At 43.3% G+C, this 72089-nt stretch overlaps 2 protein-coding genes across 2 annotated transcripts; both read right to left on the reverse strand.

Moving 5' to 3' along the window:
* Positions 1-9540: 9540 nt before the first annotated feature.
* LOC139377246 (carboxyl-terminal PDZ ligand of neuronal nitric oxide synthase protein-like) lies at positions 9541-40456 on the reverse strand. Its single transcript, XM_071120252.1, has 10 exons — positions 40233-40456; positions 39722-39793; positions 27455-27547; positions 25096-25154; positions 23734-23842; positions 18456-18600; positions 17309-17433; positions 13128-13280; positions 11473-11641; positions 9541-10144 (listed from the first exon to the last, which is right to left on the reverse strand). The coding sequence occupies exons 1-10, from the start codon at positions 40335-40337 to the stop codon at positions 9618-9620; spliced, it is 1557 nt and encodes a 518-aa protein (XP_070976353.1). The 5' UTR covers positions 40338-40456; the 3' UTR covers positions 9541-9617.
* Positions 40457-44661: 4205 nt separating this feature from the next.
* Positions 44662-55941, reverse strand: LOC139375857 (regulator of G-protein signaling 5-like). Its single transcript, XM_071117787.1, has 5 exons — positions 55811-55941; positions 55128-55313; positions 48376-48437; positions 48072-48238; positions 44662-47175 (listed from the first exon to the last, which is right to left on the reverse strand). The coding sequence occupies exons 1-5, from the start codon at positions 55852-55854 to the stop codon at positions 47014-47016; spliced, it is 621 nt and encodes a 206-aa protein (XP_070973888.1). The 5' UTR covers positions 55855-55941; the 3' UTR covers positions 44662-47013.
* Positions 55942-72089: the final 16148 nt, after the last annotated feature.

Genomic DNA, 72089 nt, shown 5'->3' on the forward strand with positions numbered 1-72089 from the left:
AATAGAGATTGCATCATCTGTGGATCTGTTGGGGCGGTATGAAAGTTGGAGTGGGTCTAGTGTTAGTCTAGTGTTTCTGGGATAATGGTGTTGATCTGAGCCATGACCAGCCTTTCAAAGCATTTCATGGCTACAGACGTGAGTGCTACGGGTTGGTAGTTATTTAGGCAGGTTACCTTAGTGTTCTTGGGCACAGGGACTATGGTGGTCTGCTTGAAACATGTTGCTATTACAGACTCGGACAGGGAGAGGATGAAAATGTCAGTGAAGACACTTGCCAGTTGGTCAGCGCATGCTCGGAGTACACATCCTGGTAATCCGTCTGGCCCTGCAGCCTTGTGAATGTTGACCTGTTTAAAGGTCTTACTCACATTGGCTGCAGAGAGCTTATTCACACAGTCATCCGGAACAGCTGATGCTCTCAAGCATTTTTCAGTGTTACTTGCCTCGAAGAGAGCATAGAAGTTATTTAGCTCGTTTGGTAGGCTCGTGTCACTGGACAGCTTTCGTCTGTGCTTCCCTTTGTAGTCTGTAATAGTTTGCAAGCCCTGCCACATCCGACGAGTGTCGGAGCCAGTGTAGTACGATTCGATCTTAGTCCTGTATTACGCTTTGCCTGTTTGATGGTTTGTTGGAGGGCATAGCGGGATTTCTTATAAGCTTCTGGGTTAGAGTCCCGCTCCTTTAAAGCGGCAGCTCTACCCTTTAGCTCAGTGCGGCTGTTGCCTGTAATCCAAGGCTTCTGGTTGGGGTATGTACGTACAGTCATTGCGGGTACGACGTCCTCAATGCACTTATTGGTAAAGCCAGTGACAGATGTGGTTTACTCCTCAATGCCATCGGAAGAATCCCGAAACATATTCCAGTCTGTGCTAGCAAAACAGTCCTGTAGTTTAGCATCTGCTTCATCTGACCACTTTTCAGGAGGATAGAGTTATGGTCCGATTTGCCAAATGGAGGGTGAGGGAGATCTTTGTACGCATCTCTGTGTGTGGAGTAAATGCGATCTACAATGTTTTACCTCTTGTTGCACATTTAACCTGCCATTAAGAGCGCCGTCTCTGGATGAGCGTTTTCCTGTTTGCTTATAGCGGAATACAGCTCATTGAGTGCGGTTTTAGTGCCAGCATCGGTCTGTGGTGGTATGTAGACAGCTACAAAAAATACAGATGAAAACTCTAAGTAGATAGTGTGGTCTACAGCTTATCATGAGATACTCTACCCCAGGCAAGCAAAACCTTGACACTTCCTTAGATATCGTGCACCAGCTGTTGCTTACATAAATGCATAGGCCCCCGCCCCATGTCTTACCAGAGGCTGCTTTTCTATTCTGCCGATAGAGTGTATAACCCGCCAGCTGTATGTTCTTAATCTCATCGTTCAGCCACGACTCGGTGAAACACAAGATATTACAGTTTTTAATGTCCCGTTGGTAGGATATACGTGCTTTCAGTTTGTCCCATTTATTTTCCAGCGATTTAACATTAGCTAGCAGAACGGAAGGCAAGGGCAGATTAGCCACTCGCTGCCTGATCCTTGCAAGGCATCCTGATCTCTTTCCGCAAAACCTAAGTTTCCTTTTCCAGTGAATCACAGAGATCTGGGTCTGGTCGGGTGTCTGTAGTATATCCTTCGCGTCCGACTCATTGATGAAGAACTCCTCTTCCAGTTTGAGGTGAGTAATCCCAGTTCTGATGTCCAGAAGCTCTTTTCAGTCATAAGAGATGGAAGCAGTACAAAACAAGTTATGAACAAGATAAAACGGTAGTCCTACCCTTCAACGCCATCTTCTCCAAATTTGCTTGTGTGTGTGTGCTTGTGCATGTGTTTACATTTTACCTTTAGGGACTTCCACACAGAAACCTCTACAATCTCTGAAAGGTTCCTCTCTCTCGCTCTCTTTCTCTCTCTCTCTCTCTCTCCTTCTCTCTCTCTCTCTTTCTCTCTCTCTCTCTGTCTCTGTTTCTCTCTCTCTCTCTCTCTCTCTCTCTCTCTCTCTGTGTCGTACTTAATCAGGGCGTACGACCAAAATAACTGCAAACAGACAACAACAACGTACCAAACATCATGAGAATCTCCAGTTGTAGCTAACCTGGTTCAGCTTATTTTAATTTTTATTTAAAACGTATTTTAACTAGGCAAGTCAGTCAAGAACGCATTTTTATTTACAATGACGGGCTACGCCGGCCAAACCCTAACAAATGTTGATGTGTTGTTACATTAACTGGTTAAAGACATGTTTAATTTTTAGAAATGTTCAAATGTTACATGTTTTTAATCTGTTAACGTAGGCCAAATGAAGCCAAGAATATAGGATTTGTTGCACAAGCGTCACACCTATTTTCTTAATATTCATGTCACTATTGGCTGAAGCGCTGAAATTTGTGATTTAGAAATGAGCGTTTGAATCACCTTTATGAAGTCAACAATCAGACAGTGAAACATACGCTCAAAATGATTTTGTAACTTATTATCAAGGCACAAGGCGAGACCCAGATGCAGACACAGGAGGCAGATGGTTGGAGTCGTACAATGTTTATTAATCCAAAGGCGGAGGCAAGAGAATGGTCGTGGACAGGCAAAAAGGTCAAAACCAGATCAGAGTCCAGGAGGTACAGAATGGCAGACAGGCTCGTGGTTAAGGCAGGCAGAATGGTCAGGCAGGCGGGTACTAAGTCCAGAAACAGGCAAGGGTCAAAACCGGGAGGACTAGAAAAAGGAGAATGCAAAAAGCAGGAGAACGGGAAAAACGCTGGTTGACTTGGAACATACAAGACGAACTGGCACAGAGAGACAGGAAACACAGAGATAAATACACTGGTACAGAGAGACAGGAAACACAGGGATAAATACACTGGGGAAAATAAGCGACACCTGGATGAGGTGGAGACAATGATGAGGACAGGTGAAACAGATCAGGGCGTGACACTGATGATGAGTAAAAACACTAGATTCCATATTCAGCAAATGTGTTTTAGCATGTCCAACATGTATGTGCTGTACCGCGTTAGCTACCCAGAGTTAGGAAACAGCAATGTCAGTATTCTTGTCACATTGAGCTTAATGAATGCTCCCACAGGTGCTGATCCCATCCGAAGACCAGCGCTGTTGGGCCCTTGCTCTCCCAGTCAGGACAGCACCTTTCAAAATGCTCTCAACACAGTCCACTGTGTCCAGACAGCTAATGGCTATAAATACCGACAGAGAAAGACATTTTGAAAAGGTCAATGTTAGTTGGAGCACAGAAAGTCGTTACCAGAGAAGAGCCGGTGCGGAATATGATGAGGAGACCTGGGTTCAAATAGTATTTGAAATAATTTCAAATACTTCAGCTGTGTTTGATTTGAGCTTGATTGAGTTTGCCTGTTGCAATGAAACTAATAGAACAGTCCCAAAAGTGCACCTGGCACTCCAGGCAGGTTAATGCGATTGCTCAAAGTATTTAAAAGATTTGAAATACTATTTGAACCCCGGTCTGGATAAGCGCTTCACAGGAGGATGAGGCAAACTAATGATACATCCCAAATGGCACACTATTCACTACGTAGTGCACGACTAGTGAATTGGGTGCGATTTTGGATGCATTCTAAAACAGCAGGCTATTTATCATTCCTTCACATGATCTAAAAGAGGAGATATATTGAACATGGCATTTGAGAAAGGGCATTTAATTCAACGAGGAGAGCGCCAGTGACATCACGTCAAAATAGTGCACTTCCACTTGTACACTTTCATATCAGAAAAGACATGATAGAGAGAGGGGGAGAGAGAGAGGGGAGAGAGAGAAGAGAGAGAGAAGAGAGGGAAGAGAGAGAAGAGGAGGGAAAGAGAGAAGAGAGGGGGAGAGAGAGAAGAGGGGAGAGAGTATGAGAGGGGAGAGAGTATGAGAGGGGAGAGAGAGAAGAGAGGGGAGAGAGTAAAATACAAGTAGAGAGGGCACCAGATAAATATAAAGAGTGTGTGTGTGTATGTGTGTTGGGGGGAGAGCGAGAGAGTCAGAGAGCGAAAGAGAGTAAAACATGCACAAAAAAGTACGAGAGTAGGAGAGAGAGAGAGATTTATCGATTTGGAGAGTGCTCAAAGACACGGCCCACCAATACATTGAGTCAGAGGCTTGGCGCCGAGTCAAAAAGTCCTGCTGTTTGACAGCTGGGCCATTACAATATGAAACGGCTGTTGTGGTGCAGTACATTGACACGAGGGAATAGTGACAGCCGTGTTGCAGAGAGTAGCACCTGCTAAATATGATGCTGTTTTTGCAACACACCTCTCCGCTGCAAACAACATTTTGATTCGGGGACGATAGTCAGTAAACATTTTAAGACTAGTGAAATATTGAAATAGTGAATCCTAACATGCCTCGCCTTGGGAGAGAGAGAAAATAGCTATGTTGAGCTACTGTAGAAATAGGCGTAATAACATTTTGACTGCATGATATGCAATTGGCTCAAAACCTCTCCTCCACAGATTAGTGATAGATTATTGGCCTAAAACCTCTCCTCTACAGAGAGTAGTGATAGATTATTGGCCTAAAACCTCTCCTCTACAGAGAAGTGATAGATTATTGGCCTAAAACCTCTCCTCTACAGAGTAGTGATAGATTATTGGCTCAAAACCTCTCCTCTACAGAGTAGTGATAGATTATTGGCTCAAAACCTCTCCTCTACAGAGTAGTGATAGATTATTGGCCTAAAACCTCTCCTCTACAGAGTAGTGATAGATTATTGGCTCAAAACCTCTCCTCTACAGAGTAGTGATAGATTATTGGCCTAAAACCTCTCCTCTACAGAGTAGTGATAGATTATTGGCTCAAAACCTCTCCTCTACAGAGTAGTGATAGATTATTGGCTCAAAACCTCTCCTCTACAGAGTAGTGATAGATTATTGGCCTAAAACCTCTCCTCTACAGAGAGTAGTGATAGATTATTGGCTCAAAACCTTTCCTCTACAGAGTAGTGATAGATTATTTGCTCAAAACCTCTCCTCTACAGAGAGTAGTGATAGATTATTGGCTCAAAACCTCTCCTCTACAGAGTAGTGATAGATTATTGGCTCAAAACCTCTCCTCTACAGAGAGTAGTGATAGATTATTGGCTCAAAACCTCTCCTCTACAGAGTAGTGATAGATTATTGGCTCAAAACCTCTCCTCTACAGAGTAGTGATAGATTATTGGCTCAAAACCTCTCCTCTACAGAGAGTAGTGATAGATTATTGGCTCAAAACCTCTCCTCTACAGAGTAGTGATAGATTATTGGCTCAAAACCTCTCCTCTACAGAGTAGTGATAGATTATTGACCTAAAATCTCTCCTCTACAGAGAGTAGTGATAGATTATTGGCTCAAAACCTTTCCTCTACAGAGTAGTGATAGATTATTTGCTCAAAACCTCTCCTCTACAGAGAGTAGTGATAGATTATTGGCTCAAAACCTCTCCTCTACAGAGTAGTGATAGATTATTGGCTCAAAACCTCTCCTCTACAGAGAGTAGTGATAGATTATTGGCTCAAAACCTCTCCTCTACAGAGTAGTGATAGATTATTGGCTCAAAACCTCTCCTCTATAGAGTAGTGATAGATTATTGGCTCAAAACCTCTCCTCTACAGAGTAGTGATAGATTATTGGCTCAAAACCTCTCCTCTACAGAGTAGTGATAGATTATTGGCCTAAAACCTCTCCTCTACAGAGTAGTGATAGATTATTGGCCTAAAACCTCTCCTCTACAGAGTAGTGATAGATTATTGGCTCAAAACCTCTCCTCTACAGAGTAGTGATAGATTGTTGGCTCAAAACCTCTCCTCTACAGAGTAGTGATAGATTATTGGCCTAAAACCTCTCCTCTACAGAGTAGTGATAGATTATTGGCCTAAAACATCTCCTCTACCGAGTAGTGATAGATTATTGGCTCAAAACCTCTCCTCTACAGAGAGTAGTGATAGATTACTGGCCTAAAACCTCTCCTCTACAGAGTAGTGATAGATTATTGGCTCAAAACCTCTCCTCTACAGAGTAGTGATAGATTATTGGCCTAAAACGTCTCCTCTACAGAGTAGTGATAGATTATTGGCTCAAAACCTCTCCTCTACAGAGTAGGGATATATTATTGGCTCAAAACCTCTCCTCTACAGAGTAGTGATAGATTATTGGCCTAAAACCTCTCCTCTACAGAGTAGTGATAGATTATTGGCCTAAAACCTCTCCTCTACAGAGTAGTGATAGATTATTGGCTCAAAACCTCTCCTCTACAGAGTAGTGATAGATTATTGGCCTAAAACCTCTCCTCTACAGAGTAGTGATAGATTATTGGCTCAAAACCTCTCCTCTACAGAGTAGTGATAGATTATTGGCCTAAAACCTCTCCTCTACAGAGTAGTGATAGATTATTGGCTCAAAACCTCTCCTCTACAGAGTAGTGATAGATTATTGGCCTAAAACCTCTCCTCTACAGAGTAGTGATAGATTATTGGCTCAAAACCTCTCCTATACAGAGCAGTGATAGATTATTGGCCTAAAACCTCTCCTCTACAGAGTAGTGATAGATTATTGGCCTAAAACCTCTCCTCTACAGAGTAGTGATAGATTATTGGCTCAAAACCTCTCCTCTACAGAGAGTAGTGATATATTATTGGCTCAAAACCTCTCCTCTACAGAGTAGTGATAGATTATTGGCTCAAAACCTCTCCTCTACAGAGAGTAGTGATAGATTATTGGCTCAAAACCTCTCCTCTACAGAGTAGTGATAGATTATTGGCTCAAAACCTCTCCTCTACAGAGTAGTGATAGATTATTGGCTCAAAACCTCTCCTCTACAGAGAGTAGTGATAGATTATTGGCTCAAAACCTCTCCTCTACAGAGTAGTGAAAGATTATTGGCTCAAAACCTCTGCTCTACAGAGTAGTGATAGATTAGTGGCTCAAAACCTCTCCTCTACAGAGTAGTGATAGATTATTGGCCTAAAACCTCTCCTCTACAGAGTAGTGATAGATTATTGGCTCAAAACCTCTCCTCTACAGAGTAGTGATAGATTATTGGCTCAAAACCTCTGCTCTACAGAGTAGTGATAGATTATTGGCTCAAAACCTCTCCTCTACAGAGTAGTGATAGATTATTGGCCTAAAACCTCTCCTCTACAGAGTAGTGATAGATTATTGGCTCAAAACCTCTCCTCTACAGAGTAGTGATAGATTATTGGCTCAAAACCTCTCCTCTACAGAGTAGTGATAGATTATTGGCTCAAAACCTCTCCTCTACAGAGTAGTGATAGATTATTGGCCTAAAACCTCTCCTCTACAGAGTAGTGATAGATTATTGGCTCAAAACCTCTCCTCTACAGAGTATTGATATATTATTGGCCTAAAACCTCTCCTCTACAGAGTAGTGATAGATTATTGGCTCAAAACCTCTCCTCTACAGAGAGTAGTGATAGATTATTGGCCTAAAACCTCTCCTCTACAGAGTAGTGATAGATTATTGGCTCAAAACCTCTCCTCTGCAGAGTAGTGATAGATTATTGGCCTAAAACCTCTCCTCTACAGAGTAGTGATAGATTATTGGCTCAAAACCTCTCCTCTACAGAGTAGTGATAGATTATTGGCTCAAAACCTCTCCTCTACAGAGAGTAGTGATAGATTATTGTCTCAAAACCTCTCCTCTACAGAGTAGTGATAGATAATTGGGTCAAAACCTCTCCTCTACAGAGTAGTGATATATTATTGGCTCAAAACCTCTCCTCTACAGAGTAGTGATAGATTATTGGCCTAAAACCTCTCCTCTACAGAGTAGTGATATATTATTGGCTCAAAACCTCTCCTCTACAGAGCAGTGATAGATTATTGGCTCAAAACCTCTCCTCTACAGAGCAGTGATAGATTATTGGCCTAAAACCTCTCCTCTACAGAGTAGTGATAGATTATTCAATCTAAATCCTATCTTGGGATAGATGGGAAACAGTGTAGCTATGGTGAGTTGAGCTATTGACTTTATGGTTAATAAGATTTTGGTTGTGCTGTATGATATTCAGTTGGCACAAAAGTTAATCGTACCATAGTCTAGGGGAAAATGATATATTGTATGTTGCAATGTGGCGGATAAAAACTTGAATATAAACTGTTTTGAATCACTTGTCCATTGCAAATGAGATCTAGTCAAATGTACTGTAACACAGTCTTAGTACAGCAGGCGTTTGCAGTTCACAGTTCAAAACAATATCAAGTCTAGTTTAATCCTTTTTAACCCATTTAAAGTCTTTCAATAAAAAACCCACCAAGACTGATGACTGGCCATGCTGGGTGGGTGTGTTTCACTGTTACACAATGGTCCAATAACACAGACCAGAGTCATATATTTAGATATATGATACAGACCAGAGTCCTATATTTAGACATATGATACAGACCAGAGTCATATATTTAGACATATGATACAGACCAGAGTCATATATTTAGACATATGATACAGACCAGAGTCATATATTTAGACATATGATACAGACCAGAGTCATATATTTAGATATATGATACAGACCAGAGTCATATATTTAGATATATGATACAGACCAGAGTCCTATATTTAGATATATGATACAGACCAGAGTCATATATTTAGACATATGATACAGACCAGAGTCATATATTTAGATATATGATACAGACCAGAGTCCTATATTTAGATATATGATACAGACCAGAGTCCTATATTTAGATATATGATACAGACCAGAGTCATATATTTAGATATATGATACAGACCAGAGTCCTATATTTAGATATATGATACAGACCAGAGTCATATATTTAGATATATGATACAGACCAGAGTCCTATATTTAGATATATGACACAGACCAGAGTCCTATATTTAGATATATGATACAGACCAGAGTCATATATTTAGATATATGATACAGACCAGAGTCCTATATTTAGATATATGATACAGACCAGAGTCATATATTTAGATATATGATACAGACCAGAGTCCTATATTTAGATATATGACACAGACCAGAGTCATATATTTAGATATATGATACAGACCAGAGTCATATATTTAGATATATGATACAGACCAGAGTCATATATTTAGATATATGATACAGACCAGAGTCATATATTTAGATGGCTCTGACACAGACTACAACTACACTGCAATAAGCCCAGGGGAGTAGAAACAGCAGCAGAAAGTCAAGTGCTGAGACAAAACATATGAAAATATATAAACAAATGCAACAAACACATGTAAACAACTGCATCAAATATAAACAAATGTGACCAAATATAAACAAAAACGGCAAAAATAAACAAATAATAAAATATCCAACATATGTAAACAATGCAACAAAAACAACATATTTAGCAAGTATAACAAATATAAACAAATATCAAATACATCTAAACAAATATCAAATAAATATAAACACATATAAACAAATATCTAATAAATATAAACAAATATCAAATAAATATAAACAAATATCAAATAAATATAAACAAATATCTAATAAATATTAACAAATATCAAACAAAAGTACTGTGAGCAGAGTTTGGAGGGAGGAGAACTGTCAACAACACTATAGCACTACTGTATATGCTATGACTGAGTGAAGCAGAGCTGTGGAGGGCTACACAGCCATCTCATCATCCAGACAGTCTGAAGGGCTCTCTGCGTTCAGCACGTTGAAGAGGCGTGCCGTGCCCTCAGGCCCCGCCCCCTCGCCCTGCCCCCAGCTGTCCCTGTCACTGCTCTCGTCCGTGTTGGACTCGTATTCCGAACCGATCCCCGACTCCCGGAACCGGAGGAGCTCCAGGGCTCCAAGGACCTCCTCTCCACCCACAGGGGAGTCCCCGTCTGGGCCGCCTGAGCTCGGACTCTCCCCCTCCTGGTCTTGGTTCTGATGGGGCTCCTCTCCCCTGCGGCGGGGGAAGCGGAAGCACTCCAGCCTCACGGCACTGCCGCCAGGCCCCAGAGAGAGGCTCTCCGGGGCCCTGGTCCCTGGTGGAGAGGACCCTGTTAGGGTGGAGGCCCATGGGCCATTGTTGATCTGGGGCTGACCCTGCTGGGGGCCCATGGAGGTGGGGATGGTGGGGGCGTCACGCAGGGGGGGCTTGGCACGGAAGGTGATCTCCAGCAAACTGTCCTGAGAGCCCACTGTGGAGAAAACAGAGGAGAGAGAGAGTGAGATTGAAAGAGGGATAAATAATGAAAGATACAAATAAAAGAAAGAAAGAGAATTAGTGGGAATGGAGGAAAGAAGATGAGTGGAGGGAATAGAGAGATGAGAGAGGAGGTGATTTGAGGGGATAATTGAGAGCGGAGATTATGATAAACTGGAAAGGGCAAGATGACAGGCAAGATAACAGGCAAGATGACAGGCAGGATGAGAGACAGGTAACAGGCCAGATGACAGGCAGGATGAAAGACAGGTAACAGGCAAGATGACAGGCAGGATGAGAGACAGGTAACAGGCAAGATGACAAGCAAGATAACAGGCAGATAACAGGCAAGATGACAGACAGGATGACAGGCAAGATGACAGGCAAGATGACAGGCAAGATGACAGACAAGATGACAGGCAAGATGACAGGCAAGATGACAGGCAAGATGACAGGCAAGAGTACAGGCAAGATGACAGGCAAGATGACAAGCAAGATGACAGGCAAGATGACAGGCAAGATGACAGCGTTACTGATAAGCTGTTATGTCAATTCTGATGATTATTAAATACATGACAGTACAGAAAAAGGAGAACAAAAGGATGAAAGATGAGAGGGGAGAGATGGAAAAATAAACAGGGATGAGAGGGGAGAGATGAGAAGAGAAAAAGGGATGAGAGGGGAGAGATGGGAAAATAAACAGGGATGAGGGGGGAGACATGAGACAAGAAACAGGGATGAGAGGGGAGAGATGAGAAGATAAACAGGGATGAGAGGGGAGAGATGAGAAGAGAAACAGGGATGAGAGGGGAGCGATGAGAAGAGAAACAGGGATGAGAGGGGAGAGATGAGTAGAGAAACAGGGATGAGAGGGGAGAGATGAGAAGAGAAACGGATGAGAGGGGAGCGATGAGAAGAGAAACAGGGATGAGAGGGGAGAGATGAGACGAGAAAAAGGGATGAGAGGGGAGAGATGGGAAAATAAACAGGGATGAGGGGGGAGAGATGAGACAAGAAACAGGGATGAGAGGGGAGAGATGAGAAGACAAACAGGGATGAGAGGGGAGAGATGAGAAGAGAAACAGGGATGAGAGGGGAGAGATGAGAAGAGAAACAGGGATGAGAGGGGAGAGATGAGAAGAGAAACAGGGATGAGAGGGGAGAGATGAGAAGAAAAACAGGGATGAGAGGGGAGCGATGAGAAGAGAAACAGGGATGAGAGGGGAGAGATGTGAATAGAAAGAGGGATGAAGAGTGAGGGGGAGAAGAAGGAAAGTGAGGGATAAGAGAAGAGAGAATGGATAAAGAAGCAGAGCCAGTCACTGGAGCTGAGTCCTCCAGCAGCCTTGAGCTCCAGCTCCTGGATCTGTTTGACCAGTAGGGAGATGTGCTGCAGCAGGTCAGTGTTCTGCAGCAGGAGTCTCTGGACACGGGCCTGGGCGTCTGTCCTTGCACGCACCTCCACTGACAGCTGGTCCTGGAGCACACACGTCTAGGTAGACACACACCACACACACACACTGGGAGGTGAGAGTGTATACACACACGTTTGCAGGGATGTATGTACTGTATGTAGATACTATATGTATGTACTGTATGTAGATACTGTATGTAGATACTATACGTAGGTAGATACTATATGTAGATACTGTATGTAGGTACTGTATGTAGATACTGTATGTATGTACTGTAGATACTGTATGTAGATACTGTATGTAGATACTGTATGTAGGTACTGTATGTAGATACTGTATGTATGTACTGTATGTATGTACTGTATGTATGTACTGTATGTATGTACTGTATGTAGGTACGGTATGTTCGTGTGCATGCTTACACACCAGGCGCATGTGTAACAGTATAACTTTAGACCGTCCCCTCGCCCATACCCGGGACCCTCTGCACACATCAACAACAGTCACCCATGAAGCGTCGTTACCCATCGCTCCACAAAAGCCGCGGCCCTTGCAGAGCAAAGGGGAACCACTACTTCAAGGTCTCAGAGCAAGTGACGTCACCGATTGAAACGCTATTTAGCGCGCACCGCTAACTAAGCTAGCCGTTTCACAACCGTTACACATGCATGCAAAAATGCGAACGCACACACACACACACACATTTGTGTATTACTATTTTTGTGAGGACACACACACATACACACGGTAAAATAATATAAATGAATATGCACTCATAGGTTATTAAACATACACACACAGAAATACCCCAAAATATCTAACAGAAATTCACAAACACACATCCACTGATCCAGGATCAAAGGGAATGTTTCTTCGCCCCTGTGATTCTGCCTCTGTTCGCTCAGCATTAAAAAGAATCCGTCGTTATAACCCCAAAACCAGCCCAAACCTCATTAGACCAAGCCATGTGATTACAGGAATGACAAGAGAGAATGAGAAACAGACTAGACAGTGTAGAGTGACAACATTGAGCCGGCTTGCTCGTTAGTCATAAGGAATGTCTCGTTAGACCAGCAGAGCTGAGAGCTACCTTTGAGGAAGAGCACTGTCTTATCATTCTTTATAGCCCCAGCAGCAAAAGGCAATACCTCTCCCTTGTTGAACCGTCAATCATTAGAGTGGTAGCTCAGGGTAGCACGAACCAATTAAACAAAATAAACACTAATTGAACTACTTAAAAGTAACGTAAACACATTCGTGAAAAAACTCAACATATAAAATGTTGTATTTATAATACACACGTTACTGTTTATAGTGACGGTTCAGACACATTATGAAATATCCACTTCTGCTCACCACAGAAAATGCTGTACGAGGTTTCTAGCTAGCTAATAATCTGCCAAGGTACTGTGGCTCAAGTTTAATAGTCTCTTTTTGATCTAAAATACCATAACAAACAGTGAAATGTACAGTATTTTGGCTAATCAAACTATGCCAATGTTACTCATAAGCTGCATTCAACAAGACAAACTGTAATTTGGAAAAGTTTGAAAACGTGTCTACCTGTGCTGCAGCAGCCTGGGCCTGCTGCTCCTGCTGCTGGAGCAGCCTCTGGAGCAGCTGCACCTGGTGCTCCACTGAGCGGGGGGAGTTCACAGCCAACAGGTCCGACACGGATGGCCCCGTTGTGGGGGAGGTCAGCTGCAGGGCTGGGTCCTTGGATGGGGAATAAAGAGGACCAGGTCAGTTGTTAGTGATCTATAATGAATGAGGATAAGAGGGTACATGTTACGTTGCATATTGTTAAGCTGCAAGATTCCAGTAACTTTTCCCCAAATCTACTGTTCTTTTCCCAGAAATCTTGGTTGAAGGATTCCCAGATTGTCTGATGATTCCCTCCTGATTCTGGGAATCTTCAAATCGGGATTTCAGAAAAAAAACCTGTACATTTTGGGGAAGTTACTGAAATTTTACAGGCCCATACTGTACATTGTTGTATGTTCACACAGGCAGAAATTAGTTACTAATACTGTTATCTTTATGTGGAGCAAAACTGTCATGATTTCTATTCCATCTGATAGTATTAGCCTTAATTTCCCCATTGGTGAATGGTGCCACTGTGTTACTACGTGTTATAATTGTGTATACCACAATAGTGAAAGCTCATTTTGGAAACCTATTGGACTTCATTTAGCACTTCACTTAATATGCCTACAATCATAAAGAAATAAGGACACAGCACCAAGGACAGCTCCGTACTAGCAGTAATTATCTCTGTGCTATGAATACACCGGGCTGGGATTCAACACAATACGGTTCAATACAATACAATAGGCTACAAAAGAGGTTGATACAATCAGACAGGGAAGATGAAGCTATTAACAAAGAGATAGAGAGAGAAAGAGAGACAGAGATAGGAAGATAGAAAGTTATTTGACAAGCAGAAAGAGAGAGTGAAAGAACACCTTTTAAAAGGGAGACTATAAATAGTGGTCTGGAGGAGAGTGGCTGTTATGTCTGACAGTATTTATGGGGGTCTTTGAGTACCTTCTTGTGTTGTACAGCATGTTAGCTTTTGTGACAGACATCTACCGCATGTTACAGTACAAAGACAATCTGGTTTGATGGAGATGAGGGTCTATCTCAGCCCAGCTCAGCTCATAGAGGATTATCATTCGATTATTAGTTCATTACTTAAGTATATTGATGGTATACAGTAGAGACAGACCAGACCGTTCAACTGTCCTCTACTCTAAGTGCATCGATGACGTTGTCCCACAGTGACCGTACGTACATATCCCAAACAGAAGCCATGGATTACAGGTAACATCCACACCGAGCTAAGGAAAGCGAAGGTAACCTGCCTGTCGATGTTGCACACACTGTATATATACTTTTTCTGTTGTATTATTGACTGTATGTTTGTTTATTCCATGTGTAACTCTGTGTTGTTGTTTGTGTTGCACTGCTTTGCTTTATCTTGGCCAAGTCGCAGTTGTAAATGAGAACTTGTTCTCAACTGGCCTACCTGGTTAAATAAAGGTGTTCTCAACTGGCCGACCTGGTTAAATAAAGGTGAAATAAAATAAAATATACATTTAATTTTGGATTGGAGATGTTTAATGTGAGTCTGGAAGGAGAGTTTACAGTCTAGCCAGACACCTAGGTATTTGTAGTTGTCCACATATTCTAAGTCTAAAAACCGTCCAGAGTAGTGATGCTAGTCAGACGGGCAGGTGGGGGTGTAACCGATGTGAAATGGCTAGCTAGTTAGCGGGGTGTGCGCTAATAGCGTTTCAATCGGTGACGTCACTCGCTCTGAGACCTTGAAGTAGTTGTTCCCCTTGCTCAGCAAGGGCCGCGGCTTTTGTGGAGCCATGGGTGCTATACTGTTACACTGCCAGCAATCGGTTGAAAAGCATGCATTTAGTTTTACTAGCATTTAAGAGCAGTTGGAGGCCACGGAAGGAGTGTTGTATGGCATTGAAGCTCGTTTGGAGGTTTGTTAACACAGTGTCCAAAGAAGAATGGTACAATGGTATGAATGGTACAGAATGGTGTCGTCTGCATAGAGGTTGTTCACTGTTCACTCTGCTACCGCACGACAAGCGATACCGGAGCGCCAAGTCTAGGACCAAAAGGCTCCTCAACAGCTTCTACCCCCAAGCCATCAGACTGCTGAACAATTAATCAAATGGCCACAATGTATTCCCCCCCCCCCCTTTGTGTTTACATTGCTGCTACTTGCTGTTTATTATCTATGCATAGTCACTTTCCAAATGACCTGGACTAACCTGTACCCCCACACATTGACCTGGTACTGGTACTCCCTGTATAAAGCCTCATTATTGTTATGTCATTTTCTTGTATTACTTTTGATTTGATTATATTCTTCTACTTTAGTTAATTGGTAAATGTTTTCTGAACTCTATTTCTTGAACTCCATTGTTAGATAAGACGTTCACTGTAAAACAAGACCTCTAGAAAACACAATACTATCATCATCTTGCTAACAACCATCGGTTCAAACACAGAAGTCCCCCACCATAGACTTTATCATATCAATATGGAATGAGAGAGAGAGAGAGAGAGAGAGAGAGAGAGAGAGAGAGAGAGAGAGAGAGAGAGAGAGAGAGAGAGAGAGAGAGAGAGAGAGAGAGAGAGAGAGAATAGATAGTGAGTGGGTTGCATGACACACTGGCTAGTAGAGCACTGGAGAGCATCATGCTGTGTTTTCATCAATAAAACATCGGAACACATTAATATTACAGCACCACCCTATGAGATATTTCTCGACCTTATGACAACAAACACAAGATAACGACAAACAGGAGATAACATCTCAGATCCACACTAGATCCTTCAGTAGTGTCTGTTAATCTGCAAAAAGCTTCAACGTCATAGGATGCCACCTTTCCAACAAATCAGTTTGTCAAATTTCTGCCCTGCTAGAGCTTCCCCGGCAAGCTGTAAGTGCTGTTATTGTGAAGTGGAAATGTCTAGGAGTAACCAATGGCTCAGCCGTGAAGTGGTGGGCCACCCAACCTCACAGAACGAGACTGGCGAGTGCTGAAGTCCGTAGCACGTAAAAATCGCCTGTCCTCGGTTCCAACACCGAGTTCCAAACTGCCTCTGAAAGCAACGTCAGCACAAGAACTGTTCGTTGGGAGCTTCATGAAATGGGTTTCCAAGGCCGAGCAGCCGCACACAAGCCTAAGATCACCATGTGCAATGCCAAGCGTTGGCTGGAGTGGTGTAAAGCTTGCCGCCATTGGATTCTGGAGCAGTGGAAACACGTTCTTTGGAGTGATGAATCACGCTTCACCATCTGGCAGTTCAACGGACTAATCTGGGTTGAGTGGATGCCAGGTGAACGCTACGTGCCACAATGCATAGAGACAACTGTAAAGATTGGTGGAGGAGGAATAATGGTCTGGGGCTGTTTTCCATAGTCCAGGCTAGACCCCTTCGTTCCAGTGAATGGAAAACTTAATGCTACAGAATACAATGATGTTATAGATTCTGTGCTTCCAACTTTGTGACAACAATTTGGGGAAGGCCCTTTCATGTTTCAGCATGACAACGTGTCAGGCCCTGATCTGTTTCACCTGTCCTTGTGCTTGTCTCCACCCCCTCCAGGTGTCGCTTATTATCCCCGGTGTACAAACTGCCGTTTGTCATGGCTCCTATTTTTCCCAGTCTCTGTTTTTTCGAGTCTTCCTGGTTTATGAACTCTCACCTGTCTCCGACCTGCCTTTTGTCTACCCCTTTTGTTCTAATAAATATCGGAGCTCAATCATTTTCCTCCTTTCTCTGCATTTGGATCTCGCCTTGTGCCCTTATACAATGCCCACGTGCACAAAGCGAGGTCCATAGAGAAATGGTTTGTTGAGATCGGTGTGGAAGAACTTGACTGGCCTGCACAGAGCCCTGACCTCAACCCCATTCAACACCTTTGGGATAAATTGAAAAGCCGGCTGCGAGCCAGGCCTAATCGTCCAATATCAGTACCCGAACACACTAATGCTCTTGTGGCTGAATCGAAGCAAGTCCCTGCAGCAACGATCCAAAATCTAGTGGAAAGCCTTCCCAGAAGAGTTTGCTGCTACAGCAGTAAAGGGGGGACCAACTCCATATTAATGCCCATTATTTTGGAATGAGATGCTTGATGAGCAGGTGTCCACATACATTTTCTGTTGCAAAACGTTTCGTTACAGTGTGATGTAATGAATAAGACTCAGTACCTTCCCATCTTTACTAAGAGGGTCCTGTCTTTTGGTCTTGTCCAGGTCAGATGACAAACAGTCAATGCTCTCCTCTGTGGTGGCTTCAAGGTCAGTCGAATCAGACAATGCCAACCTCGTCTTGGCTGAATGAGAGAGATGGATGGAGAGGGATGGATGGAGAGAGATATGGATGGAGAGACAGAAAGATGGATGGAGAGAGAAAACAAATCATAAACATACTAACATAGGGACCAACTACCACCAGCAAAAACGTATAACATAACCCATTTTTTTATACAAACTAACTGTATTTTAGAGATTTTCTCAGACCCAAAGACGCTTGAAACATCGAATCAGAATTTGGCTCCTCTCCACTTTCTCTAGAGTCACAACACACTCTAACTGATTGAGTCTCAGAAGAGAATGTCCCCACTGTGCAAATATAGAACAGTATGTACTAGGTAATAAGGCACTACTAGGTAATAAGATGGTTCTAGGTAATAAGATGGTTCTAGATAATAAGACAGTACTAGGTAATAAGATGGATTTGGTAATAGGATGGTTCTAGGTAATAAGATGGTTCTAGGTAATAAGATAGATCTAGGTGATAGGATGGATCTAGGTAATAGGACGGTACTAGGTAATAAGAGGGTTCTAGGTAATAGGACGCTACTAGGTAATAAGATGGTTCTAGGTAATAAGATGGCTCTAGGTAATAATATGGTTCTAGGTAATACGATGGTTCTAGGTAATAAGATGGCTCTAGGTAATAAGATGGTTCTAGGTAATAAGATGGCTCTAGGTAATAAGATGGTTCTAGGTAATAAGATGGTTCTAGGTAATAAGATGGCTCTAGGTAATAATATGGTTCTAGGTAATAAGATGGCTCTAGGTAATAAGATGGTTCTAGGTAATAAGATGGTTCTAGGTAATAAGATGGCTCTAGGTAATAATATGGTTCTAGGTAATAAGATGGCTCTAGGTAATAAGATGGCTCTAGGTAATAAGATGGTTCTAGGTAATAAGATGGTTCTAGGTAATAAGATGGCTCTAGGTAATAATATGGTTCTAGGTAATAAGATGGTTCTAGGTAGTAAAATGGTTCTAGGTAATAAAATGGTATAATGTAATAAGGCAGTATGGTGCATGGGCAAGTGAGTCACACCTGGCACAGCGTCTTCCCCATCTGCATCGGTAGCATTGGTGTCCAGTCCATCCTCAGAGCTCTGCTCCCCTGTCTGCTGCAGGGTCAGCTGGTGGCACACGTCAAAGGCCTGGCCCACTGTCCGCACAATGCGCATGGCCTGGGACTAGAGGGGTGGGGGGTGAAAGAAAAGGGGAGAGGGAGGTGAGTGGAGGGAGGGAGGGGGAGAGATGGGGAGGGGGAGAGATGGGGAGGGAGGGAGGGAGGGAGGGAGGGAGGGAGGGAGGGAGGGAGGGAGGGAGGGAGGGGGAGAGATGGGCAGGGGGAGAGATGGGGAGGGAGGGAGGGAGGGAGGGAGATGGGGAGGGAGGGAGGGAGGGGGAGAGATGGGGAGGGAGAGATGGGGAGGGACGGAGAGAGACAGAGGAAGAAGGGGAGAGACAGAGGAGGGAGGGGGAGAGATGGGAGGGAGAGAGACAGAGGAAGAAGGGGGAGAGACAGAGGAGGGAGGGGGAGAGATGGGAGGGAGAGAGAGAGATGGGGGAGAGAGAGGACAACAAAAGAAGGAGGGGAGAGAGTTTTAGACGGCACAGTAATTCAGTAGGTGCATGCTGTCGTTGTAATGGATTGGTTCATTCCAGAGCCGTAGGATCTCAAGCTTTTCCTTTAGACCCTCCCTACAAGGCACAACGAACTCAAAAATCCATTGATTATGTAACCAAAGTAATTCATTATTTCCAACGTTATACATTCTTGCCCTTAGAGCAATTATGCCGCAACGCCCGAAAGAGGGTTGTCTTGTGCACTCAGTGGCACATTGACCAGGTGCTTTAAAATGCCCCACATTCATACTGTGGAGGAATGCTGCCACAAGGCTGTCAATCACCACTGTATGTCGGTAAGCACAGGGCCAGTGTTGTGTGTGTAAGACCGTGTGCTCCTACGGTGCAACAATAATGACCACCGTTATATGTTTATGATATTCTATGTTACCTGTGTATAGTAAGTACCATACTGTACCATATGATGATCATTTGAGCTATTTCCAGTAGATGCCTCAATCCAAAAGGATCACCACTAAAAGGATCACCACTAATTTTAATTTTGCATGGCCCAACGGGAAGTGAACTCACGACCTTTGAGATACTAGCACTGCTCTCAAAAAATAACCATCTGGATCACAAGGCCAATTTAGGAATTTCGGGATTCTATAAACCCAACAGTGATCAATGGGAGCCAGGGTTACCAAACCCAGTATCAGCAGTTTACCCTCCTCTCCTCTGGACAAGGTTTGATCTGGAAGTCCGAGATAAGAGGTTCAGGGCTGGAGGCATCTGAGAAGCGCGACTACACCATATAGGGGATTACATTCTGTGTCTTTACTTTCTGGTACAGATGGCAGGTGGTACACGTTGCAAATGTCAGAATTAAAAGCCTCTTTCTCTCTGACTGCATCCCTATGTAGTGCCCTACTTATGACCAGGGCCAATAAGGAATAGGGTGTCATTTGTGATGAATTAGTATGCTGCTTCACTCAGTCACTGTCAACGGTACATGCCTGGTATCCATGGTGAAGTCAACCTCACTGGAAGGGTTGTTATCCAGGCTTTTGTAATGAAGAACATTTCCGCTGTTTGATATGCAGTTATGGGGTAGTCGCGTGCCATTCTTTTCTACGAACATTTTTCTATCATGCAGAGTTGAAAGTCATCACATGTGTGTACTGTGTGCAACTGTGATCTTGTAGATGAGACAATGTGTGTGTGTGTTTGTGTATAGACAAAACTCTCTATTGATCCAAGAGTCCCAAGGCTCCAAGGCTCCTTTAATGCATCATTGCACAGTGCCCTATACCCAGCCCCCTTCCCAAAGCAGCTGCTGCCACATATCTGATACCCTGTAGAGATAAACGGATTATACACCACAAACTAAATACCACTGATTATATACCACTGATTATATACCACGGATTATATACCACAGATTATATACCACGGATTATATGGGGTGGCAGGGTAGCCTAGTGGTTAGAGTGTTGGACTAGTAACCGGAAGGTTGCAAGTTCAAACCCCTGAGCTGACGAGGTACAAATCTGTCGTTCTGCCACTGAACAGGCAGATTTGTACCTTGTCAGCTCGGGGGTTTGAACTTGCAACCTTCCGGTTCCTAGGCCGTCATTGAAAATAAGAATTTGTTCTTAACTGACTTGCCTAGTTAAATAAAGGTAAAAATATATATATATATACCACATAGTATATACCACAGATTATATACCACGGATTATATACCACATAGTATATACCACAGATTATATACCACAGATTAAATACCACAGATTATATACCACATATTATATACCATGGATTAAATACCACAGATTATATACCATGGATTAAATACCACAGATTATATACCATGGATTAAATACCACAGATTATATACCACAGATTATATACCACATATTATATACCACAGATTATATACCACATATTATATACCACATATTATATACCACTGATTATATACCACTGATTATATACCACTGATTATATGCCACTGATCTGGATCCTGTGGATAATTTACATCTCATACCCAGCCCACTCCCACAGCGATACACACTGTCTTAACCATAGAATTACATAAAAGATATATAGAAAGTATTCACACTCCTTGACCTTTTCCACGTTTTTTTTGTTACAGCCTGAATTTAAAATCGATGAAATTTAGATTTTTTTTGTCACTGGCTTTAACACAAAGTGGAATTATGTTTTTAGAACTGTTTACAAATGAATGAACAATTTAAAGTCTTGAGCCAATAAGTATTCAACCCCTTTGTTATGCCAAGCCTAAATACATTCAGGAGTACAAATGTGCTTAACAAGTCACATAATAAATTGCATGGATTCACTCTTGTGTGCAATAATAATGTTTAACATGATTTTTGAATGACTACATCATCTCTGTACACCACACATACAATTATCTATAAGGTCCCCTCAGTCGAGCAGTGAATCTCAAACACAGATTCAACCACAAAGACCAGGTAGGGTTCCCAATGCCTTGCAAAGAAGGGCACCTATTGGTAGATGGGTAAAAATAAAAAAGCAGACATTGAATATCCCTTTGAGCATGGTGAAGATATTAATTACACTATGGATGGTGTATCAATACACCCAGTCACCCAGATACAGGCGTCCTACCTAACTCAGTTGCCGGAGATGAAGGAAACCACTCAGGGATTTCACCATGTGGCCAATGGTGACTTTAAAACAGTTACAGAGTTTAATGACTGTGATATGAGAAAACTGAGAATGGATCAACAACATTGTAGTTACTCCACAATACTAACTTAATTGACAGAGTGAAAAGAAGGAAGTCTGTACAGAATACAAATATTCCAAGATATGCATCCTATTTGCAATTAGCCATTAAAGTAAATCTTCAAAAAAATGTGGCAAAGAAATTAACTTTTTGTCCTGAACACAAAGCATTATGTTTGGGGCAAATCTAACACAACACACAAAGTACGACTCTTCATATTTTCAAGCATGGTGGTGGCTGCATCATGTTATGGGTATTCTTGTTATCGGCAAGTACTAGGGAGATTTTTATGATAAAAATAAACAGAATAGAGTTTAGCAAAGGAAAAATTCTAGAGGAAAACTTGGTTAAGTCTGCTTTTCAACAGACACTGGGAGACATATTCACCTTTCAGCAGGACAATAACCTAAAATACAAGACCAAATATACACTGGAGTTGTTTACCAAGACGACATTGAATGTTCCTGAGTGGCCTACTTATTACAGTTTTGACTAAAATCGGCTTGAAAATCTGTGGCAAGACTTGAAAATAATGTGCAAATATTGTACAATCTAAACTCAGCAAAAAAAGAAATGTCCTCTCACTGTCAACTGTGTTAATTTTCAGCAAACTTAACATGTGTAAATATTTGTATGAACATAACAAGATTCAACAACTGAGACATAAACTGAACAAGTTCCACAGACATGTGACTAACAGAAATTGAATAATGTGTCCCTGAACAAAGGAGGGTCAAAATCAAAAGTAACAGTCAGTATCTGGTGTGGCCACCAGCTGCATTAAGTACTGCAGTGCGTCTCCTCCTCATGGACTGCACCAGATGTGCCAGTTCTTGCTGTGAGATGTTACCCCGCTCTTCCACCAAGGCACCTGCAAGTTCCCGGACATTTCTGGGGGGAATGGCCCTAGTCCTCACCCTCCGATCCAACGTGCTCAGTGGGATTGTGATCCGGGCTCTTCGCTGGCCATGGCAGAACACTGACACTCCTGTCTTGCAGGAAATCATACACAGAACGAGCAGTATGGCTGGTGGCATTGTCATGCTGGAGGGTCACGTCAGGATGAGCCTGCAGAAAGGGTACCACATGAGGGAGGAGGATGTCTTCCCTGTAACGCACATCGTTGAGATTGCCTGCAATGACAAGCTCAGTCCGATGAAGCTGTGACACACCGCCCCAGACCGTGACGGACCCTCCACTTCCAAATCGATCCCGCTCCAGAGTACAGGCCTCGGTGTAACGCTCATTCCGTCGACGATAAACGTGAATCCAACCATCATCCCTGGTGAGACAAAACCGTGACTCGTCATTGAAGAGCACTTTTTGCCTGTCCTGTCTGTTCCAGCGACGGTGGGTTTGTGCCCATTTATTGCCCTGGCCACATCTGCAGTCCTCATGCCTCCTCCTTCTTTTGGGGATTTCCAGAGTCAGTAAAATGGCTTCTTTAGTGTCCTAAGTTTTCATAACTGTGACCTTTAATTGCCTACCGTCTGTAAGCTGTTAGTGTCTTAATGACCGTTCCACAGGTGCATGTTCATTAATTGTTTATGGTTCTTTGAAAAAGCATGAGAAACTGTGTTTAAACCCTTTACAATGAAGATCTGTGAAGTTATTTGGATTTTTATGAATTATCTTTGAAAGACAGGGACATTTCTTTTCTTGCTGGGTTTAGGTGTACAAAGCTCTTAGAAAGACTCACAGCCGCCAAAGGTGATTCTAACGCGTATTGACTCAAGGGCTTGAACACTTATATAATCAAGATACTGTATATTAGTGTTTTATTTTTCATAAATGTTCTACAAAAGTTATAATTTTTCTTATCATTTTTCTTCCACGTTGACATTACAGAGTATTTTATGTAGATCGTTGACACTAAATGCCAATTAAATACGTGTTAATCCCACTTTGTAACACAACAAAATGTCAAGGCAATACTTTCTGAAGGAGCTGTAGAATTATAGGATCTCTAAGGTCTTACCTTCCTCTTGGATTTGAAGACATTACAACGGAACATGTTGCTCTGTCCATCTCTCGCAATGTAACTGAAGATCTTCAATTCCTGGGCGTCATGTGACACATAGAAAATCCTAAATGAGACGGGAAAAATGTAATGATAGATGAGAATTTGATTGATTTCACTTTTAAAGGCCCAATGCAGCCATTTCATATCAATATCAAATCCTTTCGCTGTAATAATTTAAGTAACTTACTGTAATAGTTTTCCATTCAAATTCAAAAACAAACAAAAAAAAGCAAAAACTATTTCTCAATTTAAAAAAATTCTAGGACTGTCTGGGAGTGGTCTGAGTGGGGAAGGGGAAAACTGGCTGTTACTCTCTTGGTTATTGGTCTACTAACCAATTTACTGCCTGGTGATGTCACCTGGCAAGCCAAAATCTTCCGCCCATGCAAGCGGTTGATTAGAACATCCTATGTAGATTGTATTTTCAGGGGCCTCCCGTGTGGCGCAGCAGTCTAAGGCACTGCATCGCAGTGCTAAAGGCATCACTACACATCTGGGTTCAATCATGTGACCGGGAGACTAATGAGGTGGCGCACAATTGGCCCAGCGTTGTCTGGGTTAGGGGAGGGTTTGGCTGGCTGGGATGTCCTTGTCCCGTCGCACTCTAGCGACTTCTTGTGTCGACCGGGTGCATGCACGCTGACATCGGTCGCAGGCTATACAATGTTTTCATTGACACATTGGTGTGGCTGGCTTCGGGGTTAATCAAGCAGTGCGACTTGTTAGGGTCATGTTTCCGAGGACGCATGACTCTCGACCTTCGCCTCTCCCGAGTCCGTACGGGAGTTGGAGCAATGGGACAAGACTGTAACTACCAATTGGATATCATGAAAATGGGGTAAAATGTACCCCCCCCAAATATAGTTTTTTCTACTAGGAAATAACACTGATCACATGTTCATACTGTTACAGTGTTAGTTTCATCAACAAAACTGAATGTTGACCTTACTGGGCCTTTAACTACTCAACCAAAAGTCATCCATGTATAAAAATACCCCCAAAACATTTTCAAGGCTCCGTGCTGTGAAAAACATGATTTTCCTGTGTGTTATATATATTTCCTCTCCACACTGTGAGGTTGGAATAATACTATTAAATAGTGAAAATTATGATAGAGACTTCCTGTAAATTAGATTATAGACCAATAGGAAAGAGACTTCCCAACCTCTCTTTTTGGACCATTTTAATTGAAAACAATCTCAGGCAGGTACTTTATTATTTTCCAGAAAGGATTTGATATTGAGATTTTTTTTTAAATGGCCGCATTGGACTTTTAAAAAGAGTGTTATGTTTGAGGACACTTTGACATTCCCTTACCTATAGATGGGGTCTTGTGTTATCATGACTGTGTTGTCATCCCATGAACACTCTTTCCTCTGGAAGACAACCAGAGAACAACACAATGCTGCAATTCACTGCTATGACTTAGGAACAGATTCACTTCAGATATGAAGTGTTTCACCTAAAATAAATATGGACTTAAACTTTTTTCCATCTGCAGACATTCAATATGGAGGACCTTGCAGCTTCCATGAAGGACAGAGAGCTATGATGGTATTCCATCTTTTGGCAAGTCAACACATTCTGCCTCCATATGCAAAGAATGTTGATCAGAACACTGTATTTTTATATTTTAGGATACATTTTTAAATTACTTTTTTTATTTTGCCTCTGTAAGGACCAGTTACACACTTCACACTGTTGAAAACATATAACATAACGTTTCCTTCACGCGGAAACTGTAGATGTACAGCGCATTCGGAAAGTATTCAGACTCCTTCACTACTTCCACATTTTGTTACGTTACAGCCTTATTCCAAAATTAATTAAATTGTTTTTTTCCCTTCATCAATCTGCACACAATACCCTATAATGACAATGCAAAAACAGGTTTTTAGAAATGTTTGCAAATTTATATAAAAAAAATACCCAGAGATATACCATTTAGATACAGGAAGTATTCAGACCCTTTACTCAGTACCTTGTTGAAGCACCTTTGACAGCGATTACAGCCTCGAGTCTTCTTGGGTATAAGATTGGTGCAACTGTATTTGGGGAGTTTCTCCCATTCTTCTCTGCAGATCCTCTCAAGTTCTGTCAGGTTGGATGGGGAGTGTTGCTGCACAGCGATTTTCAGGTCTCTCCAGAGATGTTCAATCAGGTTCAAGTCTGGGCCATTCAAGGACATGGAAAGACATATATTTTTTTAAATAAATATTTAATATATATGTATATTTTTAAACTAGGTAAGTCAGTTAAGAGCTAATTCCTGTTTACAATGATGGCCTAGGAACAGTGGCCTTGCTCAGGGGCAGAACAACAGATTTTTACCTTGTCAGCTCGGGGATTCGATCTAGCAACAATTTTGGTTACCGCCCCAATGCTCTAACCACTAGGCTACCTGCCGCCCCACACTTGTCTCGAAGCGACTCCTGTGTTGTCTTGGCTGTTTCCTTAGTGTCGTTGTCATGCTGGAAGGTGAACTTTCGCCCCAGGCTGAGGTCCTGAGCACTCTGGAACAGGTTTTTATCAAGGATCTCTCTGTTCCTCCAGACGTGACACTTGGCATTCAGGCCAAAGAGTTCAATCTTGGTTTCATCAAACCAGAGAATCTTGTTTCTCATGGTCTGAGAGTCATTTAGGTGCATTTTGGCATGCTCCAAGCGGGCTGTCATGTGCCTTTTACTGAGGAGTGGCTTCCATCTGGCCTCTCTACCATAAAGGCCTGACTGGTGGAGTGCTGCAGAGATGGTTGTCCTTCTGGAAGGTTCTCCCATCTCCACAGAGGAACTCTGGAGCTCTGTCAGTGACCATCGGTTTCTTGGAAACCTCCCAATCTCCCCTGATTGCTCAGTTTGGCCGGGCGGCCACTTCTAGGAAGAGTTTTGGTGGTTCCAAACATCTTCCATTTAAGAATGATGGATGCCACTGTGTTCTTGGGGACCTTCAATGCTGCAGAATGTTTTTGGTACCCTGCCCCAGATCTGTGCCTCGACAATCCTCTCTCAGAGCTCTACGGACAATTCCTTCGACCTCATGGCTTGGTTTTTGCTCTGACATGCACTGTCAACTGTGGAACCTTATATAGAGAGGTGTGTGCCTTTCCATATCATGTCCAATCAATTGAATTGACCAAAAGTGGACTCCAATCGAGTTGTAGAAACATCTCAAGGATGATCAATGGAAACAGGAGGGACCTCAGCTCAATTTTGAGTCTCATAGCAAAGTGTCTAATACTTATGTAAATAAGGTATTTCTGCAAACAATTCTAAAAACCTGTTTTCGCTTTTCATTGCATATATTTTATATGATTATAAATATGGCATCAAAGTGTTGAAAAACTGATTTTTTGCTTTGGGTATTGTATGTAGATTGCTGAATACATTTTTATTATTTAATCCATTTTAAAATATGGCTGTAACGTAACAAAATGTGAAAGAATCAAGGGGTCTGAATTCTTTCCGAATGTACTGTATGTGTCATTGACTTCAGTGTAATATAATAATTGATGTTAGTGTGCATTATGAACACGACACAAGACAGCCAAACTCATACAATGTCAAATTGAAGGGGACTAAGAAAAAGTATCCAATACAATGATAGAATAAATCCTAATAAAGAACAACATTTTGACATTCTGTTTTCATCGGGGTGTCATCTGTCGAAGGGGCCTTACCTTTTTATTTTTTCTCAAAACCACCCTTACACCATCGGCAGACACAATGATGTTGACCTTCTTATTCTTCATGTTCTTCAATTTGAATTCATACTGTAGGGGAGGGGGGGGGGGGGGGGTGTCAATTAGATAGATTTGTTCATGAAATTGGAATGTCAAATAACCCATAGAATTATACGCTATACAGTATGGACTACTATGGACTTTGGTGTCCATTCCTATTCAAGAAGTAAACTGAAATTTAAATTCCTTAACCTTGTCCAGAGATACCTGATGTAATGGAATGAAAACATGTACCAATAACAGGTAGTGAGTACTAACAAGCAGTGAGTTCTATCAGGGAGTGAGTACTAACAAGGAGTCAGTACTAACAGGTAGTAAGTACTAACAAGAAGTGAGTGCAAACAGGTAGTGAGTACTAACAGGCAGTGAGTACTAACAGGTAGTGAGTACTAACAGGTCGTGAGTACTAACAGGTAGGTAGTAGTAACATGTAGTGAGTACTAACTGAGAGTGAGTACTAACAGGTTGTGAGTGGTAACAGGTAGTGAGTATTAACAGGTAGTGAGTACTAATAGGTCGTGAGTACTAACAGGTCGTGAGTACTAACAGGTAGTGAGTACTAACAGGTCGTGAGTACTAACAGGTAGTGAGTACTAACAGGTAGTGAGTACTACCAAGTAGTGAGTACTAATAAGTAGTGAGTACTAACAGGTAGTGAGTACTAACAGGTAGTGAGTACTAACAAGTAGTGAGTACTAACAGGTAGTGAGTACTAACAAGTAGTGAGTACTAACAGGTAGTGAGTACTAACAAGGAGTGAGTACTAACAGGTCGTGAGTACTAACAGGTAGTGAGTACTAACTGGGAGTGAGTACTAAGGGACAGATCGAAATTGACAACTCACGGTGTCATAAAAAAACACCCCCCTCCCCAAAGTTACAAATATTTCCACATGACACTCCCCTTGTACTATAAAATAAATGAACACCTTCCCTCCTCATAGAATTAACTCAAAATATGGTTTACGACCACAAATAAAACTAACTGTAGCGACCCTATGTTTATAAACGTGGATATCGATTTTGCCATTTTGTGGCACAGTCAATACCACACACGGCTACGGGCCAGAAGGTTGAGGGTTCGTCGACCACCACAGACGAGCTCACTCTACCTGCCTGTTTCAATACACAACCATCAGAGACAGCTGCCGACAATGATCAGCTCTGGGGAAATCAGTTTTTCAACACTTTGATGCCATATTTATAATCATATAAAATATATGCAATTAATTTTCCACCAACAGGTTTCTGTGCCAGTGTACTACACCACCAATAAACAAAGCATACTGACATCGGGCACTTCAAATCAAATTGTATCGGTCACACACACATGGTTAGCAGATGTTATTGTGAGTGTTGTGAAATGCTTGTGCTTCTAGATAACAGGTAATATCTAACAAATTCCACAACAAAACCTAATACACACAATCTAGTGAAGGAATGGGATGAGAATATAGAAGTATAAAATATATGGATGAGCAGCGACCGAGCGGCTAAGATGCCATAGATAGTAAGAATAGATAGTGAAGGATACAGTATAAACATATGAGATGAGTAATGTGAGATAAGTAAACATTATTAAAGTGACTAGTGTTCCATTTATTAAAGTGGCCAATGATATCAAGACTGTAGATAGGCAGCCGCCTCTCTGTGCTATTCGTGGATGTTTGCGTTTTCAACACTACAATAAATAGACTGTCAACCTTGACCTTGTAGGTTTACCCAGTATCGAAGGCTTGGCTTGGCAATCTCCAAATGTCACTAAACTTTCTTGTGTTTTGTAACAGGTGTTAATAAATACATTTGAAAAAAGAAAGAGACCTTTGGCCGAACCCCAGAGAGGTAGAGAGACTGTATGTGGCATGCTACGACACCAACACATATTTCTTTATGTCAGATAGCTACTGTGTCTGGAATACAGATATAGACGTATAGAAGGTACGGTAATTCTTACATTTTCTATCCAAATATTTTGTACAAAAATAAGCACTATATTGTTAGAAAACAAACACAATACCCTCCCTGTGTCCACCAAAACAAACACACTACCCTCCCTGTGTCCACCAAAACAAAACAAACACACTACCCTCCCTGTGTCCACCAAAACAAACACACTACCCTCCCCAAAGAAAAAAAGAAAGTTTGACAACCCTTCCCTATTTTGGACCACCCCTCCCCCAGTAAATTTCGATCTGTCCCAAACAGGTAGTAAGTACTAACAGGGAGTGAGTACTAAAGTATTTAGCATTGATATCCCTACAAGACAGCACCTGCTGCTGAGAGTCAACACAAAGGCTGAAGAAAAGTGGCAAAGTCAGATTGTAGAGTTGGTAAAGTCTCCAACAAAAAAGTTCCCTGTTCCCCCTCAGAGTGCATTAGACATGAAGGAATATTCAGTAGTGTGCACCACTTGTATCCTTCCCCTTCATTAGTTAGACTTGTTAGAAGTGTTCCCTCTGACTGTACTGTAGTCTAAGGAACCAGACATCAGGACCAGACATCTAAAAGAAACATGTTTTTCCCCAAATGAGGAAATATTTCAGAAGTCCAATTGATCAAATGAGGACTTTTATCAAATGAGCACTTTTCCACCTCTGATCTTCAACCAGAAGCCTAATCAGGATCCTCTCATGTCAGAGGTTTGAAGCGATGTCGTGCTGCCTTTCTCTCCCTGTAAAATAGAATGATATTCAGACTGTTTTTTTATACTAATTGGGTGATTTTTTAAACTCCTTTTCAGTATCGGACTATGGACTATTTCACGGACTGTACTACTGTTTTCACTGTATTGCTGATTGACTGTATTGTCTTTCTGGCTATATTATTGTATTTTAATATATCCTGTGCCTACCAGCAATAAATGCCCACTGGGATGAAAAAAAGTTTATTAAATTTGTAACCCACAAAGTTCCACGGTTCCTTGAGATGTGTAGCCTAGCCACACCCATGGTCACTTGCTGGAGTGTATTCATTAGTCGCACACCGTTGCAAAACGTTTCACACTATAAAAACGTTTTTGCAACGGAAAACGTTTTGGACAAATTCAGGTAGGTCTCTTTGGTTCCTACCCTCTTATAAAACAATGGTTCCAAAAGGGTTCTTCGGCTGTCTCCATAGGAGAACCCTTTCTGGTTCCAGTTAGAACCCTTTTTAGGTTGTAGATAGCACCGTTTTTCCCTAAGAGTGTAGTGAATACACCCGTGGTTTGAGTAGAATGTTGGGGTCAGAAATATTTAGTTCATTTTGGGGGGGACTGAAGTTAGTTGAACATTACAACTAACTAAAACAGAGACTTGATTTATAATGTTCAGAGACTATAAGTTGTTTTGATTCTGATTGTTTGGATTCTGAATCAGCTGATTCAGTGAATACATATGATTATTTTCATGACATTCCTGTCTTATTTTCCATTGACGGTATGTGTTTAGTGCTAACTGACTAATATAGTTTGACCTGAGTAGTGCAGTAGACATGAAGACTTAGGTTAGCCTTTAGCTCAACAGGTTAACAGAGACAAAAGAAAGCTGACTAAACAACAGCTTCTATTAACCATCAGACTGTTGAACAGCCATCACTAACCGTCTACCAGGTGATGCACACTCACTCACTCACACAAAACACACAAACAAGCTATCACAAACACACATACAAGAACGCACGCACGCACGCACGCACACACACACACACACACACACACACACACACACACACACACACACACACACACACACACACACACACACACACACACACACACACACACACACACAGCCAAAGCTGCACTCATATTATGGAGAAATTAAAACCACTGGACTCTTCCCGTTTCACACTGTGTATTTAAATACTGTATTCTGTACATTCTGTTATTTCTACTACTGTCCATTGTATTTTAGTTACACTGTTTCATACACACAACATATTTATTCATATACTGGACTCTTGACATAGCTCACTGACATATCTACTGCTGTACATATCATTCTTAGTATATCTACTGCTGTACATATCATTCTTAGTATATCTACTGCTGTACATATCATTCTTAGTATATCTACTGCTGTACATATCATTCTTAGTATATCTACTGCTGTACATATCATTCTTAGTATATCTACTGCTGTACATATCATTCTTAGTATATCTACTGCTGTACATATCATTCTTAGTATATCTACTGCTGTACATATCATTCTTGGTATATCTACTGCTGTACATATCATTCTTAGTATATCTACTGCTGTACATATCATTCTTAGTATATCTAGTGTTGTACATATCATTCTTAGTATATCTACTGCTGTACATGTCATTCTTAGTATATCTACTGCTGTACATATCATTCTTAGTATATCTACTGCTGTACATATCATTCTTAGTATATCTACTGCTGTACATGTCATTCTTAGTATATCTACTGCTGTTCATATCATTCTTAGTTTATCTACTGCTGTACATATCATTCTTAGTATATCTACTGCTGTTCATATCATTCTTAGTATATCTACTGCTGTACATATCATTCTTAGTATATCTACTGCTGTACATATCATTCTTAGTATATCTACTGCTGTACATATCATTCTTAGTATATCTACTGCTGTACATATCATTCTTGGTATATCTACTGCTGTACATATCATTCTTAGTATATCTACTGCTGTACATATCATTCTTAGTATATCTACTGCTGTACATATCATTCTTAGTATATCTACTGTTGTACATATCATTCTTAGTATATCTACTGCTGTACATATCATTCTTAGTATATCTTGCGTATATTCATCTGGTGTATATACATATAGATTGCATCAGGATTACTGTCACAGTGCCATCTTATTCTTATTTATTGTTCACCTAATACCTTTTAATAACTTAGAAATTGCACTATTGGTTAGAGCCTGTAAGTAAGCATTTCACTGTTGTATTCGGCGCACGTGAGAAATTCATTTTGATTTGATATTTGGGTTGTTTATTTAGGGTCGTTACGATTTCTTTCTCTTCTTTGTGTTCTCCCTTGACATTTCACGGCATTATTAGGATCCATAAACATAAGCATTTCGCTGCACCGGCTATAACACCGGCTATAACACCGGCTATAACACCGGCTATAACACCGGCTTATAACACCGGCTATAACACCGGCTATAACACCGGCTATAACACCGGCTTATAACACCGGCTATAACACCGGCTATAACACCGGCTTATAACACCGGCTATAACACCGGCTATAACACCGGCTATAACACCGGCTATAACACCAGCTTATAACACCGGCTATAACACCGGCTATAACACCGGCTATAACACCGGCTATAACACCGCTAAACTGTGTACGCCACCGATAAGCTTTGATTTGATCTGATAACACCGTTTTGTTGTACACAGGAGATCCGGGTTAGGAACCTGGTCAGAGAGAGATGCGTAACCATGCCAGCACAGTACAGCCTGGCTCAGCTCAGATCGGTTCAGTGGTGTGAAGAGGGTATTATACCAGAGTCTGAGGTGAGGGACGGGATGGACAACCAGATACACACCCACCATCCACCCCCACACAGCCCTATAGAAACTGGGGCTTCACACCACCATCCACCCCCACACCCCCCTACAGAAACGGGGGCTACACACCCACAGCCCTATAGAAACGGGGGCTACACACCCACAGCCCTATAGAAACTGGGGCTACACACCCACAGCCCTATAGAAACTGGGGCTACACACCACCATCCACCCCACACAGCCCTATAGAAACTGGGGCTACACACCCACAGCCCTATAGAAACTGGGGCTACACACCACCATCCACCCCCACACAGCCCTATAGAAACTGGGGCTTCACACCACCATCCACCCCCACACCAACCTATAGAAACGGGGGCTACACACCCACAGCCCTATAGAAACGGGGGCTACACACCCACAGCCCTATAGAAACTGGGGCTACACACCCACAGCCCTATAGAAACTGGGGCTTCACACCACCATCCACCCCACACAGCCCTATAGAAACTGGGGCTACACACCACCATCCACCCCACACAGCCCTATAGAAACTGGGGCTACACACCCACCTTCCACCCCACATAGCTCTATAGAAACTGGAGCTACACACCCACCATCCACCCCCACACAGCCCTATAGAAACTGGGACTTCACACCACCATCCAACCCCACACAGCCCTATAGAAACTGGGGCTTCACGCCACCATCCACCCCCACACAGCCCTAAAGAAACTGGGGCTACACACACACACACAGCCCTATAGAAACGGGGGCTACACACACACAGCCCTATAGAAACGGGGGCTACACACACACAGCCCTATAGAAACGGGGGCTACACACCCACAGCCCTATAGAAACGGGGGCTACACACCCACAGCCCTATAGAAACGGGGGCTACACACCCACAGCCCTATAGAAACGGGGGCTACACACTCACAGCCCTATAGAAACGGGGGCTACACACCCACAGCCCTATAGAAACGGGGGCTACACACCCACAGCCCTATAGAAACGGGGGCTACACACCCACAGCCCTATAGAAACGGGGGCTACACACCCACAGCCCTATAGAAACGGGGGCTACACACCACCATCAGCCCTATAGAAACTGGGGCTACACACCCACAGCCCTATAGAAACTGGGGCTACACACCACCATCCACCCCCACACAGCCCTATAGAAACTGGGGCTTCACACCACCATCCACCCCCACACAGCCCTATAGAAACTGGGGCTTCACACCACCATCCAACCCCACACAGCCCTATAGAAACTGGGGCTTCACGCCACCATCCACCCCCACACAGCCCTAAAGAAACTGAGGCTACACACACACACACAGCCCTATAGAAACGGGGGCTACACACACACAGCCCTATAGAAACGGGGGCTACACACCCACAGCCCTATAGAAACGGGGGCTACACACCCACAGCCCTATAGAAACGGGGGCTACACACACACAGCCCTATAGAAAAGGGGGCTACACACCCACAGCCCTATAGAAACGGGGGCTACACACCCACAGCCCTATAGAAACGGGGGCTACACACACACAGCCCTATAGGGGGGCTACACACACACAGCGGGGGCTACACACCCACAGCCCTATAGAAACGGGGGCTACACACCCACAGCCCTATAGAAACGGGGGCTACACACACACAGCCCTATAGAAAAGGGGGCTACACACCCACAGCCCTATAGAAACGGGGGCTACACACCCACAGCCCTATAGAAACGGGGGCTACACACACACAGCCCTATAGAAACGGGGGCTACACACTCACAGCCCTATAGAAACGGGGGCTACACACCCACAGCCCTATAGAAACGGGGGCTACACACCCACAGCCCTATAGAAACGGGGGCTACACACACAGCCCTATAGAAACGGGGGCTACACACCCACAGCCCTATAGAAACGGGGGCTACACACCCACAGCCCTATAGAAACGGGGGCTACACACCTGACAGTGGGAAATGAGGGAGAACATAAAAAGGACGGTTCTCATTATTTTCATGTGCATCAACAAAGCTCTGCCTCTCGTAGCCTAGAAAGAGAGAATAAAGCAAACTGGCTATTCCCCTCTCTCTTCATGCTATTGTATGGGATTTGGAAGGCAGCAATGCCTGAAGAATGGATGTGGTGTTTTTTTGTCTGAGCTGATGCAGTCTTTACAAGCCCGGTTTCAGATATGTATACGCTGTCTTGACAAAAATGAACGTAGGAGTCGGCAGCACAAAGAGATCTGGGACCAGGCTAACTTTTCCGCCATAAAGTAGAGTAGGCCATGTACTCCACTGTACACCAACAAGGGAACTTGGCCCAAGAAGGACGACTTTGATAAACAGTAAACGCTCGTTGAGCCCAATTCCATTATGATCCCAGAGGACACTGACTTTCCTCTGATCCAATAAGGACGACTTCAATAAACACTTGTTGGGCCCAATTCCATTATGGTCCCAGAGGACACTGATTTTCCTCTGATCCAATAAGGACGACTTCAATAAACACTTGTTGGGCCCAATTCCATTATGGTCCCAGAGGACACTGATTTTCCTCTGATCCAATAAGGACGACTTCAATAAACACTTGTTGGGCCCAATTCCATTACTGACTTAGAATAAAAAAATTACGGACAGTGTCACCAGCAAAACACCCCCACACCATCACACCTCCAAACTCCATGCTACACGATGGGAACCACACATGAAGAGATCATTCGTTCACCTACCCAGTGTCTCACAAAGACAAGGCAGTTGGAACCAAAAACCAAAAATCTTCACTCAATCTGCAATCTGAGGTGCAGTTAACTCTGATGAACTTATCCTCTGCAGCAGAGGTAACTCTGGGTCTTCCTTTCCTGTGGCGGTCCTCATGAGAGACAGTTTCATCATAGTGCTTGATGGATTTTGCGATGCCACTTGAAGAAACTTTCAAAGTTCTTGAAATTGTTCCGGATTGACTGACCTTCATGTCTTAAAGTAATAATGGACTGTCGTTTGTCTTTGCTTATTTGAGCTGTTCTTGCCATAATATGGACTTGGTCTTTTACCAAATAGGGCTATCTTCTGTATACCAACCCTACCCTACCCTACCTACCTACCACAAATTAACTTTTAACAAAGCACACCTGTTAATTGAAATGCATTCCAGGTGACTACTTCACAAAGTTGGTTGAGAGAATGCTAGGATTATGCAAAGCTGTCATCAAGGCAAAGACTGGCTACCTTGATTTGTTTAACACTTTTTTGTTTGCTACATGATTCCATATGTGTTATTTCATAGTTTTGATGTCTTCAATATTATTGTACAATGTAGAAAATAGTGAGAAAAAAAAAAGAAGAAACAAATCCTGGAATGAGTAGGTGTGTCCAGACTTTTGACTGGTACCGTACCTCAACTGGTATGCTATCCAGCCCTGGAGTTTTCCCAGACTTGAATGCTTTAATTGCATCTAGAAGTTACTCCTCTGTAATTTGGCCTTCACATGTGTCTTTCTGTATAGCTGTTAATTTTACAAAAAATTTTTACACTAAAAAAATCCTTACAATTAGCTTCGGTTAGTGGAAATGGAGGAGACTGAAATGAAAACAGATGTTTAAAGTACTTTACTTCCTCTTTCAAAATATGGTTAGGTGAATCATGGATGAGGATTCCATGTCGGAAATTAAAAACTACATTTGGTGCATTTTTCACTATATTCCATCTAGTTTGCTTTATATTAATAATATATTACACTATACTACACTTTCTTGAATTAGTTTGTCCATTTATTTTAGTTTTTCCTCTAATTTATTCTGTGCCTCTTTTACAGTTTTTATTGGTATCTACTGTATCTCTACTGTTAGTTCCTCTATTTCCTTTTTTAGTATGAACTCTGTTACAGTTTTTATTGGTATCTACTGTATCTCTACTGTTAGTTCCTCTATTTCCTTTTTTAGTATGAACTCTGTTACAGTTTTTATTGGTATCTACTGTATCTCTACTGTTAGTTCCTCTATTTCCTTTTTTAATATGAACTCTGTTACAGTTTTTATTGGTATCTACTGTATCTCTACTGTTAGTTCCTCTATTTCCTTTTTTAGTATGAACTCTGTTACAGTTTTTATTGGTATCTACTGTATCTCTACTGTTAGTTCCTCTATTTCCTTTTTTAATATGAACTCTGTTACAGTTTTTATTGGTATCTACTGTATCTCTACTGTTAGTTTCTCTATTTCCTTTTTTAGTATGAACTCTGTTACAGTTTTTATTGGTATCTACTATATCTCTACTGTTAGTTTCTCTATTTCCTTTTTTAGTATGAACTCTTTTGACCGACATTGTTTTGGTTTTAATAAAGATGAGTACTTCCGTTACATGGGTACTGAGTTGCATGGCCTCTAAAGGCACATTTAAAAGTGTCCTATACAATAAGGGGATCTGCTGTACCTATGTAATGTAGGAAAAAGTCAGTAAATATTATTCTGTCATGGTTAAAATAATTTGTCATCCAGTAGGCTTTGATTAAATGTCCAATATCCTCGTGGAAATTCTGCAAGAGTAATGTTTATACCAATTATTTGATGGTCCGACCACATTCGGTCCCCTATCTACACTTTTTAAAACTTTTGGTGCCAGTGAGAACGACATTAGAAAGCAGTCAAGACGACTAGCTTGATTGAGCCTCCGCCGTGTATATCTCACTAGGTCAGGAAATTTAAACCTCCAGATATCCACTAGTTCCAATATACCCATCATATTCGTAATTTCCTTAAGTGCATGAGGGTGATAGTTTGTAGTGTGATTTCTTTTAACGTCCATTGAGGTACTTACAACCATATTATAATCGCCCACTAAAATGTAGGTGTCACGTCCTGACCATAGAAAGCCTTTATTTTTCTATGGTGGAGAAGGTCAGGGCATGACTGGGGGGGGAGGGGGGGGGGTGTTCTAAATTATTATTTCTGTGTAGTCTAGATTGTGTATTTCTATGTTGGCCTGGTATGGTTCCCAATCAGAGGCAGCTGTCTATCGTTGTCTCTGATTGGGGATCATATTTAGGCAGCCTTTTCCCACCTGTTGTTTGTGGGATCTTGTTTTTGTATTGTTGCTTTTGAGCCCTACAAGGCTGTACGTTCGTTTGTTTCTCTTCATTGTTTTGTTGCTGGTTCACATTTAAAATAAATATGATGAACCCAAATCACGCTGCGCCTTGGTCTACCCATTATGACGATCGTTACAGTAGGATCTTAATTTGAGCCAGTTTGCTACAGCAGGAAAATAATCCTGCAGCAACAGGAAATGTGAATTATTATGTGGATTATAATTCATGGATATTTTGTAGGGGTTGATACATTTTTCGTAAAGGCAAGTCAAGTCTGAAATGTAAAATTCTAAATTACAAACTTTAGAAGTGTCATGCCCTGACATTAGAGAGCCTTTTAATGTCTCTATTTGGTTTGGTCAGGGTGTGATTTGGGGTGGGCATTCTATGTTTTGTTATCTATGATTTTGTATTTCTATGTTTTGGCCGGGTATGGTTCTCAATCAGGGACAGCTGTCTATCGGTGTCTCTGATTGGGAGCCATACTTAGATAGCCCTTTTTCCCTCCTTTCTTGGTGGGAAGTTGACTTTGTTTATGGCACATAGCCTTTAGCTTCATGGTTTGTTTTGTAGTGTTTATTGTTTTGTTCGGCGTCTTTATTCTAAATAAAGGAATATGTACGCTCACAACGCTGCACCTTGGTCCTCCTCCTTCAACAGCCGTGACAAGAAGCCTTTTTTACCTCAAATACACGACAAGTTTGCATGTCCTGCTGTTCAGGAAAATTCAAAGCAACAAAAAAGTGATCGAATTTAAATCCCACATCTGTATGTTCACAAAAAATATTCCCCATCACTTTCCTCCTTATAAGAGTTGTCTCTCTCTGGACGTCATTGAGGAAGTGGCCAGCCTCTGTGTGAAACAGAGACACTGACCTCTGTGTCACATAGACCCGGCGGCATGGCTTGGTTAAATGTAGCATTTGGCTCTCCCAGCTGACTCTGCAGCAGTTAAATCCTCTCCGTAACACTGTAATACTCTGGCCCACTGCAGTATCCATTAATACCAGACACCATCGCCATCTCTTTCTCATCTCTCCAGCGGAGAGGACGTCTCTTAAAGAGATGGTTAAGGATATTGGTTTTAAGATTAAGAAAGATATTTCCTTATAGAGAGATGGTTAGGATTGGTTTGATAGGATTAGAAGAGATGGTTGGTTTAGACTGAGATTATAGTCTTATAACCTTAGAATACAATGATTGATTTGCAATATTTTATATGTAGATGTAGGTCAGTTCAATATGCAGATACCATACCAATGTGAGAGAGTAGAATTTGAATCTCTTAAAAATATATTGGACATGCATGCCACACACACACACACACACACACACACACACACACACACACACACACACACACACACACACACACACACACACACACACACACACACACACACACACACACACACACACACACACACACACACACACACACACACACACACTGTCCAAGTTTATTTGTATTTTTGTGTCTTTAAGACATTGAAATATTCCTAATATGGAGAAAGTATCATTACTGCAAAGGAGAGAAAAACATGTAATATTATGCCCCACAGGTAACTAGATAATTGGTAAAGTGATCATTGAAGCATCTTACCCGTATCCTTCTCATTGCAGCCACTATCTCCATTCGGCTGTTCGGACGACCCACTTCCAGACTGCCAATGTACTATAATATTTACACAGTTATGACATTTGTCATTAGTAACTCAAGCAGTCTTGAACTCTTACTCTGTTCTCATATGCTTCTTGTCAAATGGACTTCACTGTACATTCTGAATACATTGTAAGGGTAGGCTACTGGAGGTCTATATGGATTTGATGAATTGGCACGGGATAATACATTCATGAATACATTTCAACAAGCACACTGTAGCATATAATACAGTGCAATCAGAATTCAATCAACACTGCTGAGTGTAATATTAGGGCACAATTCAAATGAAATAAAAAAAAATGTCAATCTAGCTATCATCATTTACATTGTCATAACATTTTGGAAAAATATAATTTTGGATATCAATTCATTATATAGTCAGCGCGCATCCGTCCACTATAGACCCTTATGGATGAGCCGCTACTGTAGTTCATAGCCTATGTAACATTACCTTTGCCTCGAAGCAGACCCCATGCTGAAATGCCGCCTCGTTGTGCATTGGGATCCTCAAATCCTGTGCATCATCCACTAAATTATACCTGGTTATCCCTGGCATCGCCCTTCTGATACATACACGACTTGTCCAACACTAGTTTTATGCCAACGCTATTAGAAGACTGTAAATACGCGCATCTCGCCCAACACTCAAGAGGGTCTTTGATTGGTTAGTCGCCTAGAACCCAGCGGTCATTCCGGTTGAACCACTGTGCGCTACAGATTGATTGGCTAATGAATTTTGTTAACGCCATATGCGTCTAGCGGTCCAATTTGATACCGTCCGAGCTAGAATATCTGCCAGTCTAGTGGCGTTTCAGATGACGCACAATTCTCAAGGCAAGGTTGTCAATTATTTTTATGCCATTGCCATGAATAAAAACTGATGTTTACGCGCGTGCCAAATGACGAATGACAGCATCCAAATCTGCTTGAAGACCAGCTGTTGTTTTTTTTAAATCAGAGGATTCCACTATTTTCATTGGAACAGAGCATAGCATCATCATCATGGACTTGCAGGAGTAGCGTATAACTCTCTCCAATTCACATAAACCGTGTAACAAGGGTTGTATGACATCTAGTGGCATAATCTGGAAACAGCGCAGGTGCTGTTTTCAAATGTGCCTACTGTATTCTCCATTGATGTCCAGATTAACTAAGTAAGCCTATGCATATGTTAGCCTAATGTTTGGGAACAACTAATCACAGAATCAATTTGATGATTGAGAGTTTATTCACAAGAACCAGGCAATTGCCCCCAGAATGGATTTGCTACACAATACCAACAGGGCAAAGACCATACTGCGTGTAGTGGATGTGGAGGACAGATGTATGATTGGTGTAGTGCTGTCCGTAGTGCTGGTCAAACATGGTGGATAAATAATGCAGGCCATTTTCTGTTGAAAAAGGGTCACAGTTCTGGCTCTCCCATTGGCACCAATGCATTAGCAGCTGGGTCTGGTCTGCTTAGTTCATTGACTGTATATGAACCAGAAAAAAGGAGCGAGTGAGATGTCTTGTTTCCACTTCCATCTCTGGCGCTGGTTAAATATGTGCTGTAAAAAAAGGCCCTGCGCCTTTAAGGCAATGGCTGACAAGCCTTATGTTGGTCCATCCCCCCCCCCCCCCCCCGACACCCTGCCTTTGCTCATCATGTGAGTTTCCAAAAAAGAGAGGGAAAAAGGGTAGATGGCCTAGTCAAGTTGTTGACAACGTCCATTAACCACGTCCATTTAACCATGAGTAGATATGAGGGGGGGGGGTGCACCACCCATATGGAATTCCCGTTCTCTGGCAGCGTTTGATTTCAGCACTTTGGGGGGGGGGGGGGGGGTGCACAACCCATATGGAATTCCCGTTCTCTGGCAGCGTTTGGAACTGCCGGTCTGTGGTCACGAACACCAAGTTCATTTCAGCCCATGCTGTCCTTCAGTCCCATGACTTTTTGGCCCTGGCGGAGACATGGATCACCCCAGAGAACACAGCTGCTCTTTCTTCATCTGACTACATTTTCTCTCACAGTCCGAGAGCATCTGGTCGTCGCGATGGTGGCTCAGGTCTACTCATTTCTCTTAAGTGGAGATTTTCTCTTTTCTCCTTCTCTCACCTGTCCATCTCCTCATTTGAATTCCATGCTGTCACTGTCACTTGTCCACTCAAGCTTGTCATCTATCAGTCACCAGGTGTCCTTGGAGAGTTCCTTAATGAGCTTCACACCTTGATAAGCTCATTTCCTGATGGCTCACCGCTCTTTGTACTTGGCGACTTCAACCTCCCGAAGTCTGCCTTCGATTCATTTCTTTCCAACTCTTTCTTTCCCCTCGCCTCTTTTGACCTCACCCTTTCCCAGTCCCCTCCAACTCACCAGGCAGGCAATACGCTTGACCTCACCCTTTCCCAGTCCCCTCCAACTCACCAGGCAGGCAATACGCTTGACCTCACCCTTTCCCAGTCCCCTCCAACTCACCAGGCAGGCAATACGCTTGACCTCACCCTTTCCCAGTCCCCTCCCACTCACCAGGCAGGCAATAACGCTTGACCTAATCTTTACTAGAGGCTGCTCACCTACTAATCTCACTGCAACCCCCCCTCCAGGTCTCTGATCACTACTTTGTTTCCTTTTCTGTCTCCCTTTCCTCCAACCCTAAACACTCAGCCCCTACCCAGATGGTCAAGCGCAATCGCAATCTTCGCTCTCTCTCTTCCACTACTCGCTCCCCTCGACCCGTCCGACGTCAAAAACTATAGACCAGTATCCCCTCTCTTATTTTCAAAACATTTGAGCATGCAGTCTCTGATCAACTTTCTTGTTATCTCTCTCAGAACGATCTTCTTGACCCTAACCAGTTCAAGACAAGTCACTCAACGGAGACTGTTCTTCTCTGTGTCACGGAGGCTCACCGCTCTGCCAAAACTAACTCTCTCCCCTCTGTTCTCATCCTCCTACATCTATCTGCTGCCTTCAGACACCGTGAACCATCAGATCCTCCTCTCCACCCTCTCAGGTCTGGGCGTCTCAGGCTCAGCACACTTTTGGATTGCATCCAACCTGGCAGGCCGCTCCTACCAGGTGACCTGGAGAGGATCTGTGTCTGCACCACGTACTGTCACTACTGGAGTCTTACTTACTTAGTCTTTATTTAACTGTGTCCCCTAGGGCTTGGTTCTAGGCCCTCTCCTCTTCTCTCTATTCACCAAGTCAGATCCTCACATGGTCTCTCCTCTCATTGCGGATGACGCTCTCCTTGTCCCAGTATCGCCCAGAATGCACCGCGCGGCCCATTGACGACGCAGGGCAACGTACACAATGGGCATTTAATACGATTAATACAAATGGAGTTCCTATTTCCTATCTCCTCAAAAGTATCTCTGATATCTCAGTAACCACAAGGACAAATGTCCATCACAAGAGACAAGTCTGGGGGAAAAATATTTTTTATTAGAAATACTTAAGATGAAAAAAAATTCAATCCATCCCTTCATTTGAGTGGCATTTTCATGGCGCAAACCTTCTTGTTACAGTAGGCCCTCTAGTTATGACATCATTTTTTGATGTTATTCTCTTTTATGAGTCATACCTCATATCTTTTGGAAAAAGCTTGATACCAGCCTGTTCTCTCAGTGTCCAGAGGATGGCACTAGATCTCTGTATTAGACATGCTGACAAATCTCAACAACATTATAACAAATGTCAGATTCATCTCAATAGGGGGAAATTCCATGGTAACAGATTCAAGAGTTTTCACTTTAAAATGTATAACAAACAAAAACCATTGATGTTCAAAGTTTAACAAACCATAGACCTTAATGCACAATGACTACTCGTAATAATTTCCACAGAAAATTGCACAAAAACACATTTACAGGAACTGTACAGATCCAAACTTTGCATCTGCACCATTTTTTCAGTAGGGGAGAGTGGGTCAAGTTGAGTCAAAAGGATAAGTTGTTTCTAGGAAACCATACATACAATTATTAATCATTTGACCAAATATTTAGGGAGAGGTCATCATTTCATTCAGTCTGAGAAGGAGTTGGGTCCAAAAATTTAAGTGTTTACAAAAGTACAACGTTTGTTAGGTGTTAAGACTGTATTAAATTATTAAAAGACAACAAATTGCTATTGTGTTTGAGAAATACAGATAGACATGATTTAAAAAAAGTAGTGGTAATATTTAATTCAGTACAGAAATATGTAGGGGGCTTTACTTACCCTTAACTTAGTCAACGTGAGCTGCAGGGGTACGAGGTAATTGAGGTAGCTATGTACAGAGCATTCGGTAAAGTATTCAGACCCATTCCCCTTTTTCCACATTTTGTTAGATTACAACATTTCTAAAAACCTTGTTTTTGCTTTGTCATTATGGGGTATTGTGTGTAGATTGAGGGCCAAAATTATTGAATACATTTTAGAAGAAGGCTGTAACGTAACAAAATGTGGTAAAAGTAAAGGTGTCACTGTAATAGTAGGATTAAAGTCACTAGGTAAAAGTCAGTGAAAGAGTGTGTGAAGAGTCCAGTGTGTGTGAAGAGTCCAGTGTGTGTGAAGAGTCCAGTGTGTGTGTGAAGATTCCAGTGTGTGTGTGAAGAGTCCAGTGTGTGTGTGAAGAGCCCTGTGTGTGCATAAAGTCAGTACAAGAGAGTCCGGGTAGCTGTTTGATTAGCTGTTTAGCAGATGTCTTGGAGGTAGAAGCTGTTCAGGGACCTATTGGTGCCAGACTTGGTGCTCTCATACCACTTGCCGTGCGGTAGCAGAGAGAACAGTCTATGGCTTAGGTGGCTGGAGTAATTGAAAATGTTTGGGGCCTTCCTCTGACATTAGCAAGTGTCATCAAATTTGATAAAAGGTTTGAAAAACAATTCTAATAAATGTAACAGTTGGCCAATGGAGAAGTTAACCCAAACATTTGGAATGTTTTTAATCCTTAAACTATTGACTGGATTATAGCACATGAAACATTTTACTGGCACTGACATTTAATGGAGTTCAGGGATTTTGGTGGAGATTCCAGCATTCAAATTATTGTATATTTTTTTAAATCTTAGAATGCACTCAAAAATGTATCAGATATTTTGTAAATATTTTGTTTTAAAATAAAGACAATTATGTGCCTACTTTGCATAAATACATACTTATTTGCATAAACACAGGGGTGGAACAGGGTTGCAACCACCAAAAACTTCCTCTGTCTAGGCCTACCTGCACTCATCTTCACTGTCTAGACTGACTCATTAATTACTGTGTCACGTTCTTTTGCATAATTCAATAACAGGATAGTCTACGATTAAAAATCAACAGGTTTGGCTCTAGATTACACCTCTATATATACTTGACATTGTTTTTTGAGATCAGACATAATATCACTATAATCTGAGTGTTCATTTTTGGAAGTTGCTTTCGTTTCAGCACATCTAATTTGTAAACATTTCAACTGTATTAAATGATTACTTATAGATGGCTGAAAAAGACAAACCCTCAGGTGGTTGCTACTGACACCGCCTGGTATAGAGGTCCTGGATGGCAGGGAGCTCGGCCCCAGTGATGTACTGGGCCGTACTCACTAGCCTCTGTAGCACCTTTCAGTCGGGTGCCTTGCAGTTGCCATACCCAGCGGTGATGCAGCCAGTCAAGATGCTCTCGATGGTGCAGCTGTAGAACTTTTGGAGGAACTTTAAAATTGGATTTGATCCGGGGTGAATTGTGCCAAGGTACCACTTTTTTTTTTGACAAGTTATGTTTTCAAAACTTTAATGTTTACATAAATTCTGATTATTTCCAGAGATCCGAAACATATATTCAGATATCTTTGCAGATATCAGATATCTTTGTTCGTCAGGATACCATATTTCCCTTGACAGAGTGATACTGAATGTAAACCATTGCTCAATTTACCACACTCTCCCCTGTATGTTTTTCTTTTACTGTGTAAATTGTTCAAAGTAGTCATTGTGCATAGAGTTGTATGATTTGTTAAACTTTGAAATCAAAGGTTTTTAGTTTGGCATACAATTGAAAGTGAAAATCGGAGTCTCCGTGACCGTGGAATTGCCCACAGTGCACCCATAATGCACCATTTCAAATTGACCAGAAAATTGTCTTGATGGGTCCTTCTACCGAATGGTCTGATGACAATAGTTCCACTTTTTAATTTCACTTAAGAGTTTGACACAATAAGTAGTGACAAAATGTCCACATCTTGATGGAAATTAGGTTTGACTATTTTGAGTCGGGATGACGTCTGAAATAAATCATTGAACCAAGGCACAGAGAGTAGCCAGAAACATCAATACACCTCACTGAACAGAGTGCAGCGTCAGCCCCCCCCCCCCCCACACACACACAAAAAAAAACCTTATGTGACATGAACAAGTGGTCAAGAGTATAACATTTGTAAAACACCTTCAGAACCCTAATCTGACACAAAGGTTGTTCCTTTGCGATGCTTCAGTCTGGGTACTGACTATACTCATTTATTATTTATCATTACAGGCAAGAGCAGCTGAACAAGGTGCAATTTTCTCAGTCCTCTTTCTTTAGCTGACCTAAATTCAACCAAAGTATAACAGTTTTGCTTCAGCTTGAAAGCCCCATTCGAGACGCCAGGCCTATTTTCAAAGCCATGACGATAAGCGTTACGAACATGAGGTTTAAGAGCAACCACACTGATGTCCAACAGTGAAATAAATTATACAGATTGGTAAAAGTTACGTAGCTTGACATGTTTTTTTTTATTATTGCAGATTGAATGAATTGAATGAATGAATGAAAACACTTTCTATTTTCAGAGATGTGTCATGCATGTCAGGTAAAGCTCTGATGTCCTCACTATATCATCTGTTGGTGTTGTGCATAGCTAGTTATGTGAATAGCGGTTAACTTGTGTTGTCACTGCATTGTCTCCCCAGCCTTCCTCAAACCACACACACACTCTTCGTCATATTTCTGAAGTATTCATTTATACATTGCAGTGCTAAAATTAAGACTTAAAAAAAACGTGTAATATTTATTTCCTTTAGATACTGTATCAGTTGAATAATGGTTCAGGTAAATAGGTGCTGGTGTGTGATTTTATATATCAGATTCCAAAAAATGACTAACAGACCAATCAATAAATCAGTAATTTACCCAACGAACCCTCCAATCAGTCCGATGACATGATTGATAAATCAAGTCAATCAATCAATCAACCAACCAATCAGTCTGATGGCACGACTCTAGCCAATCAGTGTTTGAATTTCTACTTTATAATCTCCTGGTATTGGTTGGATTTGAGGAACCTCCTGTATGAATCTTTCTCCATGAGGGCAAAGACCTGTCTCTGGGCTAGGTCAAAGGTCATAGGAGTCAGTCGGCCCAAGTTCCTTACTGTTACGTCCTTGGTGATGTGGTCAATGTTCACCTGTTGGAGGCAGAGAGTCAGCCGAGCATTAGAATCAAATGACTTGAGGGATAGTGCCTTTATAATGAGAAGGTGCATGTTTCAATGCATCCTGTTGTTACAGAGCTTGGGTGTATGTGACGTGTATTTGGTATGTTAGATCAATAAGGATGAGACAAAATATAGGTAAGTTGACCACAGAGTACAGTAAAGATAATGTACCTTTTCTAGATGTAGTATATAGCATGAATTGTTTAAGAAATTGCACTGTAATGAATATTCCATGAAAATGTATACTAAAGTAATGCATCGTGTCAATCATCATATCGTAACTTTCCTACAGTAAGACTACCTAATCTTACCATTGGACTATCATTGACTGATTACTATGGTAATACCGCTCAAAAACAAACACAGTATTTGTGTAATGTTTGTACAGTCTAGGACCACTGTACTTCGTATAACCTCACGCAGTGGGCCAGGTGTGTAATACTATAGGTAATGTGTGTAAATACTAATTCCCTGGTCTGGCACATCAATAGACGCTTTGAAGCTTTTCGTCTCTGTTCTTTACTCAGCAAACACACGTCCTATTCATTACACGACCCAGTAAAAGCCAATTCCTACCCAAACAAGACTGGCACGTGTTCAGTGACCAATATTAACAGAGTTTCAAAACTAAAGTCCTCATCTAATTTGGTGAATTGCGCTCGAGGATTGACATCATGCCCATTGTCATTTCATACCTATGTCAATGTATCAGATGCAGGGTTGTGTTCATTAGGGCACACAACAGAACACTTAAAATGAGCGCTTCTTATTGGACAAGTCCAGATAGTCCCTCTCTACTTCAGTCTTTATTCTTCAGTTTGGTGCCTATCGAACACAACCCTGGAAAAATGAGAATTAGAACAAACCTCCCACTGGGCCCCGGTCTGTATAAACTCCTTATAAATCCTCTTAGCCTTGGCTGCCATGTTGCTTGTTTCTCTGGTCCTCTTGTAGTCCTCACAGGCTACCCAGAACTCAATGTTCTCCTCACTGAACTCTGACCTCAGGAAGCCCCTGAAAGTAGCCAGGCCATCTGTTAGGAAGAGGAATAGAGTAAGTTATCTGATTTGAAGTTTACCAAAGTAGAGTCAATGATTGACTGCAACATAGTCTCATTAGAATATGTCAAAACACTGATATTTAACCATTTGTATAAGTGCTGAAACTTACAGTTGTTGGTCAGTACATTGTCCAGGGCCTTCCCCCACTGTGATGCTTCCGCTCTTGATGGTCTTGAAAGAGACATATTTGATTATAATGTGTTGTATAAAGTATGTCCACAAAATAGAGATGTGTTTTTGTGTTTGCATGTCTTATTTTACCAGGTAAGTTGACTGAGAACACATTCTCATTTACAGCAACCATCTGGGGAATAGTTACAGTGGGATGAATGAGCCAATTGGACGCTGGGGATGACTAAGTGGCCATAGATTGTATGAGTGCCAGAATGGGACTTTAGCCAGGACCCCAGGTCAACACATTTACTCTTACGGTAAGTGCCATGGGATCTTTAGTGACCACAGAAAGTCAGGACATCTGTTTAACGTCCCATCCAAAAAAACAGCACCCTACACAGGGCAATGTCCCCAATCACTGCCCTGGGGCATTGGGATATTTTATTTAGACCAGAGGAAAGAGTGCCTCCTACTGGCTCTCCAACATCACTTCCAGCAGCATCTGGTCTCCCATCCAGGGACCAACCGGAAACCAAACAGGACCAACCCTGATTAACTTCAGAGTCAAGTCAGCAGTGGGCCGCAGGGTGGTATGCTGCTGGTGTGTGTGGGTGTGTGTGCGTGTGCGTGTATGTTGAACTGTATGGCTGCGTTTACATAGGCAGCCCAATTATGATATTTCTTCCACAAATTGTTTTTTTGACCAATAGCATCAGATCTTTTCCAGAGCAGCTGAATTTCTAAAGAATTTGGCTCCTTTTGTGTTGCACCCTTTAAATGCACCCTTTAAATGACTCCTGTCCATCCTCATTTCTGGCACCTTAAATTAAGGCTTGGTTGAAAGCAAAATGTATTTTTTTATTAGCTTATTTTTCTGTCATATACGTTGTTAAAGAGACAGTCTACAGTTTCCAAAGTAATGTATCACAATGGAAAATGTGCTTTTTCACAATGTAGAAACATAACACTGCAGAACATGAATTTGTAAATATAATGACAGGTATTTCATTCAACATTTGAGCTTTTACAATAATAATTGTCTCTCTAGGGTTGGGTCGTGTGGGTAAATTACTTCACATAATTGTTGAAACTGCCTTGTCCGTTTACGATATTACAATATCAAAGAAATTACTGCAAACAACAAACACTGTATTTTTCCACTCGGACATCATTGCACACGTCATAGAACAGCAGAATATGTAAGGCAGATTTGTTTTACCATGCTTACCGCACTCCTCTCTTCAATTTCTCCTCCGTTACATCAACAAAACAAAAACAATAACAAAGGCGCTGGGGCGAACAGGCTTCATGGGAAACATGTTTCCCAAAATGCGGATTAGATCTTAATGCCGTGAATTGCAATAACAATTACAGAAGACTTCTATAACAAACATAATATTCTGTTCCAGTTACAATCTCCACTGATGTGCGCTCAAAGTGCATCTCTTTAGTCCGACTCAGAATTTACCAACCTTTGCAAACGTAACAGTATTACTATCACCATGAAGATGTACAATTGCCATTTGGCAAATCGAACCATAATTATATCCTCCTTAGCAGATGCAACGTACAGGACTGTTTTGCTAGCACAGACTGGAATTTGTTCCGGGACTCTTCCGATGGCATTGAGGAGGACACCACATCACATATTGCACACAATAAGTGCATCGATGACGTCGTCCCCACAGTGACTGTACGGACATACCCAAACCAGAAGCCATGGATTACAGGCAGCATCCGCACTGAGCTAAAGGCTACCACTTTCAAGGAGCGGTACTCTAATCCAGAAGCTTATAAGAAATCCCGCTATGCCCTCTGACGAATCATCAAATAGGCAAAGCGTCAATACAGGACTAAGATCGAATTGTAATACACCTGCTCTGACGCTCGTCAGATGTGGCAGGGTTTGCAAACCATTACAGACTACAAAGGGAAGCACACCCGAGAGCTGCCCAGTGACACGAGCCTACCAAACGAGCTAAACTACTTCTATGCTTGCTTCGAGGCAAATAACACTGATACATGCATGAGAACACCAACTGTTCCGGAAGACTGTGTGATCACGCTATCCGCAGCCGATGTAAGACCTTTAAACAGGTTAACATTCACAAGGCCGCAGGGCCAGACAGATTACCAGGACATGTACCTGCGCATGCGCTGAACAACTGGCAAGTGTCCTCACTGACATTTTCATCCTCTCCCTGTCTGAGTCTGTAATACCAACCTGTTTTAAGCAGACCACCATAGTCCCTGTGCCCAAGAACACTAAAGTAACCTGCCTAAATGACTACCGACCGTAGCACTCACGTCTGTAGCCATGAAGTGCTTTGAAAGGCTCAGATCAACACCTTATCCTAGAAACCCTAGAACCACTCCAATTTGCAAGCCGCCCCAACAGATCCACAGATGATGCAATCTATATTGCACTCCACAATGCCCTTTCCCACTTGGACAAAAGGAACACCTATGTGAGAATGCTATTCATTGACTACAACTCAGCGTTCAACACCATAGTGCCCTCAAAGCTCACCAATAAGCTAAGGACCCTGGGACTAAACAGCTCCCTTTGAAAATGGATCCTGGACTTCCTGATGGGCCACCCCCAGGTGGTAAAGGTAGGTAACAACACATCCGCCACGCTGAGCCTCAACATGGGGGCCCCTCAGGGGTGCATGCTCAGTCCCTTCCTGTACTCCCTGTTCACTCATGACTGCACAGCCAGGCACGACCCCGACACCATCATTAAGTTTGCCGATGACACAACAGTGGTAGGCCTGATCAACGACGAGACAGCCTATAGGGAGGAGGTCAGAGACCTGGCCGTGTTTTGCCAGGACAACAACCTCTCCCTCAATATGATCAAGACAAAGGAGATGATTGTGGAATACAGGAAAAAGAGGCCCCCATTCTCATCGACGGGCCTGTAGTGGAGCAGGTTGAGAGCTTCAAGTTCCTTGGTGTCCACATCACCAACAAACTAACATGGTCCAAGCACACCAAGACAGTTGTGAAAAGGGCACAACAAAAACTACTCCTCTTCAGGAGACTGAAAAGATTTGGCATGGGTCCTCAGTCCTCAGATCCTCAAAAGGTTCTACAGTTGCACCATTGAGAGCATCAAGATCAATAGAAATGTCAAACACACAAACTGAGTGTGGGGATGGTGGAAGAACATCACTGGTTGCATCTCTACCTGGTATGGCAACTGCTCGGCCTCCGATCGCAAGACACTGCAAAGGGTAGTGCGTACGGCCCAGTTCTTCACTGGGCCAAGCTTCCTGACATCCAGGATCCAGCCATAAGACTCCTGAACATCTAATCAAATGGCTACCCAGCATTTCACTGTAACCGCTACTACTCTCTGTTGTTATCATCTGTGCATAGTCACTGTAACTCTACCTACATGTACATATTACCTAAAACCGGCTCCCCCGGGTTCCCTGTGTATAGTCTTGTAAAATAACAATAGCAGCTGCTCTTTAATTACTTGCTACTTTTATTACTTATTCTTACTCATATATGTTTTAAACTGCATTGTTGGTTAGGGGCTCATAAGTAAGCATTTCACTGTAAGGTTGTATTCGGCACATGTGACTAATCAAATTTGATTTGAAGTAATAACAATTTTTCTTCTTGAACTTCACGGTGAACTTGTTCTTCTTTAAACTTGATTATCAGAAAAATACAAGACTTCCCCCTGCATTTTAACAGACAATGCTTGTTCCACAAGCTACATGACACCTGTTCTGGTTTCCTGGTGATCTTGATCATCCTCTCATTCTATATCTTCAGCTTGACCTTCATCCTACTTATGGTCCCTTTCTGGGTCTTGTTCAGGTTCCTCTTCAGTTCCATGACTTCCATCTTGACTCTGGTGCCTCGGCTTTGCCTCCAGCTTCTGCTTCTTCAAGATGCTCTCTTACTTCAGGTTGGAAGACATTTGCCTCACTCTCATCTTGGAATCAACAGGCGGTACTGCGCCTCACTTAAACATTCTGAGTATCCATGGGATGAGTCTTCGGCTGTTTATGTCCCACTGTTTATGTCCCACTTCTTCTTCCTCCCTCTTTAAGATTAGTTGTCTTTTGTGTATTTTCTCCATGAGATTGTCATGATGTCATACGCTTCTCGCATTGATGTGTCTTCTATTTCTCTGCATATCACGCGAGACTGTGTATTTCCTTCTTCGTCTCTTAGGTACACCAGATTGATTGTCCAGTTCACATCCTAAGAGAAGGAACAAGTGAGAAAGACTGGTTGAAATGTAGAACAATGTTGAGGTAATCCTTCCAGTTCAGTTTCTGCGTTTCTTCCAGTGTCCTTTAAGAGTGTTCTATTGAAGCTATGCGCTGAGATTTGACTGTGGATTATATGAGGTTGTTCTTCAGTGAAGGTATCCCACTGTTGCATTCTTCTGAATAGTTCATTTCTCAAACTCCCTCATGATGATATCGGATGGGTGGCCGAAGTGTAGAAGGAAGTCATCGAAGACCTTGCGTGCTGCAGTCTTGTTCGGACTTGTTTTGTGTAGCGTAAGCCTGTGAAGTGCTATTCAACACCATTGTGGATTCTTTCCATATGAAGGTAGTTGATTGACTTTCTCTCTCCTTCATGCAAATTTCCACAGACCAGAGAAGATGCTAGCTAGCTAGCTTGTTAGCATCTCTTTCTCCCAGGATTGTCATCTTTTCTTCCAGCTGCAAAATTCTCTCCTAGATTCTCTGTTCCCGTTCTGACTTGTTTCAAACCGGGCGGAAAAATACATTTTGTGTTGCACCTTTGAAATGACTCAGGAAAACTTTAATAAGGCTTGGTTCAATACAAAATATACTTTTTAGTACTTTTTGATCATAGCATTATTAATTGCTCTCTTCTCAAGTTGTAACTCTACATGACTGATGTTCCCAAAGAGACTGTGTACAATTTACAAAGTAATGTATATCAAAATAAAGTGTGCTTTTTCTGAATGACTATCAATATCAATCAACATTTGAACTTTTAGAATAACAAGTGAACTCTCTAGGCAAAACATATTTGTTTCTAGGGTGTTCAACACCCTTGCCCATCAAAATATATACAGCAGTATGTGGACACCCCCTCAAATTAGTGGATTTGGCTATTTCAGCCACACCCATTGCTGACAGGTGTATAAAATCGAGGAGACCGCCATGCAATCTCCATAGACAAACATTGGCCGTAGAATGGCCATACTGTAGAGTTGAGTGACTTTCAACGTGGCACCGTCATAGGATGCCACCTTTCCAACAAGCCGGAAACATGAAAAACAGCCCCAGACCATTATTCCTCCTCCACCAAATGTTACAGTTGGCACTACGCTCCAGAGTCCATGGGCGGCAAGCTGTTCATTGGGAGCGAACAAGAACTATTGGCTCCTGACGAACAGTTCTTGTGCTGACGTTGGTTCCAAAGGCAGTTTGGAACCCGATAGTGAGTGCTGCAACTGAGGACAGACGATTGTTACGCGCTGTGCTCTTTAGCACTCTGTGGTGCCTTTTTGTGTGCTTGTGTGGCTTACCACTTTGCAACTGAGCCATTGTTGCATCTAGACGTTTCCACTTCACAATAACAGCACTTACAGTTGACGGGGGCAGCTGTAGCAGGGCAGAAATTTGACAAATTGACTTGTTGGAAAGTTGGCACCCTATAAAAGTGCCACGTTGAAAAGTCTACTGCCAATGTCTGTCTATGGAGATTGCATGGCTGTGTTCTCAATTTTATACACCTGTCAGCAACGAATGTGGCTGAAATAGCCGAATTCAATCATTTGAAGGGGTGTCCACATACTTTTGTGTATATATATACTGTATACACATCATGTTGGCAAAAACATTTTAAGCTTCAATATCAGAATAACAATCTGGAAAGTGAAGATGTCAAAGAACATCAAAAAGTAAACATTTCTGGAAACACCTTGCTGTTTTGGGTCGCATTTGCTATCAAAGAGTGGCGCGGTTGCTAACTAATTGTAAGTCAGTGAATTGCTTTGCTCCACAGCCAAAATACTTTTCCCAGGCGTCTCATCCTGAATTGAATTTCGCTGCTCTATCGATCGCTCCATACATCATTGTGGAGAAGAGAAGTTAGCGGGCATGACGTTTGGCCAGAGGGATGTGGATGGGTAGACAGGCAAAAGATGCTTAGCTAGCCACCTAAAGTTATTTACAATTAGTTACCAGAGTTTTCTACACTCCTTCGCTAGCTATCGTAAAGCTGTCGTCCTGTATGAGGAGGTGTCTCCAGTTGTGTTTACATTTGATCATTGTGATCAGGGGTCAAAGTTAGCTGGTACGGAGTCCCAGAAAAATAAATAGTGGGGGTACGTCACACCGGTAAAACATGAGCCTATCAGAATAATTATTGCAAAAAAAGATGGCAAAAAAATGAATCACACTATTTATCATTTCTGTTTTTCAGAGGCATGAAAAAATAGCAAATAGACTTAGAAATGTTGCTCCAAAATGCGGTGTGGTTAAATTTTGAACAGTGACATTTTGCATAAGGCAGAGATGACTGGCTGAAATGCACAGTGTGGGTGCACAGTGCACTGTTTGGAATTATTTTAGAGTGGACAAAAGTGTGCAGTTAAATGCTGACCACAGCGATCAGGTAAAATAACAACCTAATGTTTATATGTATGCAGTACAATTAGTCCACAGTATGTAAGAAATATAGGCAAGACAGATTTGGGACACGGCCAATGACTTATTCTGAACGCTTTTCCATTACCTGTCATACTTCGGAGGCGTCTCCAGACATCTCTCAGGTTTCTGTGGAAGAGGGATGGCATTCTCAGGTTTCTTCTGAAAGGGGATTACGTTCTCAGGTTTCTTCTGAAAGGGGATGACGTTCTCAGTGTGTTCATGGTCTGGCCTCTGGAGCAGGGTACCAAACTTCACCTTGATATGTTTAGCCCTAGAAGAAGACGGAGAATGTGACAATCTGGCATACCATCCACTCAAAGATTCATTTATCGTCTGACGTTTTGAATCAGAATCACTCAGATCAGTCTCAGTAAGTAGATTCTCAACATTTATTTTAATTCTAAAAAGTGAATAGGGAACATTTGAAAAGAACACACATACTGCACATTTACAGAAAAAACATTAGGAGTCAGGAGAACAAGTGTTAAACCACAAGTGTAAAAGAACAGTTAAACAACTAAACAGGGTTTTAAGTGTTAAACTGTTGGCATGATTATTAAAGACCCTGATAGAGCACCATGTAAAGGAAACGCACTGCAGAGAGGCAAAGACCTTCATAGAAGTAACAAATCATCAATCAAACAGAGCCCTAAGATTAAACTGTTGTATCGGAAAGAGATGGAGTATGTATTTACATAGCCTACAAGGTGAACATTCATTCAGAATATATACTATTTGGACAGAATGCTCATATAGAACTGTACTCACCTCTCAAGACACGTTTGCTGTAAGACTGCAAACCCTTTACACATTCTCTAAGCCTAAACACTATTAGTTTGTCTGTAGAATCACTCTGTGAAAAGGTCTGTCCTCGAGTTCTGCTGTCGCCTACAAGAATGTAATGCTATATAGAGACAGCTTATTGGCCAAGGGCCTAAAGAAGAGGAGACGGGCCAGCCAATCACACAGTGTGTTGGAAGTCCATCTGAAGGTTCACAGAGTTAGAGAGAAGAGACATCTGTGTGGCTCATGTTGACATCACATTAGTTATATCCCAAAGGACATTAACCCATGTAGGGGGTCATTCACCCTCTGGGATCTGGCCACGCAATATGTCACAAAATCCTTTAAAAACATAACTTGCTCTGATTTAGTGTTGTACGCTATATTCAAACACGTTAACTATGACATGTTCACAAAGATATTTCATTTTCATGTCCACCCTTATCATAAAACCAAAAACTGCCTGATATATTTTAACGGAATTTAACCCCTCCTTCAATGCTACAGCCAACCCTTCCATCAATGTTACAGCCAACCCTTCCCTCACTGCTACAGCCAACCCTTCCATCAATGTTACAGCCAACCCTTCCCTCACTGCTACAGCCAACCCTTCCATCACTGCTACAGCCAACCCTTCCTTCAATGCTACAGCCAACCCTTCCATCAATGTTACAGCCAACCCTTCCCTCACTGCTACAGCCAACCCTTCCTCAATGTTACAGCCAACCCTTCCCTCACTGCTACAGCCAACCCTTACCTCACTGCTACAGCCAACCCTTACCTCACTGCTACAGCCAACCCTTCCCTCACTGCTACAGCCAACCCTTCCATCAATGTTACAGCCAACCCTTCCCTCACTGCTACAGCCAACCCTTACCTCACTGCTACAGCCAACCCTTCCCTCACTGCTACAGCCAACCCTTCCCTCACTGCTACAGCCAACTCTTCCCTCAATGCTACAGCCAGCCCTTCCCTCAATGCTACAGCCAGCCCTTCCCTCAATGCTACAGCCAACCCTTCCCTCAATGCTATAGCCAACCCTTCCCTCAATGCTACAGCCAGCCCTTCCCTCAATGCTACAGCCAACCCTTCCCTCAATGCTACAGCCAACCCTTCCTTCACTGCTACAGCCAACCCTTAATGTCACGTGAGTACAGTGAAAGAACAGTGAAATGCCTTTATTGCATGCTCTAACCCCAACAACGCAGTAATCAATATCAATGTAGCACTAAAAACAAGGTAGAACAAAAATAAGAATAGGAAATAAAAGAACACAAGAAAGTAAGAAGTTATATACAGAGTCAGTTCCAATTCCATATGTACAATGAGGTAGATACGAATAGGGGTAAGGTGACTAGGCATCAGGATATAATGATAAACAGAGTAGCAGCAGCGTATATGATGATTGTATGTGGGTGTGTAGAATAAGTATACATGTGTGTGTGTGTTGGAGTGACAGTGTGTGTGAGTGTGTAGAGTCCTGCGAGTGTGCATAAATGTAATCCATCAAATAAAATAAACCATGAACACTCAATGACAAATATACTATTTCTAGAGTTTGAATACACATTTATAATGTGATAAGAACTCATTGCAAACCTCTGGGGCTGTAATTTAACAATTTGAGTAAATTATCTTTCATATGATTATTTGAAGTATATTATGAGTATTATTATGTACAAGTTTTTCAAGGATATTCCAACACATTACCAGGACCTGACTACCTTCTGGAACCTATGCTCATTCCAGGAACCAGGAAGTCAATTTAAGGGGGGGGGGAGGGGGGGGGGAAGAGCAATCACCCTCCAAATGTAAATGTCATACTGTGAGTAATGTGAAACATAATTACAATCAGACGCCAGAGCAGAGGCAACCAGCGGTACATATTCAGTAATGAGGCAAACATTAAACATAGATTTTCCCTTTTGATAGGGATTGTTTATAGCAAAACACAGACTTTTCTTACAATCGGCTTGGTTCCCCTAGTAACCTGGTTACCATGATGGGTCTGTGTTTTGAACAGCTCTTCCCACATCAAATACATCATTTTTTTTCTGAAAGGGAAGGGTGAAATCATGAAGCACCACTTGTAAGCCAGCTATGTCTTAAACATGTCCAGTGTGTCTGATTTGTACCGATCAAAGCCCTTACTGTAATGGGCTTGTTACTGTTTTGTTCCATGTACCTGCTTCAGATTTACTGGCAACTCCTCAAAGTCCACAATGCTGTAACACTTTAGTATAAAGGACCGTTATAAAACCTTTATAAGGCTTTTATAGATTGTGTGTTCACCTTTTATTAATCATTACTCCCACATTTATAAACCGTTTACTAATCATTAGAAAAAAGTATTTTTGAAGTCCCTAATCTCAAGTGATCGCTATCTATATTCACTTTATAAATGTTATGAGTGACCAGTGTAATTTCTCACAAAAAGATGGGCATGCCATTGGTAGACATTCCATCTGTACTTGGTAAAAGAATACGTGCATAACACAGGATGTTTAAGGATCTGTCTGTCTGTCTGTCTGTGGATTTGAAACCATTTCATCAAATAAAATCTAAGTCAATGTTCCAACACAGATTTGGGTTTTTCTTAAAATAAATCCAAATCAAATCCAATCCAATTGGTCCGCTGTGTCTCAGTGAATTGGTCTAACGTTGGATGTTTTTCACGAGTAAGCCTTTATTTTGAAATCTCAGAAATCACAGTCTTGGCAGCTGATCTCTCTGTGGTTTATTTATTTCTCACAGGTCCCCAAACGGATGTTTTCTCCCACGACGCCAGATTTACTGGCAACTCCTCAAAGTCCACAATGCGGTAACCCTTTAGTATAAAGGACAAGAAAACAACATGATAAGAAGAAGAATGTGAGATAGAATGGAGATGGTCCATTTTAATGCTAAGTAATGTTTATCAGGGAATCAGATCTATACGATTCTGTACAGGGAAATCGTGTTTTCTTGACCAGGAAAAACTCTTAACCCCGTAGCCCGAGGACTCTCTATAAACCTCCAACATGGGCCCAGAGTTTTACTTGGTCCGGTCACGTGGTCAGGGAATCACTCCTGGCCCTACCCATGAAGCTCCAAGAAACGGTTTAGTAAACAATTCCAAATTCGACCATGAATCCTTCACATTATGAGGCTGTTCACATCTTAGTGCCGAGAATGGTGCTCATGTGGAAAACCAATCCCAGAATAAAACTGGGATGAAAAACGTGATTAGTCACTTATTTAGAAACGGAGCATAAACGGTTTGCGTAGTTGCAGTAAACTAGTATTGAAAAGTGCATTTTCTTTCCATCCATCTCACCACAATGAGGCAGAGAGTTAGAGTAGGCTACTCAAAAGGAATGACTATTATTACTGTATTACTGTTACCCTGGAAAGACATAGCTGATGTCTCTCCAGAGTAGTGGTAATGAGTTTAACACTGTAAGAGGGAGGTTCTTCCAGTAGCTGATATTCAGTTAATATTCCCTTGGGGATGGCATAGTGAGTGATAAATCCTCTTGGTCACAATAAGAGGGAAACTAAGGGCAGTGTTTGATAAATGGTGGTCTGAGACCCACAAGTGAGTCACGGCTACTTCCTTCTTCTGGTCTGTGTCTGACTAAGGACAATTAGGTTAGACATGTGGTTTAGATTATCTGCTGAACGGGTCGAAGGTCATTAGAATGGCCCTCAGTCTAGGTGGATCTTCGTGGAAATACATTGGGGGAACTTTCTAGTAGGGGATTTTTTTTGTATTTATTAGGATCCTCAATTAGCTGCTGCCGGGCAGCCGCAACTCTTCCTGGTGTCCAAACAGGAAACAACAGAAATAAAATACATCAAAATAAATGGACATTACAATTTAGCCACTCAGTAAGCGCTCCCATCCAGAGCAACCCACAACGAGAGCATTCATCAGCAAGCGCTCCCATCCAGAGCAACCCACAACGAGAGCATTCATCAGCAAGCGCTCCCATCCAGAGCAACCCACAACGAGAGCATTCATCAGCAAGCGCTCCCATCCAGAGCAACCCACAACGAGAGCATTCATCAGCAAGCGCTCCCATCCAGAGCAACCCACAACGAGAGCATTCATCAGCAAGCGCTCCCATCCAGAGCAACCCACAACGAGAGCATTCATCAGCAAGCGCTCCCATCCAGAGCAACCCACAACGAGAGCATTCATCAGCAAGCGCTCCCATCCAGAGCAACCCACAACGAGAGAGCATTCATCAGCAAGCGCTCCCATCCAGAGCAACCCACAACGAGAGCATTCATCAGCAAGCGCTCCCATCCAGAGCAACCCACAACGAGAGCATTCATCAGCAAGCGCTCCCATCCAGAGCAACCCACAACGAGAGCATTCATCAGCAAGCGCTCCCATCCAGAGCAACCCACAACGAGAGCATTCATCAGCAAGCGCTCCCATCCAGAGCAACCCACAACGAGAGCATTCATCAGCAAGCGCTCCCATCCAGAGCAACCCACAACGAGAGCATTCATCAGCAAGCGCTCCCATCCAGAGCAACCCACAATGAGAGCATTCATCAGCAAGCGCTCCCATCCAGAGCAACCCACAACGAGAGCATTCATCAGCAAGCGCTCCCATCCAGAGCAACCCACAACGAGAGCATTCATCAGCAAGCGCTCCCAGAGCAACCCACAACGAGAGCATTCATCAGCAAGCGCTCCAGAGCAACCCACAACGAGAGCATTCATCAGCAAGCGCTCCCATCCAGAGCAACCCACAACGAGAGCATTCATCAGCAAGCGCTCCCATCCAGAGCAACCCACAATGAGAGCATTCATCAGCAAGCGCTCCCATCCAGAGCAACCCACAACGAGAGCATTCATCAGCAAGCGCTCCCATCCAGAGCAACCCACAACGAGAGCATTCATCAGCAAGCGCTCCCATCCAGAGCAACCCACAACGAGAGCATTCATCAGCAAGCGCTCCCATCCAGAGCAACCCACAACGAGAGCATTCATCTGGAGATAGCCATGCTAGACAACCACATATTAAAGTTGTATCCTAACCATGTATCCCATACATAATACTAGGGCTGGTCGATATGGCAAAATGTCATATCACGGGATTTAAAACTAATTGGATGGTATGACAGTATTGAATGTTTTTTAATAATAAAAGTGCTACATGTGCTTTAGGAGTAGTGCGTGACCCTACGGTGGCAACACATACATTCTAAGTGATTTCAATGGGGCAACCCTCCAATTTCTGCACTTCCTGCACTTGTTTGAGATCATTTCCACACTTCCATGGATGCACCATATAAGCCAAACAATCTAGGCCTTATTTTTAACTAAATGTTGCAATTGTGATTTGACTTGCAATTTAGAGCAAAACACTTGGGTGAACTGTCCGAATCATGGAAATAGAATGACTATTCTAATTCTATTGTTAGAATATAATAGTGGGCACTTTGAATACAGTGTTGTTTGACATGACAACGAATGATAATGCCAGGGAGGAGTTATTGTGACAGGGTAGGAACCAGTGTTGATCAGTGTTTCCTAGGGGACCCTATAATCTTTGCGTACAGTCAATGTTTTAGCTACTTCATGTAGATAACATATTCATGCGTCGTGTATTCCTCTTTGATTTAGAAGATACTGTTGCACAAACAACATGCTGATTTAGGTCTACAACATCACTGGTATTATCAGGCTGTATAAGCTAATTACGTTTGCTCTGACTCAGTTACAGAGCAAACTAACTAGCAATTAGCATTAGCGGTAACACGATTTAGGCCCAATTAGCATTAGCGGTAACACGATTTAGGCCCAACTTGCTAAGCAAAGACAATCTAGGTGTTTGCAGATGTAAGAAACACAAACTACTAATAGTGAAATTCTAGAACGCTTGTGGATCTATATTAACAAGCAAAGAGAGCATCGTTGTCCTCAACTGTGTTCCATGTGCTGTATGACCATGCAGAATGAACGCAAGAGTCTCGGGGTCGAGGAACAACAAATGCACTCCTTGAGTAACAACGGGCGCTGCAAGGTTTGTGTAGAAAGTCGCATGGAGACAGAGATAAGCGAGAGCGGAAAGAGAGGACACAAGTAGCAAAGTAAACTATAAAAATGGACGTTGTACACGATGTATCACATTCAAGAAACCAAACATTCAAACACCGTTATAGAAAAACTCTATCCAGTCCGTGCATCAATACCGGTATATTGTAAAATACAGGTATACTGCTCAGCCCTACACAATACCAAACATAAAATACATAAAATGTCCGCCTCTTCACAGTCCCGGTCGTGCCATAAGGTGCTCTTTTATCTGGTTTTATTGCTGTCTTGATTTACCAGGGGTGGCAAAGAGTTCCATTTAGTCATGGTTCCATTTAATGCTGTGAGTTTCCCAGCCTCTGTTGTGGACCTGGGGACTGTGAAGAGACCAGTGGTTACATGTCTTGTGTGATGCCGATGAGTGTCTGAACTGCTTGAACAGTCGTTACCTTTGACACATCAACATCTCACACAAAGACCTATAGTGACGCAATCAATCTCCCCTCCCACTTTGAGCCAGGAGAGACTGACATGCATGTTACTGACATTTGCCCTCTGTGTACATTTAAGTGCAAAACGTGCTGCTCTGTTTTGGACCAACTGCAGTGTGTCTATGTCCTTCTTTGCCACACCTGACCACACAACGGGACAGTAGTCCAGGTGGACAAAACTAGGGCCTGTAGGACCTGTCTGGTTGACTGGGATATCAAGAAAGTAAAACAACGCCTTCTCACGGACAGACCTTTTCCCAGTTTAGTAACCATAGAGCTTATATGTTTTGACCATGGTAGCTTTCTATCTAGGGTGGCACCCAGCAGTTGAGTCTCTTCAACTTGCTCAGTTAAACACATCAATAATAGATCCAGCTGAGGTGAGGTTTTTAGAATGTCAAGGCCAAGACACAGTAGCTGTAATCAGTCAACCAAGATGAACACTAAACATACTGTTTGACCCTCATACTAGCTAAATATGGGTTTTCCCTGTAAAATCAAGTGAGAGGAACCATTTAATCAATCAATCATTTTTTTTCATTGGAATACTACAAACTGTAAACATACTAGTGTTGCACGTTACACCCGTTTTTTCGATACTAGAACAAGAAAAACGGTTCTGCACTAGAATGTGTGTGTCTCACGTTGTCCACTAATTCAGAGAGGACCAAGTCTGTCTATCAGCGCAGCCGATGTCCTGATAGCGCGAGTGCACCATGCCTGTCTGCTCCATGCCTGTCTGCTTCACATCTGTCTGCTTCATATCTGTCTGCTTCACGCCTGTCTGCTCCATGCCTGTCTGCTCCACGCCTGTCTGCTCCACTTCCTCATTGCTAGCTCAAGCCTGCCACGAGGAACCAGCAAACAATAAAAAATAAAAAAAATACCTGGGAGTCTGGGCTGCACAGAAGTTAACACACACTTGAATAATGTAACATGGCTGTAGAAATGTTGCATCTGCTAATTAGTGTTCCCAAAACAAAGTCCAGTACAGGTTATAACACTAGCCTAAAATGTAAGAAGATACTGGTAGCTTCCAGCTTGTAGGCTAATGTCCTTGCTATTTTACACCATGAATTCACTGTCTCTACTCTACTGCTCTGTGCCACTACTCTACTGACTCTACTGCTCTGTGCCTCTACTCTACTGCTCTGTGTCTCTACTCTACTGCTCTGTGCCTCTATTCTACTGCTCTGTACCTCTACTCTACTGACTCTACTGCTCTGTGCCACTACTCTACTGACTCTACTGCTATGTGCCACTACTCTACTGACTCTACTGCTCTGTGCCACTACTCTACTGACTCTACTGCTCTGTGCCACTACTCTACTGACTCTACTGCTCTGTGCCTCTACTCTACTGCTCTGTGTCTCTACTCTACTGCTCTGTGCCTCTACTCTACTGCTCTGTGCCTCTACTCTACTGCTCGGTACCTCTACTCTACTGCTCTGTGCCTCTACTCTACTGCCTCTACTGCTCTGTGCCTCTACTCTGCTGCTCTGTGCCTCTACTCTGCTGCTCTGTGCCTCTACTCTACTGCTCTGTGTCTCTACTCTACTGCTCTGTGCCTCTACTCTGCTGCTCTGTGTCTCTACTCTGCTGCTCTGTGCCACTACTCTACTGCTCTGTGTCTCTACTCTACTGCTCTGTGCCTCCACTCTACTGCTCTGTGTCTCTACTCTACTGCTCTGTGTCTCTACTCTACTGCTCTGTATCTCTACTGCTCTGTGTCTCTACTCTACTGCTCTGTACCTCTACTGCTCTGTGTCTCTACTCTACTGCTCTGTGTCTCTACTCTACTGCTATGTGCCTCTACTCTACTGCTCTGTGTCTCTACTCTACTGCTCTGTGTCTCTACTCTACTGCTCTGTGCCTCTACTCTACTGCTCTGTGTCTCTACTCTACTGCTCTGTACCTCTACTGCTCTGTGTCTCTACTCTACTGCTCTGCGTCTCTACTCTACTGCTCTGTGTCTCTACTCTACTGCTCTGTATCTCTACTGCTCTGTGTCTCTACTCTACTGCTCTGTACCTCTACTGCTCTGTGTTTCTACTCTACTGCTCTGTGTCTCTACTCTACTGCTCTGTGCCTCTACTCTACTGCTCTGTGCCTCTACTCTGCTGCTCTGTGTCTCTACTCTGCTGCTCTGTGTCTCTACTCTACTGCTCTGTATCTCTACTCTGCTGCTCTGTGTGTCTACTCTACTGCTCTGTGTCTCTACTCTACTGCTCTGTGTCTCTACTCTACTGCTCTGTGTCTCTACTCTACTGCTCTGTGTCTCTACTCTACTGCTCTGTGTCTCTACTCTGCTGCTCTGTGTCTCTACTCTGCTGCTCTGTGTCTACTCTACTGCTCTGTATCTCTACTCTACTGCTCTGTGTCTCTACTCTACTGCTCTGTGTCTCTACTCTACTGCTCTGTGTCTCTACTCTACTGTTCTGTGTCTCTACTCTACTGCTCTGTGTCTCTACTCTACTGCTCTGTGCCTCTACTCTACTGCTCTGTGTCTCTACTCTACTGCCCTGTGTCTCTATTCTACTGCTCTGTATCTCTACTCTACTGCTCTGTGTCTCTACTCTAATGCTCTGTATCTCTACTCTGCTGCTCTGTGCCACCATCAATTCACTACCCCAGTAGCTTATTTGAATTGATGCAAACCGTAACGCAAAAAAATATTGCTGATTGACACGAAAAACGTTATTCATTCACTTCATCTCCCCCGACTCACGTCTCCCCAGTCAAGAGATCATCTTTGCTCGGGTCTCGAACAGACTTTGTGTGTGAAGGACATCATGGGTGTTAAAGAGTCAACTTTAAAAAATAAGAGATTGCTTCTTTGCAAATGTTAATCAGTCAAACAAAATAAGTCCCAAATGGAAGGATAACAGATTGTTTTTCATCTGTAGCCACGTGAAATCAGCCAAAACAATCTCAATAACTCAATGTATGCACACACTCCTATTGAATATGCATTCACCTGTATTGTGAATGGGTCTCGGCTACATCTTGATTTACACAGTTTATAAATAGAGACTTACCATTAAAATAAAGGATTACCGAGTGCTTAATGTGTAAATTGGGAGGAGCCGGAACAAAACGTGAGCGCAAGAGTGGGATGACCTGGTGAGTTCTGAGGTAGTGGAACGCATAAAAAACCTGTATACTAAAGCATATCATCACATTTGCGTAGATGCACAGAGCAGTAGAGTAGAGGCACAGAGCACTAGAGTAGAGGCACAGAGCACTAGAGTAGAGGCACAGAGCAGTAGAGTAGAGGCACAGAGCAGTAGAGTAGAGGCACAGAGCAGTAGAGTAGAGGCACAGAGAAGTAGAGTAGAGGCACAGAGCAGTAGAGTAGAGGCACAGAGCAGTAGAGTAGAGACACAGAGCAGTAGAGTAGAGGCACAGAGCAGTAGAGTAGAGGCACAGAGCAGTAGAGTAGAGGCACAGAGCAGTAGAGTAGAGGCACAGAGCAGTAGAGTAGAGGCACAGAGCAGCAGAGTAGAGACACAGGGCAGTAGAGTAGAGGCACAGAGCAGTAGAGTAGAGACACAGAGCACTAGAGTAGAGGCACAGAGCAGTAAAGTAGAGGCACAGAGCAGTAGAGTAGAGGCACAGAGCAGTAGAGTAGAGGCACAGAGCAGTAGAGTAGAGGCACAGAGCAGTAGAGTAGAGGCACAGAGCAGTAGAGTAGAGACACAGAGCAGTAGAGTAGAGGCACAGAGCAGTAGAGTAGAGGCACAGAGCAGTAGAGTAGAGGCACAGAGCAGTAGAGTAGAGGCACAGAGCAGCAGAGTAGAGACACAGGGCAGTAGAGTAGAGGCACAGAGCAGTAGAGTAGAGACACAGAGCAGTAGAGTAGAGGCACAGAGCAGTAGAGTAGAGGCACAGAGCAGTAGAGTAGAGGCACAGAGCAGTAGAGTAGAGGCACAGAGCAGTAGAGTAGAGGCACAGAGCAGTAGAGTAGAGGCACAGAGCAGTAGAGTAGAGGCACAGAGCAGTAGAGTAGAGGCACAGGGCAGTAGAGTTGAGGCACAGAGCAGTAGAGTAGAGGCACAGAGCAGCAGAGTAGAGGCACAAAGCAGTAGAGTAGAGGCACAGAGCAGTAGAGTAGAGGCACAGAGCAGCAGAGTAGAGGCACAGGGCAGTAGAGTAGAGGCACAGAGCAGTAGAGTAGAGGCACAGAGCAGTAGAGTAGAGGCACAGAGCAGTAGAGTAGAGGCACAGAGCAGCAGAGTAGAGGCACAGAGCAGTAGAGTAGAGGCACAGAGCACTAGAGTAGAGGCACAGAGCACTAGAGTAGAGGCACAGAGCACTAGAGTAGAGGCACAGAGCAGTAGAGTAGAGGCACAGAGCAGTAGAGTAGAGGCACAGAGCAGTAGAGTAGAGGCACAGAGCAGTAGAGTAGAGGCACAGAGCAGTAGAGTAGAGGCACAGAGCAGTAGAGTAGAGGCACAGAGCAGTAGAGTAGAGGCACAGAGCAGTAGAGTAGAGGCACAGAGCAGTAGAGTAGAGGCACAGAGCAGCAGAGTAGAGGCACAGAGGCAGAGCAGTAGAGTAGAGAGCACAGAGCAGTAGAGTAGAGGCACAGAGCAGTAGAGTAGAGGCACAGAGCAGTAGAGTAGAGGCACAGAGCAGCAGAGTAGAGGCACAGGGCAGTAGAGTAGAAGCACAGAGCAGTAGAATCAGTAGAGTAGTGGCACAGAGCACTAGAGTAGAGGCACAGAGCACTAGAGTAGAGGCACAGAGCACTAGAGTAGAGGCACAGAGCAGTAGAGTAGAGGCACAGAGCAGTAGAGTAGAGGCACAGAGCAGTAGAGTAGAGGCACAGAGCAGTAGAGTAGAGGCACAGAGCAGTAGAGTAGAGGCACAGAGCAGTAGAGTAGAGACACAGAGCAGAAGAGTAGAGGCACAGAGCAGTAGAGTAGAGGCACAGAGCAGTAGAGTAGAGGCACAGAGCAGTAGAGTAGAGGCACAGAGCAGCAGAGTAGAGACACAGGGCAGTAGAGTAGAGGCACAGAGCAGTAGAGTAGAGACACAGAGCACTAGAGTAGAGGCACAGAGCAGTAAAGTAGAGGCACAGAGCAGTAGAGTAGAGGCACAGAGCAGTAGAGTAGAGGCACAGAGCAGTAGAGTAGAGGCACAGAGCAGTAGAGTAGAGGCACAGAGCAGTAGAGTTAGAGGCACAGAGCAGTAGAGTAGAGGCACAGAGCAGTAGAGTAGAGGCACAGAGGCAGTAGAGTAGAGGCACAGAGCAGTAGAGTAGAGGCACAGAGCAGCAGAGTAGAGGCACAGAGCAGTAGAGTAGAGGCACAGAGCAGTAGAGTAGAGGCACAGAGCAGCAGAGTAGAGGCACAGGGCAGTAGAGTAGAGGCACAGAGCAGTAGAGTAGAGGCACAGAGCAGTAGAGTAGAGGCACAGAGCAGTAGAGTAGAGGCACAGAGCAGCAGAGTAGAGGCACAGGGCAGTAGAGTAGAAGCACAGAGCAGTAGAATCAGTAGAGTAGTGGCACAGAGCAGTAGAGTAGAGGCACAGAGCACTAGAGTAGAGGCACAGAGCACTAGAGTAGAGGCACCGAGCAGTAGAGTAGTGGCACAGAGCAGTAGAGTAGTGGCACAGAGCAGTAGAGTAGAGGCACAGAGCAGTAGAGTAGAGGCACAGAGCAGCAGAGTAGAGGCACAGAGCAGTAGAGTAGAGGCACAGAGCAGCAGAGTAGAGGCACAGAGCAGTAGAGTAGAGGCACAGAGCAGTAGAGTAGAGGCACAGAGCAGCAGAGTAGAGGCACAGGGCAGTAGAGTAGAGGCACAGAGCAGTAGAGTAGAGGCACAGAGCAGTAGAGTAGAGGCACAGAGCAGTAGAGTAGAGGCACAGAGCAGCAGAGTAGAGGCACAGGGCAGTAGAGTAGAAGCACAGAGCAGTAGAATCAGTAGAGTAGTGGCACAGAGCACTAGAGTAGAGGCACAGAGCACTAGAGTAGAGGCACAGAGCACTAGAGTAGAGGCACCGAGCAGTAGAGTAGTGGCACAGAGCAGTAGAGTAGTGGCACAGAGCAGTAGAGTAGAGGCACAGAGCAGTAGAGTAGAGGCACAGAGCAGCAGAGTAGAGGCACAAAGCAGTAGAGTAGAGGCACAGAGCAGTAGAGTAGAGGCACAGAGCAGCAGAGTAGAGGCACAGGGCAGTAGAGTAGAGGCACAGAGCAGTAGAGTAGAGGCACAGAGCAGTAGAGTAGAGGCACAGAGCAGTAGAGTAGAGGCACAGAGCAGTAGAGTAGAGGCACAGAGCAGTAGAGTAGAGGCACAGAGCAGTAGAGTAGAGGCACAGAGCAGTAGAGTAGAGGCACAGAGCAGTAGAGTAGAGGCACAGGGCAGTAGAGTAGAGGCACAGAGCAGTAGAGTAGAGGCACAGAGCAGCAGAGTAGAGGCACAGAGCAGTAGAGTAGAGGCACAGAGCAGTAGAGTCACTAGAGTAGAGGCACAGAGCAATAGAGTAGAGGCACAGAGCAGTAGAGTCAGTAGAGTAGAGGCACAGAGCAGTAGAGTAGAGGCACAGAGCAGTAGAGTCAGTAGAGTAGAGACACAGAGCAGTAGAGTAGAGACACAGAGCAGTAGAGTAGAGGCACAGAGCAGTAGAGTAGAGGCACAGAGCAGTAGAGTAGAGGCACAGAGCAGTAGAGTAGAGGCACAGAGCAGTAGAGTAGAGGCACAGAGCAGTAGAGTCAGTAGAGTGGAGACACAGAGCAGTAGAGTAGAGGCACAGAGCAGTAAAGTAGAGGCACAGAGCAGTAGAGTAGAGGCACAGAGCAGTAGAGGAACAGAGCAGTAGAGTAGAGACACAGAGCAGTAGAGTAGAGGCACAGAGCAGTAGAGTAGAGGCACAGAGCAGTAGAGTAGAGGCACAGAGCAGTAGAGTAGAGGCACAGAGCAGTAGAGTAGAGGCACAGAGGAGTAGAGTAGAGGCACAGAGCAGTAGAGTCAGTAGAGTAGAGGCACAGAGCAGTAGAGGCACAGAGCAGTAGAGTAGAGGCACAGAGCAGTAGAGTAGAAACACAGAGCAGCAGAGTAGAGGCACAGAGCAGTAGAGTAGAGGCACAGAGCAGTAGAGACACAGAGCAGTAGAGTAGAGACACAGAGCAGTAGAGTAGAGACACAGAGCAGTAGAGTAGAGGCACAGAGCAGTAGAGTAGAGGCACAGAGCAGTAGAGGCACAGAGCAGTAGAGTAGAGGCACAGAGCAGTAGAGTAGAGGCACAGAGCAGTAGAGTCAGTAGAGTAGTGGCACAGAGCAGTAGAGTAGAGGCACAGAGCAGTAGAGTCAGTAGAGTAGAGGTACAGAGCAGTAGAGTCAGTAGAGTAGAGGCACAGAGCAGTAGAGTAGAGGCACAGAGCAGTAGAGTCACTAGAGTAGAGGCACAGAGCAATAGAGTAGAGGCACAGAGCAGTAGAGTCAGTAGAGTAGAGGCACAGAGCAGTAGAGTAGAGGCACAGAGCAGTAGAGTCAGTAGAGTAGAGACACAGAGTAGTAGAGTAGAGACACAGAGCAGTAGAGTAGAGGCACAGAGCAGTAGAGTAGAGGCACAGAGCAGTAGAGTAGAGGCACAGAGCAGTAGAGTAGAGGCACAGAGCAGTAGAGTAGAGGCACAGAGCAGTAGAGTCAGTAGAGTAGAGACACAGAGCAGTAGAGTAGAGGCACAGAGCAGTAAAGTAGAGGCACAGAGCAGTAGAGTAGAGGCACAGAGCAGTAGAGGTACAGAGCAGTAGAGTAGAGACACAGAGCAGTAGAGTAGAGGCACAGAGCAGTAGAGTAGAGGCACAGAGCAGTAGAGTAGAGGCACAGAGCAGTAGAGTAGAGGCACAGAGCAGTAGAGTCAGTAGAGTAGAGGCACAGAGCAGTAGACTAGAGGCACAGAGCAGTATAGTAGAGGTACAGAGCAGTAGAGTCAGTAGAGTAGTGGCACAGAGCAGTAGAGTAGAGGCACAGAGCAGTAGAGTCAGTAGAGTAGAGGTACAGAGCAGTAGAGTCAGTAGAGTAGAGGCACAGAGCAGTAGAGTAGAGGCACAGAGCAGTAGAGTAGAGGCACAGAGCAGTAGAGTAGAGGCACAGAGCAGTAGAGTAGAGGCACAGAGCAGTAGAGGTACAGAGCAGTAGAGTAGACACAGAGCAGTAGAGTAGAGGCACAGAGCAGTAGAGTAGAGGCACAGAGCAGTAGAGTAGAGGCAAAAAGCAGTAGAGTAGAGGCACAGAGCAGTAGAGGTACAGAGCAGTAGAGTAGAGGTACAGAGCAGTAGAGGCACAGAGCAGTAGAGTAGAGGCACAGAGCAGTAGAGTAGAGGCACAGAGCAGCAGAGTAGAGGCACAGGGCAGTAGAGTAGAGGCACAGAGCACTAGAGTAGAGGCACAGAGCACTAGAGTAGAGGCACAGAGCAGTAGAGTAGAGGCACAGAGCAGTAGAGTAGAGGCACAGAGCAGTAGAGTAGAGGCACAGAGCAGTAGAGTAGAGGCACAGAGCAGTAGAGTAGAGGCACAGAGCAGTAGAGTAGAGGCACAGAGCAGCAGAGTAGAGGCACAGGGCAGTAGAGTAGAAGCACAGAGCAGTAGAATCAGTAGAGTAGTGGCACAGAGCACTAGAGTAGAGGCACAGAGCACTAGAGTAGAGGCACAGAGCACTAGAGTAGAGGCACCGAGCAGTAGAGTAGTGGCACAGAGCAGTAGAGTAGTGGCACAGAGCAGTAGAGTAGAGGCACAGAGCAGTAGAGTAGAGGCACAGAGCAGCAGAGTAGAGGCACAGAGCAGTAGAGTAGAGGCACAGAGCAGTAGAGTAGAGGCACAGAGCAGCAGAGTAGAGGCACAGGGCAGTAGAATCAGTAGAGTAGTGGCACAGAGCACTAGAGTAGAGGCACAGAGCACTAGAGTAGAGGCACAGAGCACTAGAGTAGAGGCACCGAGCAGTAGAGTAGTGGCACAGAGCAGTAGAGTAGTGGCACAGAGCAGTAGAGTAGAGGCACAGAGCAGTAGAGTAGAGGCACAGAGCAGTAGAGTAGAGGCACAGAGCAGCAGAGTAGAGGCACAGGGCAGTAGAGTAGAGGCACAGAGCAGTAGAATCAGTAGAGTAGTGGCACAGAGCACTAGAGTAGAGGCACAGAGCACTAGAGTAGAGGCACAGAGCACTAGAGTAGAGGCACAGAGCAGTAGAGTAGAGGCACAGAGCAGTAGAGTAGAGGCACATAGCAGTAGAGTAGAGGCACAGAGCAGTAGAGTAGAGGCACAGAGCAGTAGAGTAGAGGCACAGAGCAGTAGAGTAGAGGCACAGAGCAGTAGAGTAGAGGCACAGGGCAGTAGAGTAGAGGCACAGAGCAGTAGAGTAGAGGCACAGAGCAGGAGAGTAGAGGCACAGAGCAGTAGAGTAGAGGCACAGAGCAGTAGAGTAGAGGCACAGAGCAGCAGAGTAGAGGCACAGGGCAGTAGAGTAGAGGCACAGAGCAGTAGAGTAGAGGCACAGAGCAGTAGAGTAGAGGCACAGAGCAGTAGAGTAGAGGCACAGAGCAGCAGAGTAGAGGCACAGGGCAGTAGAGTAGAGGCACAGAGCAGTAGAATCAATAGAGTAGTGGCACAGAGCACTAGAGTAGAGGCACAGAGCACTAGAGTAGAGGCACAGAGCACTAGAGTAGAGGCACAGAGCAGTAGAGTAGAGGCACAGAGCAGTAGAGTAGAGGCACAGAGCAGTAGAGTAGAGGCATAGAGCAG

This window comes from Oncorhynchus clarkii, chromosome 20 (genome assembly GCF_045791955.1).
Source record: "Oncorhynchus clarkii lewisi isolate Uvic-CL-2024 chromosome 20, UVic_Ocla_1.0, whole genome shotgun sequence".
NCBI lineage: Eukaryota > Metazoa > Chordata > Actinopteri > Salmoniformes > Salmonidae > Oncorhynchus > Oncorhynchus clarkii.

Coding starts and splice junctions, on each gene's coding strand:
- LOC139377246 (XM_071120252.1), bottom strand. CDS start 40,337: ATGCCAGGGATAACCAGGTATAATTTAGTGGATGATGCACAGGATTTG. Junction 27,548..39,721: donor CTGCAATGAGAAGGATACGG/GTAAGATGCTTC, acceptor CCTCCCCTACAG/TATGAATTCAAATTGAAGAA. Junction 11,642..13,127: donor CCCAGGCTGCTGCAGCACAG/GTAGACACGTTT, acceptor GTGTCTACCTAG/ACGTGTGTGCTCCAGGACCA.
- LOC139375857 (XM_071117787.1), bottom strand. CDS start 55,854: ATGTGTAAAGGGTTTGCAGTCTTACAGCAAACGTGTCTTGAGAG. Junction 48,239..48,375: donor CAATGTACTGACCAACAACT/GTAAGTTTCAGC, acceptor TCTTCCTAACAG/ATGGCCTGGCTACTTTCAGG. Junction 47,176..48,071: donor AGACCGGGGCCCAGTGGGAG/GTTTGTTCTAAT, acceptor TGCCTCCAACAG/GTGAACATTGACCACATCAC.